At 33.3% G+C, this 72,089-nt stretch overlaps 1 protein-coding gene across 2 annotated transcripts; it reads right to left on the reverse strand.

Annotated features, from left to right (window-relative positions):
* Positions 1-529: 529 nt before the first annotated feature.
* LOC126882033 (trehalase-like) lies at positions 530-55,445 on the reverse strand. Of its 2 annotated transcripts, none has more exons than XM_050646808.1 (4): positions 55,221-55,445; positions 15,620-16,547; positions 7,841-8,372; positions 530-882 (listed from the first exon to the last, which is right to left on the reverse strand). In XM_050646808.1, exons 2-4 carry the CDS (start codon positions 16,523-16,525, stop codon positions 584-586), a joined length of 1,737 nt encoding a protein of 578 aa, XP_050502765.1. In that variant the 5' UTR covers positions 16,526-16,547; positions 55,221-55,445; the 3' UTR covers positions 530-583. The 2 variants fall into 2 exon arrangements, with proteins under 2 accessions (XP_050502765.1, XP_050502766.1); XM_050646809.1 differs by lacking the exon at positions 55,221-55,445 and adding an exon at positions 33,272-33,400.
* Between the last annotated feature and the right edge of the window lie 16,644 nt (positions 55,446-72,089).

Consider the following 72,089-nt stretch of genomic DNA (forward strand, 5'->3'; position numbering starts at 1 on the left):
AAACATAAGTGAAAATTACACGCACGGACTCACGAAGCGGGACATTTCAAAGGAGTTGGGGAGACTGAAAAATCAAATAAAACTTTAAATATCGTTTAAATTTGTAATTGACAACATTGTAAGTTTTCTTTAATTGATCTTAGATCGAGTTAGCACATATTTTATTGCAAATAATATAATCAACTATTTTTAATGGGAAACAAGCCACAATTTTACCAAAAATGATTTTATTAACGTTTATTTTATTAAATAATATAAATTGAAATTTCCATAAAAATCAGATATTTAGTAAAATTCAAGGTCGTTGGGGGGAGGGGCAGAAAATTCGTTAAAAAAAATAAAAATACTAATATGCTGAAAAATAACACTAGCAACTTTTTCATGCTATTAGATATAACATTTCACACTTTTATTGTTTCGATGCACCCTAGTCTACAGGCCTTTCTCACTTTCAGCGATAATGACTGTATAATCGGCATAACGAATGTTATTTATTTAGATAATAGAATAAAATAAATATAAAACCCAATTAACGTTACCCTTATATTACATTATATTAAAACAAAATATTAAATAAAAACATTCATACATCGTTATTTCTCTGTTTCTCATGTCTCTGATGTGATTTCCCATGTTTATGGTGTTTCTTGTGTGATTTTGCGTAAAATTCATTAATTAACGTAAGCGCTTCTCCATTCGCCCAACCGAAACCGGTTTGAACCACGTATTCTCCACCACCGCCGTATTCACCTGGATGTCTTGCATCATACTTTTCAAACATGTCCTTGGTGGTTTCGAATCCTATCATAAAAGCCTCGACAATCTTCTTCGCTTCTGATTTGGCTAATCTTTCAGCTTTTTTTGATCCAGTTTTACGCAGACCTGGAACAAATTAAAAATAAATAATTATTGGTGGATTTAATGAGACCAGTGGTCACACATGGATGTGAAATGTGGACCCTCTCTACTACTGATAAAAATCAACTGAGGATATTTGAGCGCAACTAAGAAAGATATTTGGACCAAACCATTGCAGCGATAGTTCGTGGAGAATTAAAATGAACTATGAGCTGGATAAGCAGGACAGCAGACACGGCAGGAGGTACAACAACAAGAGCTGGGGGAAGATGGAGAAGAAAATGATTTAACTAGACCCCCAACGCTAGAGGAGGTCCAAACGGCAATCCACATACAAAAAAGCCATAAAGCACCGGGAATAGATAAAATACCAGCAGAACTACTCAAGCAAGGAGGAAAGAATTTGACACAACAGATGTACCAGCTAATACGAGAGATATGGATAAAAGAAGAAATCCCCCAACAATGGAAGAAAAGTATAATCTGCCATATCCATAAAAAAGGAGACAAACTGTTGTGTCAGAATTATAGAGGCATCTCTTTACTTTGTTCGGGATACAAAATATTCACAAACATCCTTAATCGAAGACTTCAACCTCTCACGGAAAAAATCATCGGGGAATATCAAGCAGGGTTTAGGCAAAATGGATCTACCATTGACCAACTATTTACAGTTAAACAAATACTAGCCAAAGCATGGGAATATGACATGGACGTTTACAATCTCTTTGTAAATTTTAAACAAGCCTATGATTCAGTAGATAGAACAATTCTACCTAATATATTGGAAGAATTTGGCATACCATCAAAATTAATACGACTAGTGCAAATGACAATGACAGAAACAGAAGCACAGGTATGTATTCAAGGACAGATCACTGTTGCGTTTACGATAATGCAAGGACTGAAACAAGGCGACGGACTGGCTCCAACGCTTTTTAATCTCGTTCTTGAATATGTAATTAGACGGTTGACGGTGAGCGGAAATAACATACTTACAAACAAATCTACCCAATTAGCAGCATACACAGATGATATAAACATAATGAGCAGAACAATGAATGCAGCGGAAGAAACCTACGTTGAGTTGAAACAGAGTGTAGAAGCAGTAGGGCTAGCAATAAATACAAATAAAATACAAATAAAACAAAACTACTCATACAAACCAGATCAAATAGACCGGCGCAACAACACTTTATTGACGATATAGAACATGTGAATAGATTCACGTACCTAGGAATGAATCTAGTCACAAGCAATGAAGAAGAACAGGAAATAAATAGAAGGCTTATGCTGGCAAATAAAGCCTATTTCGCGATGGGCCACATACTCAAATCGCGAGACGTACACCGGAAAACCAAACTCCGGGTTTATAAAACAATAATTAGGCCCATAGTAAGTTATGGCTGTGAAACATGGGTGGTGACATAGAAATCTGCCAATGCATTAGATGTGTTTGAAAGAAAAATATTACGTAGGATATTGGGCCCAATAAGTGAAAATAACAACTGGCGAATTAGGTATAATAGAGAAATATACGAGCAATATAGCGAACCAACTCTAGCACAATACACTAAACTGCAGAGATTACGGTGGGCAGGGCACGTGGTCCGCATGCATGAGAATAGAATCCCCAGAAAATTGCTAAATGCAAGAATGCAGGGAAAAAGACCTGTTGGAAGACCTAAAAAGAGATGGGAAGACGAAGTCGATGAGGATGCCAGGAACTTCCTGGGAACGCGTTGATGGAAAAGAACAGCGGTAAATCGAAATGAAGGCTCGATTTGGGCTGTAGTGCCATTGGATGGATAAATGAGCTGGATAAACTAATGCAGAGCGCAGATATTGTTAGATTTGTAAACTCACAAAGATTTAACTGGCTTCGTAACTTAGAAAGAATGTCAGATGGTCGAGTTGTAAAAGAAATCCAGAGATGAAAACCCCAAGGAAATAGAACAAGAGGATGACCCCGTAAAAGATGAATATACGACGCAGAGGAAGATCTTAAAACCATGAACATCAGGCAGTGGCGAAGGAATGTATCCAATAGGGCAGAATGGAAGGACATTGTTAAGCAGGCCAATACTCACAAAGGGTTGTAGCGCCATTAGAAGAGGAAGAAGAAGACTATTGGTCGATTAGATTAGAACGTGTCCGAGATCCAAACATCAGATTAAATGTATCCGAGATGAAAATAATAAAATACTTTTTCAGGAAAAGGATGTCAAAATGACGTGGAAAAAGTATTTAAAGAGATTATTAAGTGAATGATTTGACAGAAAAACAATTGAGTTAACGAAGACAGTAACCAGTGGCGTAGCTAGACCCACAATGGCCATATATCAAGGTTTCTTGCAGGGCCCATTTCGACGACTGATGTGGGATAGTGCTAAACAAATGTTAAGCAAAAACTCTTGCATGTGTAGAATAGAATAGAAATATGCTTTATTGTCACTGGAAATTTTACAATTTTATGGACAAAGCTTACAAAGAGTCGAAAACAAAAAACAATAACAAATACAGTTTAATAAAATTACGTAAATCGTCAATATTATTACAAAATAAAAGATAATGAAATAAAACAAAATAATACAGGGTGTTTCATTAATAATTGGAAATTCTTTAACTGTAGATTCCTGAGCTCAAAATATTAAGGTTTAACCCAAATCACCTACTCCCAAAATACTTCCTAAGGGAGCTTGAGTTCTTTGAAGATGGTGTCTTTTCATTAGTTACGCTTCTATTAAGAAAAATTAAAACTGGTATGTCTATTTATCTTCCAGAGATAAATCGATTTCATAAATTGCGAATTTCTAGTACAGGTCATATGTGCCCCTTTTGGGTAGGGCAGCGGCTATTTTAACGCATAACTTTTTTTGTCTTTAACTTTTGACACTGGATTATTAAATTGTGAGGTATTCTAGTGCTACAAGTTCTTGCTTTAAGTCGCTAGGATACAGGGTTTTCTAGAAAAATCGATTTGAAAATTTTTCGTTTTTTATATTTGAACAAAATTTGAAAAAAAAATTTAAAAAACGATCTATTTTACCGACTTAAAGCAAGAGTAACTTTAATAATCTAGTGTCAAAAATGCTTAAAAATTAAGGACACAAAAAATAATGCGATAAAATAACCGTTGACCTACCCAAAACGGACGCATATGACCGGTACTGGAAATTCGCAATTGATGAAATCAATTCATCTATGGAATAAACGTACCAGTTTTCGTTTTTTTTTCATATTTTTTTTTTAAATATTTTTTCAAATTCAAAAAATTCACAATTTTCAAAGTGACGGTTCTAGAAAACGACGCAATAGTACCTCTTATTACTAAAATGCCTCACAATTTAATAATCCAGTGTCAAAAACACTTAAAAGTTAAAGATAAAAAAGTTATGCGATAAAATATCCGTTGCCCTAACCAAAACGGACGCCTATGACCAGTACCAGAAATTCGAAATTTATGGAATCGATTTATCTCTGGAAGATAAATAGGCGTACCAGTTTTCGTTTCTCTAAATGGAAGCATTCTGGACGTATTTAAAAAAAAACTCGGTACAAGGAGCCTTGTTCAAAGAGCTCTATCTCCCCTAGGAAGCATATTCTGACTAGGTGATTTGGGCTAAATCTTAATATTTTGAGCCTAGTAATCTACAGTTGAAATATTTCCAATTATTAATGAAACACCCTGTATAATTCAAAATTTACATTACATTATGACATACAATCATAGGAACTAATAATAGACATGGATCCCGCTTACCAAAAAAAAGTTGATTAATAGCAAGCTAAAAATTTGTTAATAGCTTAACGGCGTCTAGTCGGACAAACTTTGATGTAGGGAACACTGGAACAGGGGAAGTTTTAATTGTAGAAGAGGTTAAAAATTTGGAACGTCAGACTACGAATACGTTCCATGTATTTTGTCGGACAGAACTTCCAATTGATTTGTTACCATTTCATTAAACTCTCATGCAAAAATCAGACTGGTGTTTATCATCAACTGGGCATTTTAATGAGTGGAACACGAAGAAAATGTCAAATGACAGGAATCATGTTGGTTAGTAATAGCAGTCTGATTTTCGCATGAGAGTTTAATGAAAGGGTAACAAATCAATTGAATGTCCGACAAAATACATAGGACGTTTTCGTAATCTGACGTTCCAAATTTTTAAACTGATCCACAATTAAAAATTCCCTGTTCCAGTGTTCCCGTACATCAAAATTTGTCCGACTAGAAACCGTTAAGCTATTAACAAATTTTTAGCTTGCTATTAATCAACTTTTTTTGGTAAGCGGGATCCAGGTCTATTATTAGTTCCTATGGTTGTATGTCTTATGCAATTTGCAATTTATTTAAATTTTGCATTATACAGGGTGTTTCATTAATAAATGGAAATATTTTAACTGTAGATTCCTAGGCTCAAAATATTAAGATTTAAACCAAATCACCTACAAGTCTATAAGTTCGGCGTATAACACCCAAATATAGATAGAAAAAATAAACCTAATAAACTCTTATATACCAAAGTCGAAAAAGAGATTTGAATTCCACAAGGAAAAAGTTTTCCTGTAGTTGGCTGTATACCATGTAATACAAAAAAATTAGTAAATCCTTTATAAAAGGTATATATTTAAAATCCCTAAAAAGGGCTACATCACAGTCACATAACTAGATTTGAATTGTTGAGATCCATTGTTTGAAAACATATTTAATTTTTCAAGCCATGAGTGAATAGACATTGAAAATAAGCGTAGACAAAGAAGCTCTGTTCATATGATGCGAGTGGCCGGTAAATAGATACCTATACCTGAATACAATTTATAGATAAAGAACCGATTACACGAAAATATACGCAAACGATACACACGGTTTCATGTATTCAAACAAAATGCAATTATAAAAATTGCAATTTGGCATTATACTTTATATAATGTCTCACACACTGCCAAGGGTGAATGGACAATAAAAGTAGCTTGAAAACAAAAAAAGCTCTGTTGTTATGGAATACAGGCGAGCGGCAGAAAATAGATAGGTACCTGTACATAAATATAGTTTATATAAATATAAATAAATAATCCATTATACAAAAATGTCGATATCCAAACAATATACACGGTTTCAAAGCGTTTTATTAGTGAAATAATTGTAGAATAATTTCTGCAATTTTTTTAAATGGAATTTTGTTTCGACATGCCGCGATGGGGCCCCTGAATGTCGGGGGCCCCGTATAATTGATTCGGTTGATACGGCGGTACTGCTACGCCTCTGACAGTAACAGTAATGGTCACCAAAATAACTAAACGATGAAGTGGTTCAAACACTTCAAAAAATAAAGAAATGTAATGCAGTTGGACCAGATAACATTACAGTGGAAGTATGGAGAGCATTAGGAGAGACAGGAACAAGTTGGCTAACAGATTTATTTAATACAATTATGAAAGTTGGACAAATGCCAGACAAATGGAGAACCAGTATATTAATACCTGTTTACGCAAACAAGGAAGTTATGTAACAATGTACAAACTATAAGGGTTATAAAACTACTTACTCACACCATGAAACTATGGGAGAGAGTTATAATTGATTGGCACATATGTACGTGAAGAAACAGAAACATTCGATAATCAGTTTGGCTTTTTGCAGAGTAGATCAATCACAGATGCAAATTTTATTATAATGGAAAAATACATGAATAAAGAAACAAACACTCATATGGTATTCATTAATCTTGAGAAATCATATAGTAGGTCCACTGGTCAATATTCCAAGCTTGTGAAAGACATCATGTGTGAGGGAGTAACAACTAATGTGAGGACAGATGTGGGAGATAAATTTCATGTGAAAGTAGGATTTCACCAAGACTCGGTACTTAGTCCTTATATTTATTCTCATTAATTTTGGATTAGATAACAGCAAAACTACAGGGTAACATTTCCTGGTACTTAATGTATGCTGATGATATATTGTTACTAGGAAATAGTGAAAGCGACTTAAAACAAAAACTGGAACAGTGGAGACAAGCTCTTGAGGAAAAAATGTAAAATTTTAAAAGGTGTAGTAGGCGTTTTTAAAAAAATTAAATTGGAAATATTAGGGGATAAACATCAATGGCTGCTACCTCAGTAATCTACGATTTGCGGATGACATAATCCTGATAGCTACTGACCTACAAAAACAACCATGCTTTTAGAACTGCATACCGAATTTTCTAAAATAGGACTGAAAATTTAAACAAAAACAAAATCACACACTCCGAAGAAACCGTGACAATAATAAACGACAAAGTTATAGGAAAAGTTGAAGTATATAATATATAGTTAGGACAATAATAATACTAAATAGGGAAATTCAAACGGAAGAAACAAAAATAAGAAGAAAGTTAGCATGGGCAGAATTCGGCAAACTGAACTACATACTCAGAAATCAACAAATTCAACTACATACATCTTGGATCTAAAGTTTTTGATGCATGCATTATTCCGATATGGGGCACAAACATAGACAATCACAAAAAAGAATATGAATATACTCAGAGTCACTCAACACGCGGTGGAAAGATCAATGCTAGGCATATCACTTAAGGACAGGAAAACAAACACATGGATAAGACAGAAAACCAAGGTCACCGATGTTCTACAAAAATCATTAACATTGAAATGGGAGTATGCTGGACATGTAGCTAGAAGCGATCTAAACAAATGACGCAGAACAATTCTAACCTAGAGGCCATACCAACACAAAAGACCCAGTGGCAGACCTCCTATGCGATGGACAGATGATCTGAAACGGACTGCCGGGAAAAATTGGCTACAAGCAGAGTACAATAAAAACAATGGAAAGGAAGACTTGAAGAGGCTTATGTTCAGATGTGAACGTGAATGGCTATACGAAGAAGAAGAAGTAGGACAAAAATAGATATGTATGTATATATTTATAAACACTTTCATAATAATATTCATTAGTAAAAGGGTAATATACCTAAGACAATGAACTCCTGTAGTGGCGGCCATGCGTTCGGCATATCCCACTGTTGGCCACTTTGGAGTAAAGATGACGGTATTCCACCAGCGTAAGTATTAACCTTCATCTTTCTATAGTAAGTAGCAGCCCTAATGCCGAATGTTTCCTTCTTGGTAGTATCGTAAGCATCAGCCCAAAGAGGAGCAAAGTTGCTGGGATAAAACTCCTTTCTATGACTGGAATGCTTTACATCAAAGTCATACCAAATACCGTCCTCATCATTGTAATTGACTGCTTGAATTGCTGATCTTAAATTTAAGTGCTTATGGGACCATGCTTCTGCCTTTTCGTTATTACCTACAAGTTGATAAAACCTAGAGAGTTCTTCAAAGGCTCTGCAGAGGATAGCGTTTAGATCTACTGGTATGACATCAATGATGTCTATTTGAGAGAGGTTTGTACTGGGGTTTCTGTCGTCATTGTATAACCAACGAGAAGAGAAGTCCCAACCACTTTCTGCACCGCTTTTTAAGTTTCTGTAACAGGCTTTCTGCAAAGAAAAAAGTAATATTAATAATAAATACCTATACAGAATAATTTTTAAAAATATGATTTTGTAGTAGGTGTCTCAGAGTGCGGCAGATTCGTGCAAATATTATAAGAATTGCACATTTAATGATACAAGCACATAATTTGGTCCACATATACCGCACATATAAAGATTTAAATTTAGATATGAGGCCATCTCAGATTTTGCCTTTTACAAAAATGGCGGTCATTCAAAATGGGCGACTATACATATGTGACTAATAGCACGATATCTTTTGAATGAAAAGTCCAATTTCAACCAAATTTGGTAAATAGGTTCTTTTTGTGATTTACAAGACCGATGTCGTGAACTGAAAGAATCGCTTTACCAGAAGTTGTGTTTTTTCTGGTTTTTTATGTAAAACTATTTTATATTATGTAAATAATTAATTTTCAATTTTTTCACCCTGTATATATTAATTTTTCAAAATGGTAATACCACCATTGAAAAGGGCGTAAGAATGTGTTTTAGGAAATATTTTGAACTTTTTATTTTTGTTAATTACCATTATGTGTGGCAGATTCTTGCAAATATTATAAGAATAATTATTGTGAATTTAATGGAAGAAGCATATAATTTGAACCGCATATACTAAACATACAAAAGTTCAAATTTGGATATGAGGCCATCTAAGATTTTGGCTTTTACAAAAATGGCGAGCATTCAAAATGGCTACTATACATATGTCACTAATAGCACGATAACTTTTGAACGAAAAGTCCGATTTCAGCCAAATTTGGCATTAAGGCTCCTTTTTGGTGGATAAGATCGAGGTCTTGAACCGGAAGGGTCGGTTTACCAGAAGTTGTGGTTTTACTGTTTTTTTTTTATGTAAAAATAAGTTGTTTTTTCAACTCTTTCACCCTGTATATTTAATTTTTCAAAAAAAAGTAATACCGTCATTGAAAAGAGTGTAAAAATATTTTTAGGAAAGATTTTGAACTTTTTGGTTATGTTAATTACCATTTAATAAATGCATAACGTATCTTCACATGTAGCTATGTGCGGCAGATTTATTTTGAATGCCCGCTATTTTTGTAAAAGACAAAATCTGAGATGGCCTCATATCTAAATTTGAATCTTTGTATGTGTAGTGTGTGTGGTCCAAATTATATGCTTTTACTTTATTATATACTTTTACTAATATAATTCTTATATTATTTGCAGGAATCTGCCGCACATAGGTTCATAGGTACATGGGAAGATACGTTATGCATCTATTAATTGGTAATTAACATAACTAAAGAGTTCAAAATATTTCCTAGAAAATTCTTTTACGTTTTTTTCAACGCCGTTATTAACTTTTTAAAAAATTAATATATACAGGGTGAAAGAATCGGTAAAAAACAACATGTTTTAACATAAAAATCAGGAAAAACACAACTTCTGGTAAATCGATTCCTCCGGTTCAAGACATTGGTCTTACACATCAAGAAAGAACCTATATATCAAATTTGGTTGAAATCGGACTTTTTGTTCAAAAGTTATTAGTCACATAATATGTATCGTCGCCATTTTGAATGCCCGCCATTTTTGTAAAAGGTAAAATCTGAGATGGCCTTATATCTAAATTTGAACCTTGATGTATGTAGTATATGTGGTCCAAATTATATGCTTCTACCATTAAATGCACAATAATTCTTGTAATATTTCCACGAATCGGCCACACATAGGGTACATGTGAAGATACCTTATGCATTTATTAAATGGTAATTAACATAACTAAAAAGTTCAAAATATTTTCTACAAAATATTTTTAAGTTTTTTTCAATTGCGGTATTACCTTTTTGAAAAATTAATATATACAGAGGGAAAAAATTGAAGAAAAAAACATATTTTTACATAAACAACTAGTAAAAACACAATTTCTGGTAAACCGATTCTTCTGGTTCACCACATCCATCTTGTAAATCAAAAAAAGAACCTATATACCAAATTTGGTTGAAATCAGACCTTTCGTTCAAAAGTTATGGTACTATTAAACTCATATGTATAGTCGCCATTTTGAATGCCCGCCATTTTTGTAAAAGGCAAAATCTGAGATGGCCTCATATCTAAACTTGAACCTTTATATGTGTAGTATATGTGGGGCAAATTATATGCTTGTATCATTAAATGTGCAATTGTTTCACATACCGGCCGCACTATCAGAGTATATTTTAGTTTTTAAATCAATAACATTCTGTTTAAGAACAAGTTAGAAAAACATACTACTAAATCAGACACATAAAATAGGCGAATTTTATTTCTTGAATATTAATACATCATTTATAAAAATAAAAAAAAATGTATAAAAAAATACAAAAGGAGTAAGTTGGATTTCTACCAGCCAAAAGAGCAAGCAGGTTTTAGAGCAGCATTATCATTTACAACTAATTAAAAATTTAATGGAAAAGAGTGTTGAATATAACAGGCCATTAGTCCTGATATCTGTTGACTACGATAAAGCTTTTGATACCAGAAGTCATCAAAAAATGTTAAAAGCCTTAACCGAGTACCGTATAGGTCATCGCTAGCTAACCATGATCAAATACATCTATCAAAATGCGACAGCAAGCGTGAAACTGGCAGATAAAAAACTGGCCAGCGCATTTAAAATAAAACGGGGAGTGCGACAGGGAGACACAATTTCGCCAAAATTGTTTACAACATTATTAGAGCATATGTTTAAGCACGCAAATCTGAGTGAAAAAGAAACGGAGAAATACTTAGTCATTTGAGATTCGCTAACGATATTGTTCTTTTTGCTGACAGCATCGATTATGCAGTATCGCAACTGGAGAGACTATACCTAGCTTTCTTACAAGTTGGATTAGAAATCAACCATATAAAAACAGAAATCAAGACAAATCTTGTGTTAAGCGAAAAGATTTCTGTAAATCGCATTCCTATTGAAGAAACCACTTTTATTAAGTATTTAGGGCATGAGATACGCATAGGAAGAGAGAATCAGAGATAATCAATAGCCTAATAGTTCAATAAACCATAATGCAAAATCAGCACACTATAGGTCTTTGCACATATACAGGACCGGCGTCCATAACTCCTGTCAGATCCCAGGCCCTCTTCTAAAATGTGCCCATTTATTGGGCAATGTTGAGGTGAGGTTTCGTTTTTACGGATTGACATTACTTTGGTTTTTTTAATGTTTATTTTCATACCAAATTGCTCATAGGTCGAGTCGGTCTTGTCGATGAGCGTTGTAGACCCAAGTCGGAATCCGCAATCAATACCGTATCATCGGCGTACTTGATGCTGTTGATATTTACGCCATTCACCTTGACTCCATCCTTGGAATCCTCCAGTGCCTCTTTAAATAGAAACTCGGAGTGAAGATTAAACAGCAGGGGCGACAGAACACATCCTTGTCCAACTCCCCTACTAATTTTTACTTCTGCGGATGTAGAAACCTTCTAGATCACAGATGGAAGAGAGCTACGCCCTGAGTTCTTAAGAAATAGTTCTATTACTACGATTAAAATATTTTTGGTTTGTTTGTCCATTAATCCTAATTTAATAAACATTGAGACTTTCGACATGTCGCTTTATCGTAATCCTAAAGTTATCTTATTCCGACCACGTTACTAATCAGGGTGTTTTGCTGAGAACGCAAAAAGAAAAAGAGCTGTTAACCACAATAAAAACAATTAAAATCGAATAGCGAAAATAGGGTCACACAGGGCCGTAAGTTCGATGTTGGGGGCCCCGAAGAAAACGTGATCTGGGGGCCCTGGGGCAAACGTGATATGGTGACCCCTACCGGGGGGCGCGTTAAGGGGGAGGTCCGGAAAAGAGTTTGATATTCAACCCGTTGAAAACGCATTTTAATGCATTCCATGACAGAAGTTTCTTTATGGTCAAAAAATAACTAGCAAGGAAGACAATAAACACTATCATTTATTGTAGAGCATCACAATTAATTTCTTCTTAGCTTCATTCCACGCTTAGTGGTTAAGGTGTAAAAGTGGTTTGACGAACATCTACCCTGTTGATCTTTATCTCTTCGAAAAGGTCCATCACGCTGAAAAGGTCCTGCCTGGATAATTTTCGCTTCAGGTCTCAGGTCACTTTCATGCACAGTTCTTGGGAAAACATCATACTTACTTCTTACAGCTTACTTCTTGATCTGTAGAGGTTGGTTTTAAAACTGGAATGGCATCTTCACCACGACCAGACTCTTTAGTAATTGATTCTGCTTGCAGATCAAGCAGATTTTGGTCATTTTCTTCAAAGTTATGGCAAATTTCTACTTCATGGTTTTCAGATTCCGCTAATTCATTCTTCAATTCTTTATATCTTTACGAAAGGTCATGGGGGCTCCAGCTTAGCCCGGGCCCTTCTTCTAATGCATTTTAGGTTTTATTACGCCGCAATAACTAATTTCCTAAGTAATAATTTAAATTTTTATGTTAAGGTCTCGGGGGCCCCAGCTTAGGTCATGCCTCAGGGGCTCCTGTTCTGCTCCAATTGCATTTTAGTCGAAAAGACTAATTTCCCCAGGGAAAAATTAAAAATTTATGTTGAGGTCTAGGGTCCCCTGTAAGGTCTTTTTAAAATTATGTCATTCGAAAATATTTCGTTGGGATCGGATTTTAAAATACATATTTTTATTCTCCTCGTTAAAATCTATGCACGGCCAACCAGAGGGTGCCCCTCTTGGCCGAGGGCTCCGGGGAACTGCACCGGCTGCCCCAATGGTAGTTACGGCCCTGGGGTCACATCATGTTTGCGCCAATATGAATATATATTTCATTTATTTTAATTCGGGAACGTCTTGGCAACACAGTTCTAAGTAAGCATAATCTTCTGTCCTTTATGTTAAGTCAGTCAGTCGTTAACAGACATACGGTCGGAACGTATAGTACACTTTGACAATTTTAATTTGATTTTGTGTGTGTTTTCCGTGAGACAAATTGACGATACCAGACAACATATTTTCGGTAAGTTCCCTTCTTTTATCCCATCCTTCATTTTCCTTAATGCCACCGAAAATAGTGCTTCAACATTTAACAACACGAAGAAAATCTAAGAAAATCTCGGTAAGTTATTATTATTACATTTTTTCCATTTGGTTTCCTAAAGCCAAAACAAGGAATAGCTAAAGTTATGGACTGCTGCAACTAATCTTTCAGGGAAAAGTAGAAGGAAAACGGGGACCAGTTCATTATATTTTAGAAAACCGCATCTTAATCCTATTACCAAGTTATTTGTATTTGAGTAGTATCGTTATATTTTGAGTAGGAACATGCTGAAGAGCAGATATAACGATTAAAATTACAACAGATTAAAATGTAATAATTTTTACCTCGACCGGAAACTTAACCGGGTGATTCCATTACATTTCAAATCATTCAATTTTGGATCAAAAAAACTTTTGGATCTCCGATTTGTCTGAAAATTGGTATATAGTATCTGCGGGATGTAGAAATAAAACATTTAAGGTCGAATTGTCTTCTTCTTCTTATTTTTTTAAATGCTATTTTAGCGATTTTACAGTGATTTTTGCATTTTCTATCGTAAAGTATCAATGGAAAACATAATATTTTAATAGAAGGGACTCAAAAATCAAATTTTATAGTGTAAAAAACGTTAAAATACCGTTTTTTACATTTTCCTCCATTCCCAAAATACATCATAATCGATTTGGCTAAAAATTTTCCCACAGATAGCCAAAATATAGGACTTAAAGTGGTTAGAAGGATTTAAATTATATTACAATACCAAAAAATTACAATTAACTCAGAAAATATCGACCTCACGACAAGAACTGTTAAAAATAAATTATAATAATTGTAAATATGATTTATTTGGAACAATTTCAGTTCCTATCATTTTGGCCGAAAAGTTAAAAATGGCGGAGATATTGAGCAAAACCGTTCTCCTTTAAAATCAAGATGGCGGCTAACGTAACGGAGGAATTCATTCGCAATTTTAAATTTATACTACTATTTCCCCTCTAAAGATCATAAAAATAAAATTTTGGGCAGCTCGGCATGCAAGGTCAAATGATATCCCGACTGTATTATACTTTGGAGTCTGATATTATTGCATGCAACTTTTTTAGTATTATAATATAATTCAAATCCTTCTAACTACAGCCAAATTTTCAGCCAAATTGATTATGATGTATTTTGGGAATGGAGGAAAATGTAAAAATGTATTGTAACGTTTTCTACACTATAAAATTTGATCAAAAACTTGTTTTGAATCAAAATAACTTATTTTTTCTATGGATGCTATACAATGTGCAACTTCTCTCACTACTTACATACATTCAAAACGAACAATTTCTCAGGGTGTGAGAAAAGTCGGCCATTGCAGTGAGAAATATTTTTTCTCACGGGTTCCATACGTAGAATCGCGGTTTCCATGGTAACATGCACAATACAAACACAAATATATTTGTCAAATAAAATGTGTCAAATCAAAACTTACGAGAAATTACCTTTCAAAATTGTTCAGATATAACTGGTAACTATAATTTTAAATAAATAAAAGTGTATAAATATTAAGAATATTACATACCTACATATGTATATAATATGTATTTTATTTCAATTTTGGCATATAATCTACATAATAGCACCTAAATTATTTAATTTTGAAGATTGAACTCTTGACAAAAACGCATCCATAGAAAAAATACAGTGTACAACACGTGAGAAAACGACATATTTCTCTCTCGCTTGATTTGCGGTATACGCCTCGTACCTGGGCTCGTGCCAACAATCTTCTGCGCTCGTGAGAAATATGTCTTTTTTCTCTCTTGTTGTACAATATACTATTAATGCCATAAGTATAGAAAATGCAAATTTGTTTAAATAAACAAGAAATAACTTTAAAATCGCATAAAATAACATTTTGAGAAAAAAGAAGAAGATTTTTTTACCTTAAATATCTTATTTTTAGTCCCGCAGAGCAGAAGTCCCGCAGAAGCTATGCACCGAGTTTCAGAAAAATCGGAGTTCCAAAAGATTTTGCCTGAGTGATTTGACATGGAATGTACCAACCACATCATTAAAATACAAATGACTTTGTAATAACAATCACAAATCTTTTCAAAGCAGCAGCGTGTAAAGTGTAGATAGCCATCATGGTCGCTAACGTCCGAAACAGATAATCAATACAAGACGATTCAGATAAAAATAAAAATATTAGTTAACGAAACCATATTTCAATATTATTCTAATATAAAATAAAAGCCTTACCTGTTCCGATTCTGTAAAATTTTGGCACGTAATAATATCTTCATAGTAGGATTCCGGTCTGGGTGTGTCGCTTTTGACAGCATACATGAACATATCATAGTTCGCTCCATCTTTCTTTACTGTTACTTTTCGTTCACTCCACCACCAATTCATTTCTTTCTCGAGAGTATCTACGTGTTTTTCCAACCATGTTTTGTTTCCTGTTTGATCTATATACTTTCCCATCATCATGGCTAGTAATGGTGGTTGTGATCTATTTAGATAGTATACTCTAGCTCCATTTGGAATAAAGCCAAATCTCTCCACAATTGATAAGAAATTCTCTAAAACTCCTCTAACTGTTTCAGTCATTTCACTGACTAGTAATCCTTCTACTATCCAGTAACTATCCCAATAATAGATTTCTTTAAACCGTCCTCCTGGGATTATGAAGCCATTAGGAATGTCGATCAAAGAATGTTGATCTGCGTGTTCTCTTACACTATCGCTAACTTTTCTAGCAAGTTTAGGCCAAACGTTCACTAAACTTTGAGCGAAGTTTTTAACTCTAGGATCATCTATCCTTCTTAAGAATTTTGGGTTTTTATTCAGGTCTGGAGGAGTCCAATCAACTAATTCTCCTGTACTCTCAAAGTTATCATTAACAAATTTTATCAAATCTTCTCTAGAAGGATTATCTTTCTTGTCACTCATTAATTGCTCGAAATTTTGTAACGTTACTTGAGCAGGATGTTTTTGTTGCATGTCTACAAATGTTTTGGAATCTGGAAACAGCCTTGCCATTTGAATGGTGTGTAGAAGTTTGCCTTGGCAGTAGATTGTACTGTCACATGATGGTATAGAGTTTGCGTATACAGTACTAGCAATAAAGGCAATAGCCAAAAGCACTGTGACGTGGTGACCCATGGTTCAAAACGGTTCTGGTCCGCTGAAAACAATTATTTATAATAGATAAATCATAATCACAAACAAAAAAATATTGATAGTAATAAAATGGTATATAATACGGCGCAAAGTAACGAAATTAAACATTAAGTTTACATTTTTTTAAATAAAAAGTTCTTAGAAGTAATTAATTCTAACAAATACAGATTTTTCTTCTTCCTCTTTATAAGCAATTCTGCTTGTTCATTGGCGGATTGATACCTCTATGGAAGGTTGTCGCTCCATCTTTTGCGCGGTCGGCCGATACTTCTTCTGCCGATTGGTGATTTATCTCGTGCTATTTTGACCACACGTGTCTCCCCCATTCTGGTTATATGGTTGTTCCATTCTTTTTTTCTATTTAGTGTCCATTCGTTTATACACTGTACGTTACATTGTCTTCTAATATCTTCGTTCCTCTTTCGATCTCTCAGTGTATTTCCTGTAATTCTTCTCAGTACTCTCATCTCTGCCGTTTCCAGTAGTCTTTGTGTTGTGGCTGTATCGGGTCTTGTTTCTGATGCATATGTCATTATTGGTCTTACACTGGCTTTATAAATTCTTGACTTCATCTCAGTGTTAATATGTTGGTTTCGCCATATAGTGTTATTAAGGCATCCTGCCAATCTATTTGCTTTTTGTACTTGATTTCTCACTTCTTTGTCTAGGTCTCCGTAACTTGACAATGTAATTCCAAGGTATTTTACTTCCATTACTTGTTCAATACTGATACCATCAATTTCTATTTTGCATCTGATTGGTTCTTTACTGATTACTAAAGTTTTAGTTTTTTGAGATGAAATTGTCATATTGAATTCTTTTGCTCTTATGTTAAATCTGTGGACTAATCTTTGCAGACTATCTTCATCTTGGGCTATCAATATTGCGTCGTCTGCGTAGCAGAGTATTTTTACTTCTTTGTTTCCCATTCTATATCCTCTTCCTTTGTTGACGTTTTTGATGATTTCATCCATGATTAAATCGAAAAGCAGAGGACTCAATGAGTCTCCCTGTCTTATTTCGCTGCCTATATCTACAGGTTCTGTAAGTTGTCCATCTATTCTGACTTCCATCTTGTTATTTTGGTAGATGTTCTCAATAGTTTTTATGATATCTAGAGGGATTTCTCTATTGTACAGATTACATCCCTGAGTCTTACTCTGTCAAATGCTTTCTTTAAGTCAATCAGACATAGAAATGCTGGTCTATTATACTCTAGTGATTTCTCAGTAATTTGCTTTATGACGAATATTGCATCTGTACACGATCTTCCAGTACGAAAACCCTGTTGTTCATCTGCTAAACTTATCCTCTGATTCATTACGTCTTGTAAGATTTTAGTTGTAAGTTTTAGTGTAGTATTTAACAAGTTGATACCTCTGTAGTTCTCTGGCTGCTTTTTATCTCCTTTTTTGAATAGTAGGATTAGTTCGCTCGTTCTCCATTCTTCCGGTATTTTACCGTGTTTTATGATTTTGTTAATTAATGTTGTTAATTGTTCTGTCATTGCTGCTCCACAATATTTCAGTAGTTCGTTTGGTATTCCATCCTTACCTGCAGCTTTTCTGTTCTTCAGCTTTTCGAGTGTTTTTCGTACTTCCTGTGCACTTATATTAACATCTTCATCTGTGGTAATTTCTGGTGTTTCCGGTTCTAGCATTATTTGTTCTTCCTCTGCATAAAGCTTTTTTAGATAGTCAATCCATGTATCCTTTTCTATGTGTTTTGGTTCTATTAGTTCCTTTACCTCCATTCTTTGACCTCTTATAAAGCGCCATATTTCCTTTTGGAGACCATAAAAATCATGTTCCATTTCTTTCGAAAAACGTTCCCAGTGATCGTTTTTTATTCTTCTTACTACTGAATGTGTTTCGTTTCTTATGGTCTTATAATTATCGTATGCCTCTTGTGTTTTAGTTGACATGTATTTTAGGTAGGCTTTTTTCTTCTCTTTACATTTTTCCTTCACTTCTGTACAAAACCATGGAGTTCTTCGTCTTGGAAGCGATTTATTTTTATTAATGTTTCTTTCACCAAGAACTTCCTTGGCTGAGGCTAAGATATTAGACTTAATTTTTGCCCAGCTTTCTTCGACTCCGTCACTTTCTGTGATATACATGTTGCTGCTTTTTTCCGTTAGTCTTTTTTGGAATAGGTATCTGGTGGAGTCGTCCTGTAAGCTTTCGACTTTAATCTTGGTGGTGTATTCTGCTGTTTTGTTATCACATAGATGTGTTTTCATTCTGATTTTGCACAATACCAATTTATGATCGCTTCCTATTTCTGCTGATGTTAGTGCTCTTACATCCAAGATTAGAGACGGGTGTAACTCTCTATTCGACAGAATATAGTCTATCATAGATCTTTGTCCTCTAGTGTTTTCAAAAGTGTATTTGTATTGTTCTTTGTGAGGGAAAAATGTATTGTTAATTCGTATTTCATTTATGCTGCAGAGGTCCGTTAAAAGGTCTCCGTTTTCATTTCTGATATTTTCATTATATCGTTGTTTTATTCCCGGAACTGTGTCGTTGCCAACACGGACATTAAAGTCACCCATAATGATTATATATTCATCAGATTACAATACATCATACAGATTTTTCTGAATGACAATATTATAAAGGTATCAAAAGAATAGGACGATCAGTTTGATAAACCATGTTTTTAAAGTTTTCTTGCGAATGATCCATGGACGTGTCTACAAAAAAATAGACGATTGCATAACAGGAAAACAACTGGGATTTGAAAAGGCTTTGGTACTATAGAGAGGTATTATTTATTATATAGGTTTGTGCTATTATAGCATCAGTTTGAAACGGTTTGAAACCATCAGCGAATAGTCGACCAGCGCGAGTAGAGGGGATAGCACTGGTGACTGTATTATGTTCTCTCACTGACCAACTATTTGCTAACGGTTTCTGACTAGTTTGACTGTTTGCTAGAACAAACCTTATAAAAACACTCATAGAAGGGCGTCGAGATGTCAACGGTGACGTATCCATATGGCTGGTTGAGTTTGAGAAAACCTTCAATCAAATACAACACAGAAGGCTTGCAAACATATTACGGAACACATAAATAGATGATCAGGATATGAGAATCATTACAAACTTATACCGATATCAGAAAGTCGTAATTCGAGTAGACCAACAAAAATCTAAAGAAATTCCAATAAGAAGAGGAGTACGACAACGATGAGTACGTACTATCCCCTCTATGTTCTCTTTAATAAGAGGCATCAGAAGACATAAATGAAGGCTTATCAATTAATGGAACACTAGTGAATAATCTCAGATATGCAGACCAAACAAATACAGCACAGATACAGCAGAGCCTCTGAACACACAAAAAAAAAAAATCATGATTATCAGTAAGAACAAAATTGAAGACGAAACAATCTACGTTAAAGGAAAAGCATTAGAGAAAGTACCCAGATACAATAATTAGTTAGGATATAAGCTAAATGAACAATGGTATTACAGCCTTGAATTTTTTTTCTAGTATATCAAGGGGTGCTTATTATGAGACTAACTTTTTCTTAAAAAATTTCGCCCCGGAACTCTCCTTTTCATCCCTTTAAAGGGGGCAATTTGTGTTTTTTGCGAAACGTAGCCCTTCCTGTACGTTTTGCAAAAACATTCTTAATAGAAATATGAAGAGGACTGTATTTCCTACTATTTATCTCCGGAGAGCATATTTATGTCTATCATCCACCGTTTAGCGGGGGTGGCGCCCCAAAGTTGACAAGTTTTTAAAAAAGTTGTTTTAAAAAAATTATTTTTTCCTAATTGTAATGGGATTTAAAAAAACCTACTGCAATTTATTACACATAAGTGGCTGATTTTTTGGTATACGTTTTATTTAAGGGCAATTGCCCATTTTTTAATTACAGGGTGTTACATTTTAAAAAATCCCTTTATATAGCATCTGAACCGCTTATGCTAGAGTAAAAAAACTTTCAGCGATTACCCATGTACAAGTATTATTTACAAATTTGTATAATGCACCCCCATATTTTCCCCGGAACCATCCCAAAAAAAAAAGGAGAATTAATAAAGAAAATAATCAAAAATTGATTTTGTGCCACCACTTTTAGGGTGCAAAGGAAGTAAAATATGCATAGGTCATAATGTGTAGCATACAGTGTGTTCTTTTATTTTCCATAAGTACGTTATCAATAAAATGAATAAGTGACGAAAAAAAAAACAAAAATTGGAGCCCGCCAAAGCATTTTCGAGGTTTACGGCGCCACTGTGCCGCAACGGTTGCTCATACGAAAAAAATGCATAGAACCTTATTTGTAGAGACCTTTATTTCTGTTTTGTAACCTTGTTTTAAAAAAATGCATACGTACTGAGAAAATCGTAAAAACATGCTCGCCAAGGGATAGGGATAGTTTCCGCAGTTTATTTTCAGGGATAGGGGTAGTTTTTGCAGGGATGTTGCAATAGCCATATATATTTAGAAAAACCTCTATTGGTGGAGCATATGCCCATATGGGTCAAAAAGCAAAAAAAAATTCAACCTCCCATTTTATTTTATTTTTTTGGCTACAGGGGTTGCACCAAGAAATCGCTTTGGGTGTCCATGCATGGGTAATAAGAACGTGCACAAAATGATATACGGAGCATTTTAATAAAGGGCATGATGTGTGAAGGACTCCAGGAAATCAATTTCTTTATTAATTCTCCTTTTTTGGGGTGGTTCCGGGGAAAATGGGGGTGCATTATACAAATTTGTAATCAGTACCAGTACATGGGTAATCACTGAATTTTTTTTACTCTAGCATAGGCGGTTCAGATGGTATAAAAAGTAGTTTTTTAAAATGTAACACCCTGTAATTAAAAAATAGGCAATTGCCCTTAAATGAAATTTGAACTAAAAATCAGCCACTTATTTGTGATTAATTTCCGCAGGGTTTTTTCTTGATTTCCATTACAGTTAGGGAAAAACATTTTTTTTAAACATCTTTTTTAAAAACTTGTCAACTTTGGGGCGCCACCCCCGCTAAACGATGGGTGATAGACATATGCTGTCAGGAAATAAATAGTAGGAACTATAGTCCATTTCATATTTCTATTAAGGAATTTTTTTGCAAAACGTACAGGAAGGGCTACGTTTCGCAAAAACCACAAATTGCCACCTTTAAGGTACTAGTACACTTTAGAAGACCAAAAATAATCATTTTTTTCAAGAATTTTTTTCTCAGAACCCTTATTAGAAATGAACATAAAGTTTTTTTCATATTAATATATAACTCTTAGAGAGTACAAAAAATATATATTTTTTCATTTATGCACGTACACTAATATTGCAGAGGGCGCAAAAGTCGAGGCCTCGAAAAATGATGGCGGACAGTTAATCTCAGGATTGGGATATCTGAAACAAAAAAATCGTACTGCATTTGAAAAAGGAAGGTTTCTTACGTGACAATTTACCACAATTTCATCAAAAAATAAAAAATAATTATTTTTTAACCATGAAAAACTGAAGAAAAACGGGTCATTTTTTCACAAATTTTTTTCAAATTTCCGTAAAATCTTTTCTTTGCGGAATTTTTCACTAACGGTGGTAAATTCTCACGTAAGAAACCTTCCTTTTTCAAATGCCGTATGATTTTTTTGTTTCAGAGAACCCAATCATGAGATTAACTGTCCGCCATCGGAACTACTTTTTTTCGAGGCCTCGATTTTGGCGCCCTCTACAACATTAGTGTACGTGCATAAATGAAAAAAGATATATTTTTTGTATTTTCCAAGAGTCAGGTATTAATATGTAAAAAGTTTTGTTCATTTCTAATAAAGGTCCTGAGAAAAAAAAATCTTGAAAAAATGCTTATTTTTTGTCTTCTAAAGTGTACTAGTACCTTAAAGGGATGAAAAGGGGGGTTCGGGGTGAATTTTTTAAGAAAAAGTTAGTCTTATAGTAAGCACCCCTTGACATAACAGACAAAAAATAAAACCGGACTTGTGTACCGGGTGTCCCAATAAGAATGGCTCTCGGCCATATCTCAGGAACCGTTTATAGTAGAGCTTTGAAATAAAAAATTTTATAACAAAAGTTGCCTCAGGAAAAGCCTGGAAATTATTTTCATAATTATGGGTCCACCGCTAGAGGGCGTAATTGAATATCAAAAATAAAAAAATCTAAATTTTACAAAATTTTCCTAATGAAGGGGCACTGGAAATCCGATTATTGTATTCTGCATCAAATTCTGCGCATACTTTATTTAACAAGTTTAACTGTACCTTTGCAAATAAGAGGTGTGGGTGAGTGGTAACCTTGTTATGAAAAAATGGCTGTAAGTCCGGTTCTGCTAAATCAAATTTTGAAAACTGGGTCTTGTTGAAGACAGATCTTTTTCTTCAATGTAAGTGTGATAATTTTGAACCATCCTAATAAGTAATAAGCCAGCTGGGAGGCGTTATTTAATTTTTTTCAGAAATCTAGTTTTCTTTGGAAAATATTAAATACAAGTATGCATTTTTAATCATAGTTTATAAAATTAGATTAAATTAGCAATAGAATAGCGAAAACCGCATGTCGATACCTTTTTTCTATTTCAAGATATCTCGAGAAACGTGTAAATTTTATACATAACTGTTATTATCACCGGTAAACTAAGTTAATGAAAAGTAGTGTGCTGTGGAACAAAACAAAATAACATTTTCCAGATGACAACGTATAAAAATATAATTAATTAAAACAACAATATAAAGAGAAACAATACTATTAAAATTAAATATAACACAGAACAAAAAGAACTACTTAGTGACGACCTAAATATTCAAATTGTTGCCCATCATACACTACTCTAGAATACATTATCCAGAGAATACTAAACGCCATTCAAAGCATATCGAGAGCAGAAATTGAGACTGCTGTTCAATCTACTCTTGAAAGAATAAATGTTTGCAACGAAAATGATGGGCAAAAATTTGAAAGTTTATGTCATCACTAAATAGTTGTTTTTATTTCTTTGTAATAGGGCTTTTCAACGCTTCTCATTTGTTTCGAGCCTCTGTCATATGCCGTATAATCCGTGTATAATATTAATATACGAGATATGAACGAGGCTCGAAACAAATGAGAAGCGTTGAAAAGACCTAATATACGTTGACAGCTGGAAAATGTTTCTTTGTTGTTTCCATAGCACACTACTTTTAATGAATTTCGTTTACCGGTGGCAGTAACAGTTATGTTTTTAAATTTACACGTTTTGTAAGATATCTCGAGATAGAAAAAAGGTATTAACATGCGGTTTTCGCTATTTTGTTGCTAATTTTGTCTAATTTTGTAATATGGTATTAAAAATGGATGTTTGTATTTAATATTTTCCAAGGAACACTAGATTTCTGAAAAAAATTAAATAACGCCTTCTAGCTGGCATATTACTCAGTAAGTTGGTTCGAAATCATAACTTTTACATTGACGAAAAAGATCTGGCTTCAACAAGACCAAGTTTGCAAAATTTTATTAAGCAGAACCGGACTCACAGCCAGTTTTTCATAACAAGGTTCCCACTCACCCCCACCTCTTATTTCCAAAGGTAGACCTAAATTTGTCAAATCAAATATGCGTAGAATTTTATGAAGAATACGACGATCGGAGTTCCAGTGCCCCTTCATTAGGAAAATTTTGTAAAATTTAGATTTTTTAATTTTTGATGTTCAATTACGCCCTCTAGCGGTGGTCCCACAATTATGAAAATAATTTCCAGGCTTTTCCTGAGGCAACTTTTGTTATAAATTTTTTTATTTCAAAGCTCTACTATAAACGGTTCCTGAGATATGGCCGAGAGCCATTCTTATTGGGACACCCGGTACATTTTGCGAGGACATCTGTTTCCTACATTATGAAGTACAACGACGCATTGAGATGGCCGTTTGAAACCATTGAAGCGCTTTCAATAAAATGAAATCCAAAGAAATGCAAAACTGGGAATAGAAATTATAACAAGAGTATAGAGATGTAACTATTATCTGTCCTTTTATATGGAGTTGAAGTCTGGACAATTACGGACGCACCTGAAAAAAGACTTGTCAGCTTTAAGATGTGGTGTCAGGGGCGTAGCTACCGCCGTATCAATTATATGGGGCCCCGACATTCAGGGGCCCCAACGCGGCATGTCGAAACAAAATTCCATTCAAAAAATTGAACAAAATATTCTGCAATTATTTCACTATTCAAACGCTTTGACACAGTGTACATATATTGTTGGGATATTAACATTTTCGTGTAATGTATTCTTTATTATAAACTAGATTTATGTACTGTACAGGTTACCTATCTATTTTCTGCCTCTAGCCGTTCTATAACAACAGACGTTTTTTGTTTTCAAGCTACTTCTTATTGTCTATTCACCGTTGGCTGTGTGAGACATTGTATAATGTATAATGCGAAGTTGCAATATTTGTAATTGCTTTACCTCTGATAATTTGAAACAGAAACACTGTGTATTGTTTGCGTATATTTTCGTGTAATCTGTTCTTTATCTATAAATTGTATTTAGGTATATATATTTGCCGGTCGCTCGCCGTTAAAGAACAGAGCTTCTTTGTTTACGCTCCTTTTCAATGTTTATTCACCCTTGGCTTGAAAAAACTGAATCTGTTTTAAAACAATGAGTCTCAATTCAAATCTGTTTTTTGAATTTGGATTATTAGAGTTTATTAGATTTATTATTATTATCTATATTTGAGTGTTATATGCTGAACTTATTAGTTCCTAAGGTTGTATTCAATTTATTTAAATTTTGCAAAAAATTTTTATTAATAATTGGAAATAATTTAATTGTAGATTCCTGGGCTCAAAATATGTATTAAGATTTAACCAGAAAAAGGCATCTTGTAATTAGTTTTTTTTTAAATACCTACCTCCAGAACGCTTCTATTCAGAGAAACCAAAACTGGTACGCCTATTTATCTTCCTTTTTTATCTTTAACTTTTAAGCCTTTTTGACACTGGATTATTAAATTGTGAGGCATTCTAGTAATAAAAGGTACTCTTGCTTTAAGTCGGTAGGATACACCGTTTTCTAGAAATGTCGATTTGAAAATTTTGTGTTTTTTTAATTTGAAAATTTTTTTCAAAAAAAACTATGAAAACAATAAACGAAAACTGGTACATTTATTCCAGAGATGAATCGATCTCATCAATTGCGAATTTCTAGTACCGGTCATATTATGCGTGTGTTTTGAGTAGGTCAACGGTTATTTTATCGCATTATTTTTTGTCTTTAATTTTGAAACACTTTTGACACCAGATTATTAAATTATGAAGTATCCTAGTATTAAAAGTTACTCTTGCTTTAGGTCGGTAAAATACACCGTTTTTTGAAAATTTCTTTAAATTTTGATCAAATTCAAAAAAAGAAAAATTTCAAATCGATTTTTTTAGAAAACGGTGTATCCTACAGACCTAAAGTAAGAGTAACTTTGAGTACTAGAATACCATACAATTTAATAATCCAGTGTCAAAAATGCTTAAAATTTTAATACAAAAAAGTTATGCGATAAAATAACCGTTGCCCTACCCAAAGAGGATGCATATGACCGGCAGGTACTAGAAACTCGCAATTTATGAAATACATTTATCTCTGGAAGATAAATAGCCGTACCAATTTTAGTTTTTTTAAATAGATGTGTTCTAGAGGTATTCCAAAAAAAACTAATTAAAAGGCACCATCTTCAAAGAGCTCCAGCTTTAGGAAGCCTTTTCGGAGTAGGTGATTTAAGTTAAACCGTAATATTTTGAGCCCAGAAATCTACAGTTAAAATATTTCCAATTATTAATGAAACACTCTGTATTGTTTTGTTTTATTTCATTATCTTTTATTTTGTAATAATATTGACGATTTGTGTAATTTCAGTAAACTGTATTTTTTGTTGTTTTTTTCCTACTCTTTGTACCTACGCTTTGTCCATAAAATTGTAAAATTTTCAGTGACAATAAAGTATATTTCTATTCTATTCTATACACGAGTTTTTACTGCTTTTGTTGAACATTTTTTTAGCACTATCCCTTATCAGTCGTGGAAAAGGGACCAACGACAAACTTTGATAGGGGGCCCCTGTGGGGCTAGCTACGCCACTGTGTGGTGTTATCGAAAAATGTGGAAAATATCATGGACACAATACGTAATGAACACGGAAAGATTAAGAAACATGAAAAAAGAAAACGAAATATTTAACACTATGGAAAGAAAAATAAGCTACTTTGGTCACATATTAAGAAATGAAAAATATGAGTTGTTGCGATTGGTTATACAAGGGAAAGTGGAAGGAAAAAGAGGACCGGGTTGAAAGATTTAAAGCAGTGGAGAAGAAAAACAACAATAGAACTCTTCAGAACCGCTGCAGATAGAGTAAAATGGGCCATGATGATCTCCAACGTCCTTAAAGGATGGGACACAGGAAGAAGAAGATCAAAATAAACGTAATTAGGGAAGGCTGTGAAATAAAACTTTCGTCGGTTAGTAGGTTAGTCACTCCCGCACAAGAATTCAAAATAAATATAATAACTAAAGTCCGGATTATAAGCATTTTGCTTTTTTTTGCTTGTTTTGCTTATAATTAGGATTTTTGATAAAAATGCATATTTTAAAGATATTTTGCTTATCTTTGTTTATTTTACTTCTTATGATAAACTATAGTGAAATTGTATGTTACTTCCTGTCTTAAGCAAAATTATATGAAGTATACAGAGCCACTATAAAACTCTAATAATTCAATAAACCATAAGAATTTTAATTCCTTAAGCTTAGGAGATAAAGGGGCTTATTTCATTCATAGGAGATTCTGACCAATAGAAAGCTACATAAATCTAAATTAAATCGATAATTTTTGATAATTTCCCGTCAAGTATATTACGTCAGATGCCCTTCGTTGCTACGAAAAAATACATTCAGTGACATTAATGACAATTAATGTTTTAAAAATTATAAAAGTGATGACTTTCAACCGTCAAATTAATATGTATAACAACTGTTTATTTAATTGTACTAATTTGTACTTACATAAATAAATTACAATAAAATTTTGGTTTTGAACAGTTTTATTCATGAAATAATCTCAACAAATTGCACTCGATCTCTAAAATTAATATAGAATTTTAGAGCTCTTGTGCAATTACTACTGAAAACCCATCGTTATACCTGTCGTGTAATAAACTAATATTTTTGTCTACAGACAGCCAAAATTTATTATATTGTTGTAAAACAGTACCGGTACATTTGTCTAAATTTAAATACGCACCAATCACATCTGCAGATGTTGAAAGAACTTTTTCTACGTATAAATATATGTGTACAGATAGAAGACATAGTTTACAAGAAAATTTTGAAAAACATATTATTGTTAATTGTTTTTATGCTAATGGCCATGAATAAAAAATATATTAATATGTTAATTATTTTTCGACTTTTTTTATTATACCTATTATAGCTTAACACTTTGGTATTTTTTTATTTGTTGTTAATCATACGATAATTAAAAATAAATGCAATTTAATGTTAATGTCCTTTATTCATATTTATATCATATCCATGTTTACTTTTTTTTCTTGAACCTTGCTTATTTCATAAAAACTTTGCTTATTTTTGCGACATTTTTTGCTTATATAAGTGCTTATTTTGACCTTTTTGTCATGCTTATAATCCGGACTTTTAATAACATATCTTTTTTAAAAGTTTTTGCTGTCTTTCAGACGCAAATTTAAAGAAAAGTTATTCTAAAACACGTTTAAGTCCTTTTGGTTGAAGAGGAAAGTAAGGGTTGGTATGCTATACAGGAGTGCTATTTGTTAGAAATACAGTATGATGCAAAAGTATGGAATAAATTCATTATTTCATAAACAGACAACATGAGTAAATGGAGGATTACTGAAGAAGGCTTAGGATCGTAATGAGTTGTGATGCCAACGAATAAATTGAAAATTGAAGGAAGAGCTCAAGGAAAACTTTAAACCAAATCACAGGTTTAGGAAATTTAGTTTCGTATTAAATTGATCATTGGTCCGATTGATCTAATTGTAATTCCTTAAAGCACCAATAGGTGTTTTTGTAAACAAATTTTAATCATCGTACAAGTAGAAGATAAACCAACTTACCCAAAAATAACTTAAAATAATCCTCTATGCAGACGATGCAATACTAACATCTCAAATCGAAGATAATTTACAACGTATTGCAACGTTTACAACAGATTATTTACAACGTTTAACCAATCTAATATATCCACCAAAAAATTTAACATGTAATTTCCCCCAAAAAGACAAAATGCATGGTTATAACAGCAAATCCAATAAGATGTAAATTAGAGCTGGAGGGTCAGCTAATAGAACAAGTAATGAAGTATAAGTATCTAGGCATCACACTATCTAGCTACGGAAATCTCGAAACAGAAGTGGAAGATCAAGAGAATAGAGCAAACAGAGCAGCAGATTGTCTGAATGACACAATATGGAGAAATAAAAATATCGGAAAAGAATTGAAAGGTAGCATTTACAAAACAGGCATCAGACCAATAACGATATACGCGACAGAAACACGAGCAGAGATGAACACAGAGAACAAAAAGGTTGCTCGAAACAGTGGCGATGAAAACCCTTGGAAAAATCGAAGGTAAGAAAATATGGGACAGAGCTAGAACTACAGACATACGACGGAGATGCAAGGGGGAGAACATTCATTTCTGGGTAAGAAACAGAAGAGTATAATGGAATGACCACATAAGCCGAATGATAACAAATAGCGCTGTTTCACATTATAAGAATTTTGACCGTACGATGGTTGAAATTTACATAGTGGCTCGCCCTTCTCCGAACGTTTCAAGCGGTGGAGGGAGAAAGATTCCATATGATTGCTCGAGCCACTATGTAGATTTTAACCATCGCACGATCAAAATTCTTTTAATGTGAAATAGCGCATAGAGTAGTAAGGACGGCGAGAGACGGTTCCCCAATAGGAAGACGATCAGTGGGAAGACCACGAAAAAGATGGAACGACAACTTTGTTTGGTGTGTCTGGAGGAGTCCAAGGGGGTACAGTACTGGAGGCACATTTAAAAAACAGACAGTTAGAGCTCCATTTTCCCGGCCCATTTTGATTTCCCGGGAATCAAGAGTCGGTAATTTGGATTTCTCGGGAATTCCCGGGAATCGGGAAATTTAAAAATGAAAAGAAGAAATTGTTTATTTTTAATTTTTCAATGCAATTAGTATAAAAACTTACAAATTTGATTAGGTATTAAAAGAGTTTTAGAAAAATTCAAAAATTTACTCAAAATTTATTCAAAAACTACTTCGTCTTAAAAAAAAAGTTCAAAATTTTAAAGGAATAATAGAAAAATTATAAATTTGTTTATAAATTTATAAATCTGAATTTTCGTTGTAATTATTGAAATTTATGTTTAAAAAACATTGTTCAGTATTTGATCTTTCAGGTCCTTTTCTTGTACAGAAATTTGTATGAAAAGTTAAAAACACGCTTTCTGTTTATGTAGGTGTGATGCTTTTTAGTGAGTATTTTCTTTAAATGCCTGGTCAGCTGATTTGCACAATATAATAATGTCTTTTTCCTATTAGTCTGGGCTGATTATCGGAGAATAGGCCATTTTTGGGAAAAGTTATTTACCAGCAATTTTATTGCTGGAATCGAATTATAAGATCCTATATATTAATAATATAGGTATGCAAAGTCCTCAGATAGTGTGCTACTTTTTTTATAAACAAAATGGCGCACTAAAATCGTGTTTTTTTCAATTATTGCTCTATAACTCCGAAGTTTTTAACTTTACAACAAAAACACTCAAATAAAAATTCACCGTGATTAAATTCTGCATAGAGACGCGTTTTTTTCAATCTGCTCCGACGAAAATTTTCCTCGGAAAATGCGGGTTTTCCCAACAAAATCTTTAATTTTCAAATAAAGTTTTAGATAAATAATTATCTACCAATAATTAAATAATTTGGTGACTTAATAGCCTTTTTGGTTTAGATTATACTTCCAGAAGCTAATGAAAATTAAATGAATATTTTAGCAACAATTCAATTGTTAATTAATAATTTACGGTCGCAATAATAACCAAAATAATTACGATACACTGATCAAGCTTTGAAATCTTATAAAGATGAGATGCCTATTTAATATTTTGTCGACAAAATATGAATTTTTTATTTTTTTGCATAATCTTTAAATGTTTTAAAAAAATAGTTATAAACAAATTAACGTTCCTCAGAAAGTTTTTATTATATTATAATTTTAAAAGATAGCTAAAATGCGCATTTTAAATATCTTTAAAATGAATGCTTTAAAACTTTTTTGCAACCGTTTGTAAAAAAGTTATGAAACAGCAAAATAAACATACGATTACTACTGTGTTTATAATTTTTTTTAATTCTTTCAAAGCGTAGAAGTGAGTTTAAAGTACAAGCTAATTATTTACAAAAAATATCGATTATCAGTTTAATGATTATATTTTAATTAAAGATTATAAATATATTTTTTTGTAATTTACACGCGCGAAAGTAGAGTAACGCAGTATTGTAGCTAAAATTTTCACTCGGAGCGACGACCGGCCGCGTGATGTACACTTTTAATAAATAATGCATGCTGCGTGTCAGTCGCTTCGAGTGAACATTTTAGCTCCGACTCTGTATCAGGCCTACGTTTGCGCTAAAAATTACAAAAAAAGTATTTTTAATCTTTGATTAAAATATAACCATTGCACTAATTTTTGACACTCTTTGTGAGTAATTAGGTTGTACCATAGACTCACTTTTAAGTTTTGAAACAATTAAAACAAATTATAAATAACGGACATTTCGTATATTTATTTTGCTGTTTCATAACTTTTTTGCAAATGGTTGGAAAATTTTTTTAAAGCATTCATTTTCAAGACCTATGAAATACGCATTTTAAGTATTTTTTAAATTAGAATATAATAAACAATTTCTGAGAAATGTTAATTTGTTTATAACATTTTTTTTAACATTTAAAGATTATGCAAAAAAATGAAAAATTTATATTTTGTCGACAAAATATTAAATAGGCATCACACCTTTAGAATCTTTCTAAGTTTGATCAATGTCTCATGATTATTTTGGTTGTTATTGCGACTGTAAATTGTTAATTAACAATTGAATTGTTGCTAAAATATTCGTTTCATTTTCACCGGCTTCTGAATTTATAATCTATAACAAGAAAGCTTTTATTTCACCAAGCTATATAATTATTGATAAATAATTACTGGCCCAAAAAATTTATTTGAAAATTCGAGATTTTGTTGGGAAAACCCACATTTTCCGAGGAAAATTTTCGTCAGAGCAAATCGGGAAAAACATGCCTCTATGCAGAATTAACACAAGGGGTGAATTTTTATTTGAGTGTTTTTGGTGTAAAGTTAAAATCTTCGGAGTTATAGAGCAATAATTGAAAAAAATACGATTTGCCGGCGCCATTTTGTTTATAAAAAAAGTAGCACACTATATGCGGACTTTGCATACCTATATTAATAATATATAGGATCTTATAATTCGATTCCAGCAATAAAATTGCTGGTAAATAACCTTTCTTTGTACTTTACTAATTAGACCAGCGTATTATAACTATTTTTTTTTTCGAAATTTAAAGATTACGCAAAAAAAGAAAAATTTATATTTTGTCGATAAAATAATAAATAAGCATCTCATCTTTATAAGTTTGATCAATGTATCATGATTATTTTGGTTATTATTGCGATCGTAATTTGTTAATTAACAATTGAATTGTTGCTAGAATATTCGTTTAATTTTCACCGGCTTCTGGAATTACAATCTATACCAAGAAAGCTTTGATATCACTAAGTTATTTAATTATTGATTAATAATTACTTACCTAAAACTTTATTTGAAAATAAGAGTTTTTGTTAGGAAAACCCGCATTTTCCGAAGAAAATTTTCGTCTGAGAAAATCATGAAAAACATATCTCTATGCAGAATTTAATTGCGGTGAATTTTTATTAAGGTGTTTTGGTTGTAAAGTTAAAATCTTCGGAGTTATAGAGCAATAATTGGAAAAAATACGATTTGTCGGCGCCATTTTGTTTATAAAAAAAGTAGCACACTATGTGCGGACTTTGCATACCTATATTATTAATATAAAGGATCTTATAATTCGATTCCAGCAATAAAATTGCTGGTAAATAACTTTTCCATGAATTTTGCTAATTAGCCCAGAGTATATGTAGTAATTCTTCATAAACATAATTTTAATTCAAAATAAATATTTCTGTTATAATTCTGGATGCTTCAAAATAAATCAGATCGGTCGCATAAACAAGAGAATGTTTATGCTGACGGATATGACATACTGATACATTCTGCTTTAACGCCAAAATTGGAAGATTTAAAATGAAACTGAAAAAGAAATATTTTTAATGGAATAATTTAAAATGATAGACAAATATAATTGTATCAAAATCATTTATTCATTTCAAGTTAATACTATCTCCGCTCATAATATAAAAGAAAATTTTTAAAAATCCCGGGAAATCTGTAAGATATCCCGGAAATCGAGATTTACATTTTTTACTGATTTCTCGGGAAATTTGTCCCGGAAATATCCCGGGAATGGAGCTCTACAGACAGTCATGTCTATACAAAAAGAAGAAGAGGAAAAGAAATTTAATAATAACATTTTTGATAAAATTGAACTAAAAACTAAATTTGTATTTAATGTTACGAACGTACCTCTACCATAAACAACGAGAACCGTTTAAAATTTTAATCGTCACATTTTACCATTTATATAGAAAATAATTTCACACCAAACCTTTATAAAATTCATATCTAAGGCTAATATCGACACAAACACAGTATGTGTACTAAACTTTTGAACACCAAGTTCAGAACTTTTATAATCAGTAAATAGCTGCTATTGAGCAAATTGATGATTATTAAGATATAACGTCATTGTCAGTAGGGTTTTCATAGTTTTTCCCTCTTGAAAGGTTTCATCAACCACATAATCATATTCTACTTAACATGACGCTATTTTTAGTCTACTATAATTTATGAATATACGTTCTCATCTATTTTTAGTCCCTTAATTTTATTAGTTCACTTACATTATGACATTATGATTGCCTTTGGGATTATAGCTATAGTATGGTGGATTGTGATAATGTTCATTTTTGAACCAACTTTTTGCGCAGTGTACAATTAAATTTTTAATATGATAATAATTTTGACCAGACATCCCGTAACGCGACAGTTCGTAACCGTGCAAATGGTAACGGACAATTCGTAACGGCGACAGTTCGTAACGGCGACGGTTCGTAAAGGTGGCAGTTCGAACTATGCATATTCGTAACGGACAATTCTTAACGTCAAAATTAAATTATTCTGTTTATTTTTGTTCACGTGGAATAGTTATTTTCCTAACTAGTGCGGAAAGTGATACTTTCAAGCACGAAACTGCCGTTGACCCGAACGACGCGATAGCGGAGTTCGGGCAAGCAGTCGAGTGCGGTGAAGACACTTTCCGCATGAGTTAGGAACAATATTTTTTATAGGGCCGTACGTTTGGAAAAAAGTCACAAAAAATAGAGTTATATCAATTTTTATTTAGAAGTGAAAATACACAAATTAATTCTTTTACAAGGTTGTCAAAACCAAACTTTCAATATAATGGGTTACCACGACGACGATATTGGTTTCCATGACGACAATTCATAACCATTGTAATTTTCTACTGACCTGACTTTTAAATATGCCAAAATAATTTTATTTCATCGAAGTTTCAGTAGTAATTGCACAAGAGCTCTAAAATTCTATATTAATTTTAGAGATCGAGTGCAATTTGTTGCGATTATTTCATGAATAAAACTGTTCAAAACCAAAATTTTATTGTAATTTATTTATGTAAGTACAAATTAGTACAATTAAACACACAGTTGTTATAAATATTTTACGGTTGACAGTCATCACTTTTATAATTTTTAAAACATTAATTGTCATTAATGTCACTGAATGTATTTTTTCATAGCAACGAAGGACATCTGACGTAATATACTTGACGACGGGAAATTATCAAAAATTATCGATTTAATTTAGATTTATGTAGCTTTCTATTGGTCAGAATCTCCTATGAATGAAATAATCGCACTAATTTCATTAAAACATGAACACAATAAGATCAATTTGAAATAAATTAGTAAATAATATACAAATATTAGTTTATTGCATGTATTATAATATATTATAATGCCATATTACAAGGTATTTTACTTTCTTGCACGCCGTGCACGCACTTGGTCCCGTGCAACTTTCGGAAACGAAATGCGTGCGTGAAAGTGGCTCTTTTAGCACGGCCGTAGAAAATAGTTATTTTCCTAAGTAGTGCGGAACGTGATACTTTCACGCACGAGACTGCCGTTGACCCGAACGACGCGATAGCGGAGTTCGGGCAAGCAGTCGAGTGCGGGGATGACACTTTCCTCATGAGTTATTAACAATATTTTTTCTAGGGCCGTACGTTTGGAAAAAAGCCACAAAAAATAGAGTCATATCAATTTTTATTTAGAAGTGAAAATCCACAAATTAATTCTTTGAGAAGATTGTCAAAACCAAACTTTAAATATAATGGGTTACCACGACGACGATATTGGTTTCCATGACGACGATTCAAAACCATTTTAATTGTCTACTGATTTGACTTTTAAATATTATGTCAAAATAATTTTATTTCATCGAATTATTGCGTTAGTTTCATTAACACATGAACACAATAAGATACATTTGAAATAAATTAGTAAGTAATATCTAAATATTAGTTTATTGCATGTATTATAGTATATTATAATGTCATATTAGAAGGTATTCTACTTTCCTGCACGCTGTGCGGAAAACTGCAACTTTCGGAAACGAAATAGGTGCGGGAAAGTGGCTGTTTTAGCACGGCCGTAGAAAAAATAACTTTTAGTTACAAAATTGAAATTACGTTTATCAATTTAAGGAACGAGAATCCGGATAAACATTTTTAACACATTTCATATTTCGTGGAGAAATATAATTTGAAAATTATTTTTTAAAATAAATATAATCAACCTGTAACAGTGGTTTTACTACTTTAAAATATTAAAAAATAAAACATTAAAAAATGTATTCTTTAGTTGTCATATTAACAAGAATTTAAGCAAAAATATGTGTGAAATTTTTAAAAAGAAGTGGTCTTAACTTATACTAGTACCATTACTTTTAGTATAGGAATGTATGCAAAATGCATTTTTATTATATTCAGTAATACTAAATTTGCTAAAAAAAATTAAATGTTGGCGGTACGAATTGTACCGTTATGAAGTGTCACCGTTACGAACTGCCGCTGTTACGAATTGTCCGTTACCATTTGTCGCATTACGAACTATCACGTTACGAGATGTCATGGAACCGATAATAATATAGGAATAGAATGACACGGTCCAAGGATAAGTAGAATACAAAAACCTTATAATGATATATTTTTTGATGTTTTACGTTCTTTTATTCTTTTATTTACGTTTTACCATTCTTAGTAGTAGTGCTAAGTAGTGCTTAGTAGCAAAAGGACTAGATAAAGTAATAAATAGCAGAAATCAAGGAAAACTAACAGTAAGGTCGATCCATAGTGATATATTGCGAATTTGGCAGAATCTTCTTTACCATCTTGTAGAATCATATCTATCAAGGCGTCTATTACCAAGAAGGCGCATTTCCAGATGACGGATAAGAGAAACCATCAAGAGTTTATTTCTATGATTATTTTTTGATGATTTTAACTTCCAATCGTATAGTAAGATATTTGATCACGTGTTTAATTCTGTCCAATCAGATTAAAATTTTACTGATTATTTCATTCATAGGAGATACTGACCAATAGAAAGCTACATAAATCTAAAATAAATCGATTATTTTTTGATTATTTTAACTTCCAATCGTATAGTAAGATATTTGATCACGTGTTTAATTCTGTCCAATCAGATTAAAATTATACTGAGAATTATCGACTGTAGAAAATTACCGATATAATTTTTTTAAGTAGATTGTTTCTGTTTAATGGCAACCAGTTTCCTAGTTTTGACAACTGTCACATTTAAGAAAATATCCATAATATACGTATTAAAAAATAATATTACGAATATCACACGACAGTAAGAATAAATAAGAAAATAATGCTTCATTTTTACTCAAATTTGTTGTCATTGGGCAATAGCCACTCGAGCCCTGCGGGCTCTCGTGTCTATTGCCAGACAACAAATTTTCGAAAAACTGTCGCATTATTTTCAATTTATTCTCACTCTCTTGTAATATTATACCCGATTATTTTTTAATGATTTTAACTTCCAATCGTATAGTAAGATTTTTGATCACGTGTTTAATTCTGTCCAATCAGATTATTATTTCATCGGTAATTTTCTACTGTAGAAAATTACAGTAAGAATTTCTGTAAGTAGATTGTTTCTATTTAATTGCAACCAGTTTCCTAGTTTTGACAACTGTCACATTTAAGAAAATATCCATAATATACTTTTAGTTCTCCATCTAATGTCAAATTGTCACGAGGAGAACACAAATAGGGAAATTTAATCGCTCGATTTTGTTCGGTAAGATTATTTCATGAATAAAACTGTATTTGTAAATAAATTAAGTAATATTTTATTAATATCTTCATCTAAATATTTGCTCAACTGTGCTTTTCACTTTGACAAAGTGAAAAATGTGTGTCACATTAATTGGGATCAATGTCACTGACTGTTTTTATATAAAGACTTGAATTTTATATGTAAGTATTAAAAAATAATCTTACGAATATTACACGACAGTAAGAATAAATAAGAAAATAATGCTTCATTTTTTCTCAAATTTGATGTCATTGGGCATTAGCCACTCGAGTTCGAGCCCTGCGGGCTCTCGTGTCTATTGCCAGACAACAAATTTTCGAAAAACTGTCGCATTATTTTCAATTTATTCTCACTCTCTTGTGATATTATACCCGAAAATTTTTTGCTTACTTAGAAATCCAATGAAATATATATATTTGAGGTCACGTGAATAAAAATAAACAATTACAGCAACATTAAACTGATAACAGACCCCATGGGCTGTTTTCACTTCGTTGCTACATATACGCATGGATGTCAATTTTGACGTTTCACATAAATTAATATAAATTCAACAGGTCACGATTTGGTTGCGATAATGGTGAGAAGATAAACGAAATTATCAAGTCAAATATACCCAGAAACACTGAGTACAATAAAAAATTTGTTAAAAAAAGCAAAAAATTTTCGTCCGAATAACCATCGAATATTAATAAATCCTCAAAATGTAATAATAATTTTCTCAAGCTTGTTGCTTATTAAAAACAGACGTAAGCGTACGGCGTCGGTCTTGTTTCAAGCAACAAGCTTTTGAAATCTGATATTAAATTTTTTCGCACAATTATCAATATCCTAGGGTTATTACTACTGATAATAAACTCTGGCTCTTGAAATAGAGGGTAGAGGCATTGGACGAAATCCTCGATACTTGGTAAAACATCATTGACAACAATCACAACAATCAGAACTTTCGAAAAACTGAAGTTAATTCAGAATTGTGCATATACGGAGCATAACAATTATAGCAGAATACAGAGGATGAAAAGACACACACTTGACCGCGGAAGCTGAGGATGTGGGAGTATTCATCACCTGGAACGCCTGCTTTAAGCATGGACACGAAGAAGGTTATTTGAAGACCAAGACTCTTAACTGACTTTTCTCCCAGTTCATGGGGATGTTAGGAGAGATGTTCGAAATTAATGTTCTTTTTGTTGAGGAAACAAGTTTTCGAATACTTAGAATGAGGGGTCCCATTTGGATGGTTGGGTAGGATTTCAGAGATTGATCAACGAGATTTGGGTTCGCTAGATATATGCAGATTCTGTTGTTAGATATTCTGGATGCAAAGGAAATATTATTTATGCCAATGACATCACCAATGGCTTTAACGTAGTCTAAAAGGTTAAGGTTTTTTTCTTCGTGGAGAACTATCGCCTGTCTTTTTTTGGAAGAGATGGTTTCGGTGTAGATTTTGCAGCAGTTACGTACGAGAGGGATGTAGCTGCCGGAATGTTTGTAGCACTTTAAAGGGCCATGGTTAAGGTAGTAACTGTAGGAGTATTGTGTATATTTGTACTGCTCATGTAGACACAAACAATAAACTTGTATTATATCTCTTTTTTAACTGGTTCTGCTATCATAATATTGTATTTAAAGACATTGAGTTGAATGACCAGTAACAACCAACAGACTGGTGAAACCAGTCGCTGGTATGCACTTTGTATAAATTAAATATATTTTATAATCATTTAATAATATAATGAAAACAATACATACCAAAAAAATAACTTTTCCAAATTACATTATTAAATCGAAATTAAAAACACTAATACGGAAAACTGGATTTAAATTTTACTTGACACACGTCTTACTCTTTCGAGTGCTAGAACAGGAATCCTTTATTAATTTAATCTATTACTAATATTGGTGTCTAGTTTACAATAGGTTTTAAAATATTCCATATTGTATAATAATGACGATCTTATTTTTTATATAATATGCCTTATACCCAATAACTTTGTCAACTGTTTTCTGTAACACAATTCTCCGGCCAATGTTTAACAGTTTGTAACGGCTCAAAGCTATACAAGAGTTAGCTTATTTCATATCTTTTATCTCAATCGATTATGTTAACCAACAAACAGTAATCCTAATAATATATTAACAGCCAAATCACCAACAAATAAAAAAGGTTTAATTATTTTTTGGATATGCTTTGTTGATAGACAGCCACCTCATAGCGTACATTCAGGGCTGCGTTTAGGTCAATTGACGCCCTAGGCAATTCTCTAGTAGCCGCACTTCAAACATGTACCATTTTTGCAAAAAAAAATTGCAGAAATTTTTATCTAAATAAGAATACACTAGAAATGGATTTAAACTACACGATGTTTATATACCTATAACAGAAAAAATTGTCATTCCAGTTCGACCACATCAGAGACTTCTTTTCAAAAAAAATTTTTTTCTTGACAAAATCTTTAAATTGTTGCCACGTTCTTGCGTCATACCTACTTGATGGGAAATTTATTTTTAATTCTTGACATTTCCGAAAATTACCTTTCAGCGGACACGTTAGCAATGGCAACTGGGATGCACAAATAAATGTACAAAGCAATGTCAAAATTAGGGAAAATATCTTTCAATCCACTTAGTGCAGTCACTGAAGGTTTTCGCCTCCGATTTCGTTGAACCTCCATCGATTTTCATGAAAATTAGTGAGTAGTTAGAGGATACCTCAATAAACAAAGGTGGCATGATGCCTACTTGCGTTTTTACCGTGGTGTTGGATGCCAGCCCTTATCGGTAGTGAAAATTATTTTTTTAAATAATACCATAATTCGATAGAGAGGCAAGTTCTAAGGAAAATTTGTTATACAAAGTTATTAATATAAATCAATACTTTTTGAGTTATTAAAGATAAGATTTTATTTTTTCGTAAAGAAAATGCATGTTTTAAAGCTGTTTTTCACGTATAACTTAAAAACTATAAGCTTTTACAAAAAAGTTATTACTACCAAAATTGAAGATAATACTTCTCACTTAAAGAACTACACTAATGTTAATTTAAAGTGTGTTATGGGTAATTAAATGCATATTTTTTTCAACGAGCACTCAAATCTAAGTATTCAAGCTGAAATAACTGGAAAACGATGCATTGTATAAAATATACCTGCCAAGCACTTGTCAAAGTACTTCGGAGTACCTATCAAATGAGCTCCAGTAGAAGTTAATAGCATCACAATTAAGCAAGTTATGATGAAAATAAGAGAACCCTTTAGAACTATTTAGGAAAAAGTGAAAAGTAAAACATAAGTACGCTATTTCCACAAAAATTAGAATTTTTTAATTAGAATGTATAACCAAATTTTAGTTTTTTCTGTATCAAATATTTTACCTTTTTACTATTTCTGTATGGTAAAAAATAACCGAGATAGAAACGTGTAAATCTTAAATTTTGCTGCGAAAACCATGTAATCGGGGCCATTTAACCTTTTATTTAAAAAAAAATTAGGGGTTTAAAAGATTAAATTCAACGTGGTTTAATAACCATTAAAATTAACTTTCAAATGTTTTTAGGCAAACCTGATATCGTATTTAAAAGGTAAATTTTTGAAAAATATTTTCTGTATAAAGTTTAATGCTATCAACTTGTCCGGAGGCCCAATTAATAGATATTTCTAAGTACTTTGACAAATGTTTAATAAGTTTATGTAATAAAATGCATCATTTTCCCGTTATTTAAGCTTGAATACTTAGATTTGGGTACTCACCGAAAAAAATATATATTCAATTACCTATAACTCACTTTTAGTTAACATTAAAATGTTTTTCCACCAAGGAGTTTATTTAATTTTTTATTATCTTCAATTTTAGTAATTATAACTTTTTTGTATTTCTTATAGTTTTTGAGTTATTTATGAAAAATCGGTTAAAACATGCATTTTTCTCAAGAAAAATGGAAATCTTTGATCTTGAATCACTCAAAAAGTTTTGAATTATTTTAATAACTTTATATAACAAATTCTGCTTAGTATTTGTCCCTTTATCGAATTATGGGGTTATTTTTAATAAAATATTTTTCACTCCCGAGACGGGGTGGCATTCACTCCCAGGGTAAAAGCGCAAGTTGGCACCATGTCACCTTTGTTTCTAGAGATATCCTCTAACCACTCACCAATTTTCATGCAAGCTGACCGAGGTTCAGCGAAATCGGAGGTAATAGCTCATATCCACCCTCAGTGACTGCACTAACTCTTCTTTAAAATAGTAAGATTAGTATGTCAATTGGTGATTTTATTGTGGTGTCCAAATCACCCTTTAAGTGAATGCATTCATGTATGAATGATGTATCTTGGTCGTCTTTATTTTGTATCAGATAATTCAGCCTCTTTAATAATTTCTTCATTGCTTAATTTTGGCAAATACGTTAATAACACGAAAACGTTGATAAATAAGTCGATAAGATTCCAGACGTCTATTCAGGTCTCTTATCAGAGTGTCGATTATAATATAGAATGTGTGGATCGTCATCTCATCACTAGCTGAAAAGTTTGGTTCATCATCGGCCCCCTCGTCAAATTGAATTTTTCTTTTTCTCTTTCTTATTTCTTTATATGTTTTATTTCGGCACAATTTTTTTGGCTTCCTTGAGGTAAAGTAATTTGAAAGAGCTTCATACTCTTTAATGACAGAACCCAGATCCATAATTTTTATATAAAAATATTTTTTTGTACAATATTTTTGCCGCCCTCTCATAATGTGCCGCCCTAGGCAACTGCCTATATTGCCTAATGGATAAAGCAGCCCTCCGTACATTGACTAAAGCATTTATAGTTTGTAACTTTGTAGTCACATATATTGCAAAGTGCCTTGTCCAGCAAGCTTTTAAAAAGTTAATACCAAAATATCCAACAACACATAAAATCTTAACTGATGCTTCCAAAATGTGGTGAAGGACATGCTGCAGCGTATATCTACGAAAACATGAATTCCACCTTACGAAGTCCAACAAATTGTTGTACTTATATGTACATATCGGAGAACTTACGGCAATTCACCAGACCATGAAAAATGTGGCTTTATTCAAGAAAGCAAATGTGTTATCATCACCGATTCAATAAACGCATTGGAATAAAATAGCTATATACAACTCACGCTATACTTCTCAATATCAAAGAAGATGTATCTTGTCTAAAGTCTAGAGTCTAGAGGATCAACAAAAAGATATTTCCTTCACCTGGGTACCTTCCCAAATAAAAATAAGTGGAAATGAGGAAGTTGAAGTGGAGGAAGTGGTAAGAAATGCAATAACACCAAAATATTGTTATCATAAATGAAATACCTTGGACTGATCACAAAGTAAACATCAAAGGCCATATCCACAGAGTGGTAAACTACTTGGGATCACACTACCACCAAACTAAAAGAATGCCTGGGTCACGTAGGAACCACACTAATCTTACCAAGTGATCCAAAAAACAAGTCATGATCAACCGACACCGAATACGACATACTTTACTTAAGCACCATATTTATCTTTAACAAGAAGGCTGTTCCTTCGATGTGTACCAACACTCAATTATCAGTGAAATATATTATACGAGTACCAAGTATACCAGAACGAAAGGATCGCATGTGCTCTTTTGTTAAAATGAAAACAATTCTCTGAAATAAAGACCTTAGAGTAGAACTTATAGTGAGAGCTCTGAGATGCTACGTGTTTTCGATATTACAATATTGTAGTATAATAGAAGAAGTTTGGTTGAACAATTTAAGGGACTGGTTTCAACGCAGTTCCATAGAACTTTCAGAACAGCGGTAGATAGAGTAAAGACAGTGATGATGATATCCAACCTCCGATTATGAGATAGCACTTAAAGAAGAAGAAGGCCAACTTTTGTAAATTGGTTAGCAGATCACAAATTCCACGACCTAAAAAATCTAACAGGAAAAATAATTTTTAAATAAATATAAGAAGTGGTTTCATGACATCTCGTAACGCGACAGTTCGTAACCGGACAACTGGTAACGGACAATTCGTAACAGCGACAGTTCGTAACGGCGACAATTCGTAACGGCGACAGTTCGTAACTATACAAATTCGTAACGGACAGTTCGTAACGTCCAAATTGAATTATTCTGTTTATTTTTGTTAACGTGGAAACTAAATGTTATTACAATTTTTATAAATGAAATATATTTATCAATTTAACGAACCAGTATCAGGATAAACATTTTTAAGGAATTTCATATTTCGTGTTTCAGAATATAATAAAAGTTTTTAAACCAAGTATTAAAGTATTAAAAGCCATCCCTCGTATCAACTATAACCGTTGATTGAATACCCCAACGCTATAATCAATCACAAGTTTTATTATAATAACAGGTAATTATGATCTTTCCTTTACAAAATGTTTACTAGAAAATTGGGTTTTACAAAATGTCTAAAGACGGTTGTCGGCTTACCTAAATATTTCACGAATTACTTCATTATTCCTTCGTCTAGGTATAAGCAAATTTAAGGAACAATAAGAGGGATAAACTTTTAAAAGTATTGTTAAAAGTTTGTATGTATTTAAATATTTGTTTGTACTTAAATACTTTTAATATATTCTGAAACACGAAACATAAAATGTGTTAAACATGTTTATCCCAGTACTGATTTGTTAAATTATTAACAAAATTTGAATTTTAACTGTAATAACAGTTAGTTTCCACGTTAGCAAAAATAAAGAGAATAATTCAATTTGGACGTTACGAATTGTCTGTTACGAATTTGTATAGTTACGAAGTGTCGCCGTTACAAACTGTCGCTGTTACGAATTGTCTGTTACCAGTTGTCCGGTTACGAAGTGTCACGTTACGAGATGTCTGGTCACGATAAAAAGTATCTACCTATATTATTTATCGGCGGCGCCCAAAATCCCGACAGCCAAAATCCCGACAGCCAAAATCCCGACGGCCAAAACACCGACACGCCACAATCCCGACACGCCAGAATCCCGACAGGCCAAAATTCCGACATGCAACAATCCTCGCATAAGTAAAAATTCCGACGACTACATTTTGAATAATTATTGTTTCCTTTTCAAATACAATACCAAATCATATTATAGAGAGTATTGAAGTTGAAAAATTATTACTTAATAATAAGTACGGGTATTAATTATTGTGTATTTTAAAAGACAAAATTATTTAAACACTTCATTTTATAATATAAAAGCTATACTTACTGAAATGGAAGGTTCTAAGTGACATAATAATATCTATTATATGAAAGTAAAATTCTAAGTGACATAATAATATCTATTATATGAAAGTAAACTTGTGAACTAGAAAATTAGTTCATATTAAATCGTAAATACTTTTGTTTAGTAACAAAAAATAAAAAACAGATGGCCATAAACAAAAAACAAGAAATAAATGTAATTATATGTTCTGTATCTGTATCTGTAGAGTCGGGAGTGTGAGTCAAGTCCCACAGCACTTAGGCCACAATTGACCCATTGTACATCCTCCCAGGGGGTTGTCGTCCTTAGTTCATTATCCATCCTGCCATTTCCAGGAAGGTGGACAAATCACCTGGTGACATCTCCCCTATATCGGCAGGTGTAGGCCAAGGCTCGCCGAACGCATACTCTCGCATTGACGATAACTCAGGACATTCACATAGGACATGCTCGACAGTTTCCTCATCTCGTTCACACCTTCTGCATAGAGATGTGTCTACTAGCCCCAGTGTGTGGAGGTGTTTTCTTAGTTGACAATGGCCAGTTAAAAAGCCAACGGTCAAGCGTAGGTTTTTCCTGGTCATTCTCAAGTACTTTTCTGATGCTGACTTCCCAAGGTTCCTTAGTGTTACCTTGGCAAGTCTACATCCTGGCCCTTCTTCCCATCTTCTTACGGTTTGCGTGTGGGAGTGACATTTGACAGTTTCCGCGATTGTTGTAGTCGACAAGCCAAAAAGATCACAAGGTCCTAAGAGTCTTAGGCCTGCTGCCCTTCTAGCCAGCTGGTCAGCAATGCGGTTGCCTTTATTTCTGTTGTGTCCTTTAACCCACCTCAGGATGATGTTGTTACCATCCGAAGCTTGGGCTAGTGATTCATGACACTCCATTACTAGCCCTGATATGACGCGTGGTCTGTTCAGGGTTAGTAGCGCTTGTCTGCTATCTGTGCAGATTATTACAGTTTTGCCGGCTATACCTTTCCCGATTATCTCTTTTGCGGCTATGGAGATACCAGCCAGTTCAGTCTGAACTACGCTGGTATTTTTGCCCATGCCCCATTTTATACTAAGGTTCAATGATCTGGAGTATATTCCACATCCTGAGCCTTCTTTCGTTTTGGAGCCATCGGTGTAGATGCAATATGCATTTGCCACGTTTGAATCCCTATGTTGTCTTGTTTCGATTTTGTAGGGTTTGTCGAAGACAAACGTAGGTTTAAATGAGTCGCATCCATGGCCCGCATGCAGCTGGGGCAGTGCCTCCAGCTCACCCCGCCAGAAACGACATCTCAATTGTCCCATTCCTACATCAAGGTTTGCACCCGCTGAGCGTAACCTCATCATCGTCATCAGCGCCACCTCTCTGACATATATGTCTAAAGGGGTAATGCCAATGAGCAACTCCATTGCAGCAGTTGGTGTTGTTTTCATGGCACCTGTTATATTTAGGCAAGCCATCCGTTGAATATGGTTTAGTTTGTTGATCGCTGTTGCCTGTAGCACTTTTGGTACCCAAGCAATGGCTCCGTAAGTTAGCATTGGCCTAATGACAGTAGTGTAGATCCAGGCGACCACCCTGGGCGAAAGGCCCCAAGTGCGTCCGACCGTTCGCCGACACTGTTCATAGGCAATATATGCTCTTTTAGCTCTACTATCTAAATGAGAGTTCCATGTTAACTTCTTGTCAAGGGTAATACCAAGGTATTTCACCTCTTCAGAGAAATTCAGACTGCAGTTTAGAATCCTAGGGGGTATTAAGCCCGTGATCCTTCTTTTTCTGGTGAAGAGGACCATCTCTGTCTTTTTTGGATTTATAGACAGTGAGTGTTCCTTACACCATGTTTCTATTAGTCTGAGAGCAACTTGTAATCTCTCGCATAGTGTGTTCTCAAACTTACCGCTTTGCAAGACGGTTATATCGTCTGCATAGGCTATTGTGTAGAAACCGTTCTTGCTGAGTTGGTAAACCAGGGTATCCAACACTATGTTCCAGAGGAGTGGTGATAGCACCCCCCCTTGTGGACATCCCCTCGTAACCATCCCTCTAACCAAAACGTCTTCTACATTTATGCTTATTGCTCTATTTGACAGCATACTGAATATCCATTCGCTCACGGCCAGGGGGACATTCCTGACATTGAGCTGTTGGGTGATGGTTGGGAAAGTTGTTTTATCAAACGCTCCCTCAATGTCTATGAATATACCTAGGGTGGATTCTTTATTATCCAGCGATCTTTCAATTCTTCCCACTACTTGATGAAGTGCAGAATCGGTAGATCTTCCCGAAGTATATGCATGTTGATTTGGATGAAGTGGATTATGAACCAGAACTTCATCTCTTATGTACCTCTCGCATAGCCTTTCCATCGTTTTCAAGAGAAAAGATGTCAGGCTAATTGGTCGGAAAGCCTTCGGTAGAGTGTAATCCATCCTACCTGGTTTTGGTATGAAGACCACACGTACCTCTCTCCACTCTCTAGGAATATATCTCAGAGCCAAGGAGGCTCTGAACATTCCCACAAGGTGCGGCAAAAGATCCAGTCCCCACGGTAGTAGGGCTGGATATATGTCGTCAGGCCCTGGTGACTTAAAAGGGGCGAAGCACGATATGGCCCATCTTATCTTTTCCTCACTAATTAATGTTCTGGCAAGATGCCAGTCATTTGGTGTGGGTATGATTATTTCTTCCGTCCAGTTTGGTGCTTTTGAAATGCTAGAACCGGGGAAGTGTGTTTTCATCAGGACCTCAGCACTTTCGCAAAGGTTGGAAGTTTTGCTTCCATCTTCCTTTGTTAGTATGCTGATATGCCGATGTGGATCTTTTGAGAGCGCTTTTTGTAGCCTGGAAGCTTGCGGAAAATCTTCGATTTCCTCACAGTAGGCTCTCCAAGCAGCTCTTTGTGTTTGTCTACAGACTTTCTTAAACTCTCTGAGGTTTGATTGATAAATATCCCAATCCTCTTTGAGTTTGGTGCGTTTTGCATTATTAAAAGAAGTTCTTGCTGTCTTTCTAAGGTGTTCCAGTTCAATGCGCCACCAAGAGTTGGTTTTGCGACTTTCCTGGACCATCCTTATCGGACAGGATTTTTTTATAAGCGTAGCTTATTTTATTTTGGATAGATACCGTGTACCTTTCCAATTCTGTATTAGTTCCTGGAGTTAAAGCCTTTTCATTCCGCAGAGCATCTTCTAAGAGGCGGTTGTAGAGTTCTACATCCGTCCTCCTAGGGTCTCGAGCTTTGATAAGGCTTTTTTCCAGACTAATAATAAAGGTCAACCAGCGGTGATCAGACATAGAGATGTCCTCTGAGACCTGCCAGTTCTGAATTTTATTAGATATTTCTGCTGTTGCTAGCGTGATATCTATAACAGTTTGGCTACGAACATTAATAAATGTAGGTTCCGTGCCTCTATTTAAGATATACAAATCTTTACTAATAATATAGTCATAAAGAGACTTACCTCGAGAGTTGTTATCTTTGCTGCCCCAGCTTAGATGGTGAGAATTCGAATCGCAGCCGATAATAAGTTCTACCTTCTGGCTGAGACAATGGTCTACCAGATCTTCCATCTCCTTTGTTGGTGGTAGGGTGGCTGCATCTGAGGGTAGGTAGACCGATGCTAGTATCAACTCTCTGCTTTTGCCTTTTCCCCATGGGCATTTTACTTTAACAGCAGTTACGTCTGAAGTACAAAACTGCACCAGGGGGGAGGCTTTAATTTTCCTGGGAACATATATTGCTGTTCTCGGTTGTTGGTTGCTTGGTAAGCTGAAGATTTGACCATTTAGACTGCCAAAACCAGTTATTTTGGTCTTAATTATCCAAGGTTCTTGGATTAATGCTATTGCATCCTCCTTTACATCCAGGTGGCGGCAGAGTGTCGCGGTTGCCACCTTTTTGTGCTGGAGGTTGCATTGAATAATGGTTACCTTTTTCCCGACGTCTTTGCCCATGGCGAAGGTGTCGTATTGGTTCTTTTTAGGCGTCCATTTCCTCCTCACTTGAGGAGGCGGCAGCCTTAGTGGTTTCGGTGCTTCCTCTGCAGGGTTCGTCGACCACCATCTGATGGTCGTCGTCCTGCTGTGGAACCACGGGTGTTTCAGTCTCAGTGACCGTATCCGGTTGCCGAGTATCTGGGGTCCCTGGTTCCGAGGAGGTGCCCTCCATTTTTTGTTTGCTTGCTTTTAGAGTCAATGAGGTGAACGCGTAGCTCAGCCTCATTGCTCTTTTCTTAAGGACAGCCATGTCCTCGTCTCCGATTCCGAAGACGAACAGGTGTCCGTTTGGATCGGTTTTGGCCTCATGGTGGAAGGTGCACCATCTCGCAACTGACATGTCCGGATTTTGCGCCGTTAGCCTCCGCAGCACTCTTTTTGTGTCATCGGAGGTGTTAGTAACATCCTCCGAGATCCATACAGAGGCTTTAGTAAGATTCGGCAGCTTATCCTGACTGACAACAGCCAGTGATGCGTCCTCCCACGGTTTAAGGTCATCTATAGCCTTTTTTAGCCACGCAAGCGCCTCGTCGTCATCGCAGGCCACTCTGATGATCTCACCAGAGTAGGTCCACGACTTAAACGTGGGCGCTCTTGCTTGGCTGTTGGAGGTGGACAAGATTGCTCTGTCCAATCTGTATGTAATTATATGTTAAAAAGAAACTTATCACACCTGTCGGGATTCTGGCGTGTCGGGATTTTGGCCGTCGGGATTGAGGCTGTCGGGATTTTGGCTGTCGGGATTTTGGGGTAGACCCATTATTTATATAAAAAAGATTTTTTCAAGCTGTACCAATACGGTGAAATTTATTAAAATAAATGAATTAAAAACTATTTATCAGACGAAATAAATAAAGAAAACATTAAATAACAGTATACCAAAAAAACAAAAAAAAAACACTAATAATAATACAAAGTATAATTTCGAAATAATGAATACTCTTTTGACGTAAAAAATCAACTTTTAAAAGGTTACGTAAATAAAAGAATCAAAACACCTAACATTTGTGATGTAAATGTTATTAAGAAGAAATCCATTATTCTTCACGCAATTGATACATGGAGATTACTTTTGACCATGTAGTTACAAAGACACGCGAATTTATTTAGAGCTGAAAAAGTTTTGTTATCTTTAACATTTATTTTTCTGTTTTATGTGTAAGTTTATAAAATATACCCTTGATCTTTAAACGTTAGTTAAAAGTTAGTTTATCATTGATAAACATAAACATTACAAATCTATTACATAAATATGTATAAAAACAAGGTATATTTTCGTTTATATAGAGCAGGACATGTAAGAAAAAATAAATCGATTTTTAAATACAGCACCCATCTATCGACTTGCAACTATTTGCGTTGTGTTCAAGATGACGTCAGGAAAAAAGTCTACAATAGAAAAATAGGTGGAAGTGCGTAAGTGCATTTTAAGTGCATCCAAAAGTGAATAAACATGTCAAAATCAGTATATTAAGGGCCATATTCTATTACTCAGGACCCCCCGAGTAATCTATTTGCATCTTTTTGGAGTGCAAAAACCCGGTGCCAAGTGCCAGGTGCGTCGGGGATCGCCTCTGATTGCGTATTCATGTTCAGCGACCCTAAAAACCCCCTGAGTAGCAAAATCTGGTCTTTAATATACATATTTTGATATGTTTATGCACTTTTGGATTCATTTTATGAACTTTGCATGCAATTATGTATTTCCACACATTTTTCTATTGTAGACTTTTTTCCTGATGCCATCCCCAACAGAATGTAAAAAAGTTTAAAGTTGATAGGTGCTGTATTTGAAAATCGATTTATTCCGGTGTTTTTTGTTCTAAATGACTTGGTCTAATAATACCGGGTGTCCACTTATAGTTTCCCCCATTTTAACTGCCTATAACTTCTAAACGGCTTAAGATAGAAATATTCGGTTTTCGATGAAATGTTTTATTTTAGTAAAAGTTTTGTCTGAATGGATTAAATTTTTTATATCGTTTTCAAATACGAAAAGAAAAATGGCGGATTTTTGAAAAAAACGTTGTTGAATTTTTTTTAATGGAACACCCAGTATATTTTTTTGTAAATTGTAAGAAAGGTCATTCACCTATCCAGCGATATAAAGTTTTTCAAAATCGGTTGTCAAATCACTGAGTAATTAATTTTTAAAATGAGCGGTGCAACGTGGATATCACATACCTAAATAACATAACTAAGCAAAATGATATTATGTTATATGATTTCCACATTGCATCTTTCATTTTAAAAATTATTTGCTCAGTCATTTGACAACCGATTTTAAAAAATTTAATATCGCTGGATAGGTAAATGACCGTTTTTTCAAGCTACAAAAATATACTGGGTGTTTCAATAAAAAAAGTCAACAACGTTTTTTTTTTCCAAAAATCCGCCATTTTTTATTTAAAAGCGACATAAAAAATGGTCATTTACCTAAAAACTTGAAAAAAACGGTCATTTCCCTATCCAACGATATAATTTTTTTTTAAATCGGTGGTCAAATGACTAAGCAATTAATTTTTAAAATGAGAGATGCAATGTGGAAATCACATATTATGTTATTTAGGTATGTGATATCCACGTTGCACCTCTCATTTTAAAAATTAATTACTCAGTGATTTGACAACCGATTTTGAAAAACATTATATCGCTGGATAGGTGAATGACCTTTCTGTTAATTTACAAAAAAAATACGCTGGGTGTTCCATTAAAAAAAGTCAACAACGTTTTTTTCAAAAATCCGCCATTTTTCTTTTCGTATTTGAAAGCGATATAAAAAATTCAGTCCATTCAGACAAAACTTTACTAAAATAAAACATTTCAGTGAAAACCGCATATTTTTATCTTGAGCCGTTTAGAAGTTATAGGCAGTTAAAATGGGGGAAAATATAAGTGGACACCCGGTATATATAAAAATAATTCAGCACCTCACAATCTGCTAAACTATTGACCACAAGCAGACGCATGTACCGTGAACTATGAAAGCTCTTAAACACTATCCCAACTTGTTCCGGTAGGGCATTTACGTAGCAGCAAGGTTATAACAGTCATTTTGATTAAGTCAACAAGATTATGTAGATATACTTTAAATAAAGAAATAATATTGTTGTTATCCTAAACGTTACCAGTTTTCATTATTAAGTTACCAGTACATTACATTTTCTTCTATGTGTTTTGGTTCTATTAGTTCCTTTACCTCTGTTCTTTGACCGTAAATATTAAATAATAGTAATAGCCATATTTCCTTTTGCAGACCATAGAAATCATATTCTATTCAAGATATTCAAAAATTTGTTAAAGAAGTCTCAAAGGAGGTATTATTCAACAGAACTATTTTAACTTCCTATATTTCCCTCTATCTAAATAAAAAAATTAACAATTTATTAATCTCCAAATGAAAGCGCAAATTGTAAATAGTGTAGGAAACAAAGGTTGAACCTTGCAAAATGGACACAAGTCCGGTTTTATTTTTTTTCTTTTATATCAAGGGGTACTTATTATAAGACTTTTTCTGAAAAAATTTCGCCCCGGAACCTCCCTTTTCACCCCTTTAAAGGGGGTAATTTGTGGTTTTTGCGAAACGTAGCCCTTCCTGTAACTTTTACAAAAAATTTCTTTTATAGAAATATGAAGAGGACTATATTTTCTACGATTTATTTCTAACACCATCTCTCTATCATCCACCGTTTAGCGGGGGTGGCGCCCTAAAGTTGACAAGTTATTAAAAAAGATGTTTTTAAAAAATATATATTTTTCCCTAACTGTAATGGAAATTAAGAAGAAATCCTGCGGCAATTATTCACAAATAATTGACTGATTTTTTGGTATAGGTTTTACTTAAGGATAATTGCCCTTTTTTTAATTACAGGGTGTTACATTTTAAAAAACCTCTTTTTATACCATCTGAACCGTTTATGCTAGACTAAAAAGACTTTCAGCGATTACCTATGTACTGATGCTATTTACAAATTTGTATAATGCACCCCCATTTTTTCCCCGGAACCACCCCAAAAAAAAGAAGAATTAATAAATAAATTGATTTTCTTGTAATCCTTCACACACAATGCCCTTTATTAATATGCTTCGTACATCATTTTGTGGACGTTATTATTACCCATGCATGGACACCAAAAGCAATTTCCTAGTGCAACCCCTTAAGCAAAAAAAAATAAATAAAATGGGGGGTTGAAAATTTTTTTTGTTTTTTGCTTTTTGATCCATATGGGCATATGCTTCATCAATAGTGCTTTTCAAAAATATATATGGTTATTGCAACATCTCTGCGAAAACCACCCCTATCCTTGAAAATGTACTGCAGAAACTACCCCTATCCCTTGGCGAGCATGTTTTTACGATTTTCTCATTACCTATGTATTATTTTTAAACAAAACTTATACAAGGTTAAAGACCACTATTTACTCTAAAAATTATGTCCTATTCATTTTTTCGTATAAGCAACGGTTACGGCACAGTGGCGCCGTAAACCTCATATATGCTTTGGCGGGCTCCAGTTTTTGTTTTTTTTTCGTCATCTGTTCGTTTTATTGATAAAGTACTTATGCAAAATAAAACAACACAGTGTAACCTACAAATTATGACTTATGCACATTTTACATTCTTTGCTCCCCAAAGCCACAGTGGTGGCCCAAAATAAATTTTTGCATATTTTCGCCACCTACATGCATTTTATTGCATTAATGCTACCTTAACAGCACAATATTTACCCTTAGCTGGTCGCTGCGCAGTGGCGGATCCAGGGAGGGGTGATGGGGGTGAACACCTCCCCCCCCTCTCAAACCAAGTCATATTATATTCAAAGATTATAAAAATATTCATTTATTTTTATAGAAATTTAACCAATTGGCACCCCCCTCTTAACGATGCTGGATCCGCTACTGTCGCTAAAGCATAAAAAGTCATTCTTATAAAAATAATATTAATATTATATAAGTATTTCTATAAAAAAAATGAATATTTTTATAATCTTCAAATATAATATCACTTGGTTTGAGAGGGGTGGGGGTGATCGCCCCCATCACCCCTCCCTGGATCCGCCACTGCTTAGCGACCACTTAGGGGTGAATATTGTGCTATTAAGGTAGCATTAACGCAATAAAATGCGTGTAGGTGGCGAAAATATGAAAAAATTTATTTTGGGCCACCACTGTAGCTTTGAGGAGCAAAGAATGTAAAATGTGCATAGGTCATGATTTGTAGGTTACACTGTGTTGTTTTATTTTACATAAGTACTTTATCAATAAAACAAACAGATGACGAAAAAATAAACAAAAACTGGAGCCCGTCAAAGCATATATGAGGTTTACGGCGCCACTGTGCCGTAACGGTTGCTTAAACGAAAAAAATGAATAGGACCTAATTTTTAGAGTAAATAGTGGTCTTTAACCTTGTATAAGTTTTGTTTAAAAAAAATGAATAGGTAATGAGAAAATCGTAAAAACATGCTGGATAAGGTATAGGGGTAGTTTCTGCAGTATATTTTCAAGGATAGGGGTGGGTTGCGCAGGGATGTTGCAATAACCATATATATTTTTGAAAAGCACTATTGATGAAGCATATGTCCATATGGATCAAAAAGCAAAAAACAAAAAAAAAATTTTAACCCCCCATTTTATTTATTGTTTTTGGTTACAAGGGTTGCACTAGGAAATCGCGTTTAGTGTCCATACATGGGTAATAATAACTTGCACAAAATGATATATGAAGCATATTAATGAAGGGCATTGTGTGTGAAGGATTCCAAGAAAATCACTTTATTTATTAATTCTTCTTCTTTTTTGGGTGGTTCCGGGGAAAAAATGGGGGTGCATTATACAAATTTGTAAATAACACCAGTACATGGGTAATCGCTGAAAGTCTTTTTACTCTAGCATAAACGGTTCAGATGGTATAAAAAGGGGTTTTTTAAAATGTAACACCCTGTAATTAAAAAAAAGGCAATTACCCTTAAGTGAAACCTATAGGAAAAAATCAACCATATATTTGTGAATAATCTCCGTAGCATTTCTTTTTAATTTCCTTTACAGATAGCGAAAAATATATTTTTTCTAAAAACATCTTTTTTAAAAACTTGTCAACTTTGGGGCGCCACCCTTGCTAAACGGTGTATGATAGAGAGATGCTGTCGGAAATAAATCGTAGAAAATATAGTCCTCTTCATATTTCTATAAAAGAAATTTTTTGTAAAAGGTACAGGAAGGGCTACGTTCTGCAAAAACCATAAATTACCCCATTTAAAGGGGTGAAAAGGGGGGTTCCGGGACGAAATTTTTTCAGAAAAAGTTAGTCTTATAATAAGCACCCCTTGATATGCCAGAAAAAAAATAAAACCGGACTTGTGTCCATTTTGCAAGGTTCAACCTCTGTTTCCTACACTAAAAACAATTTTTTTAGTTAATAAAATTAGGGACGCATTTCGATATCATTGTCATCATCATCTTTATAACATGAGAACCCAAATGGACTCTAATTTAAAGGGACATTCATGACGATTTATGTAATTTTAGTAAATTGAATTGTTATTGTTTTAAAGGGTATTTTTGAAGAAAACAGCCCCGGAAAAGTGACTGGGTTGGCAACGTCATCACAAACTATACAATTGATAGTAAAATATGTATAACAATGGGTTATTTAAAAGACCCAAAGCATCCAATCCAATGCCATCTTGAAGAGAGGAAAGAGTGGAGCGCAAGCAATTCACAATTTATTTTTTTATAACAAAAGGTTTTTTACCTTATCTATATAATATATTATGGTAAGCTTACAGCAAACACATTCATTATTATGCATAAATCATGCAGCATTACGTACCTAGTTCAACGCACCATCAATCACCAAATTACTATCACAAACTTCAATTAAAACACTTCCAATGCCTCGTGTTGTTTAAATTTTATTTTTTCCAAACTAAATTTATATGCAAAATCCTGGGAGATGTGATATTTTTGTTACGATTAAATTTGTTTTGGTTAATATTATCGCATAGATAGCTATGTTTGCTATACATGTGAGTAAAATATTGTGGCGATTATTAAGGTTAATTGAGTATTACTTTTTAATGTAGATAATGCTGCTGAGAATTACTTAATTTTATCTTTCCGGGATTATTCCAAGATCATTACCAAATTGTTACTATAGTACGGGGTCCGAATATGGGTCGATCTGTACCCATCTGCTTTCGGGATGAAACATTTTTTTATTAAATTCATACATAGACAAATATTTCTTGCATGGGTTGCCTATCAAGATCGTGCATAGCTACCCTTAAAGGGGGGGGGGGGCGTAGGGGTTGAAACCAATATTTCAAGCACATTTTTTTTTAAATATGGTAAAATTATTTTATTTTTAAATTAAATAGACATATTCAGTACAATTCATAGATTATTCAAAAAAAATTCAAGGAAAAATATTGAAAAATAAGCCAACGGTGGCAAATTTTTAAAGACACCTCAAGAAACAATGAATTTTGCGGTAGACAATCAGAACTCATCGTTGGATCACGGTAAACAAAAAATTCAAAAAGATTTTATTAGCTTATGAGTTTCTCGAGCTAACGCTATTGAGTTTTTTAGTTTTGACGAATTTTGACTGTTTGCTATGATTCAGAAGTCAAAACAACGATTTTTTTTTGCAAAAAGGGTGAAAATCAACGTATTTATTATTGTTAAACAAAAAATAAGCATAAAACAAAAAATATTTCGACAGTGTTACCTCACGGAATGTCTAAAGAAAATATATACAAAATTACAGGTGAGTTGGTCGAGTAGTTTTTGAGTTACAATGTCTACAGGCTTTGAAAAAAGCAGTTTTGAGAAAAACGCGTTTAAAGTATTGTAAACTTTTATTTTCAATTTCTTTTTGTCTGTCAAATCGTAAAGTGATGCATACCGGAATATGTTTTTGAATCGTGGGGTAATTTACACACGAACATTAGAAGAGCTATTGACCGTTTCTCACCACACTCAAGCGCGTTGGCGCGAAGTTGTTGCAAAGCGAGTCGAAGGTAGGGAGGTAGGGAAATACCTATTTCAATTTGAAAACATCACTCAAGCACTATGTGTTTATAGCTTTGTTCAATAATAAAAAAATAAATTTTTAGCAATGCAAATAATCAAAACCGATATAATTTGACTTGAAATTTCAAATGCGGTAAGCAGAATTGCTATGTTATTTTTTAATCAAAAGTTATTCGGGTTTAAAAATTTCAATTTTTCGATTTTTTGAAAGTTCAACCCCGTTTATCGCAAAAGCTATGCATCCTACGAAAAAACTTGTAAGAACATTTTTTGCTTATAATGACCCAAAAAATACAAAAAAATGTTTGTTTTGCAGAACTCGCTGTTATGTAATTACTCAAGTTCTTTGTTTATAACAATCTTATCGACATCCGGATCAACTGTTACCCAAAAAATTCGTGTTCTACAAGTCAAAATACATAAAAAAACTTGGGTTAGTCCATCTGAATAAAGGAAACCGTACCCCCCCTGGCGACAAGACTAGACAGAAAAATGCTGTGGATTTAGACATACTACATACTACATATACCTACTTAAATCACAATGAAGATGCACTAGAAATAAACAAACCCAGACACGTTGAATGTTACGAGGACCACTCTATAATCATGATTTACCATGTATAAACTTTGTAAATCATGATTTAGGATTTTTAAATAGGGAAATTGTATTGACATTGCAAATAGGAAATTTTGGGAATAGACAAAAAATTTTAAATTCGAAAATATATCTATAAATCACAACAGAACATAATTTAAAACATATAAAGAAAAAATAGTTATTTATGAAACAGTTCGTGAAGTATGCATTTTGAGCACGCACGCGATGTTTAGAGCACGGTCGTAGCGAATGCTATATATCGCGTAAGTGCACAAAAAGTACTTCACGCAAAGTTTCATACAATATTTTATCTATGATAAACAAATAAAAAGCTGCAACTCTCCCTCACTGGAATACATTTTCTTTATTCTACAATTTTTATAACTTTGACATTTAAAAATTGAAACTTCTTTCAAGCCATAAAATTGTCAAAACTTTTGTTGTAATTTATTGCTCACATGTCATCACCATGACAACGCGAAAGTTAAGGATATTTGAATATATGAAAGTGTGCCAAAAAACAGTGCGAAAAAGTAAATCCCATTTAAAATACATTGCTACTTCACGCACACTTTAAACCCTTCACACACTGCTATCTATAATGACAGTTTCCACAAACTAAAAATTTATACATAATATGAGATAGAGTAGACAAAAGTTTTCTTTGTTTTCTTAAAAGTTTTCTTTCATTTGGCCCCTAAAGACGATTGAAAATTCAAATTAAAGCAGGCAGCCCAAAACGCGCGCTCATTGGTGGTGACGTCCTCGCCATTAATTCATTAGGTTTGGCATTCGTTCTGACACTCAGTTTTATAAATATTTTGATAGTTCTTCCCTTTCCTTCAAAAACTGTATCAAACTCCAATATCAACAAACTGGTATATATTATTACAATTACATACGATAAATGTCATTATAAAATATAATGATGTGACGTCATAAGTGTTCGCGCGCTTTTTGGGTCGTTTGAAATGGTTTAAATACACAGAAGATTTTAAATTTGTACTTCTAAGTTATTATGAGTTTTTGAGGCGTGAAATTTTGGAAATCTTATTTTTAAACAAAACTGAATATTTTCATGTAATACAAAAAATGTGCAAGTTCCCTATTATGATTTGGGAGTGCTCCTCGTAACATTCAACGTGTCTGGGTTTGTTTATTTCTAGTGCATCTTTATTATGATTGTAGTATAGTGTGCTAGCGCATAACAGTCATCTTAAAGACTCTTGTTCTTCTTCCTCCCTATAAGGAATTTTGTTTGTTCATTGGTGAAATTAATACCTCCAACTTTAGTGCGGTCGGCTAATACCTCCACCATTGAGGATTTATAACTTGATCTTTTGACCACAATCATCTCCTTGATTCTTCTTCTTCTTTTTAAGTACCGTCTCCCAATCAGAGGTTGGATATCATCATCGCTATATTTACTCTATCTACCGCTGCTCTGAGGAGTTCTACAGAACTGCATTTAAACCAGTCCCTTAAATTCTTTAACCAGGACACTCCCCTTCTTCCTATACTCCTTCTTCCTCTTATCTTTCCCTGTATTATTAGCAGAGCCTATTTTAACTTCAAGTCAGGCGCGAGGCACTACACAATTTTCGGGGCCCTAGATATGTATAATTTAATAATAATAATACCTAATAACTTTTTTAAATGTATTTAGTCCAGAAAGCCCCTGCGCATCCGCTTGGAAAAATATTCCGATTCGGATTTTTTGCACAATCTTACTCAAAAAGGACCCCTTTTAAAAAATGTGCATGTTGCCAGGACCAAAAGTGGGTCAAAAATTTTTTAAACGTTTTTTTTTCCTTTTTTCCTAATTTTTTTTTTCATGGAACAAAGTTCTTTTGGTTTTCTGGATCATTCCAAGCAGAAAAGGTCTTTAGTGACTTTTCTCTTAAGTTGATAGTTTTTGACATATAAGCGATTAAAAATTGAAAAATTGCGAAATCGGCAATTTTTAACCCTCAAAAACTATGTGAAAAACTGAAAATTTGAATGTTGCCAAGGTAGATAGATATTCTTTAAACATCGATTGATGAAATCCCGAAGAGTTTTTTGCAATACAATATTCAAAACTTCTTTGTTTTTTAATTGCTAATCAAGTGTGCGCGACACTATTTTCCACCGTTGCATGATATGTATACGTTATTTCGTAAACCGGCGACTTTAAGAGGAAACAGTAGCGATCAACAGGTAGCAAAAACGCGTTCCAAGATTGCGGCTGTAATTTTGAATATTTTTTCGAGATATTTGGCACACGTATTCGTAATATAATAAAGAATGGCGGTACAGAGCCCAATTTGAAAAATATATTAATATGTGGAAATTACTCTGAAATTAAATACAATATTAAAAAAACGAGCCTGTACCGCCATTAAGAAGAACAAAAAAATACACTTTCTTCAAATAAACTTTTTTATCCGATGCCTAGATTTTGTGTCATTTTGGAACTACTAAAATTTTTTATTTCATTAGTAGTTCCAAAATGACACAAAATCTAGGCATCGCATAAAAAAGTTTATTTGAAGAAAGTGTATTTTTTTAAAAAACCTATACAGAAGTAAAAACTTCAAATTGTATTTTGGTATAAAATAGTTTATTTAAAACTTCTAAAAGTCATCCACATGGATTGCAAAACGTTTTCGTTCTGAACAGAACATCTTCAGTGCATTCCGCAAAGTATTTGTAACTAGCACACCAATGAAGGTGGTAACTTCAAAATATATGGCTTACATTGTACCTTATGATAAAATATTATGACTACAAGTCGATGTTACTAGATTAAAATATTTATGTGCCTAAAGAGCAACATGCTTCCCTGCTCGAAAAAACTAGGTACTTGCCATTTGAATTAGCACAGACCAAATTTTTTTGTTCTTCTTAATGGCGGTACAGACTCGCTTTTTTAATATTGTATTTAGTTACAGAGTAATTTCCACATATTAATATATTTTTCAAATTGGGCTCTGTACCGCCATTCTTCATTATATTACGAATACGTGTGCCAAATATCTCGAAAAAATATTCAAAATTACAGCCGCAATCTTGGAACGCGTTTTCGCTACCTGTTGATCGCTACTGTTTCACCTTGGAAAAATCTCGAAATAGGTCGATTTTTATTTTTAAGTTATGATATTGTGGCATACATGGTATACTAGTGACGTCATCCATCTGGGCGTGATGACGGAATCGATGATTTTTTTTAATGAGAATAGGGGTCGTGTGCTAGCTCATTTGAAAGGTTCCTCAATTCTGTATTCAGTTATATAAACATTTACATAATTATTTATACAGGGTGTCTAAAAAAGTTTTTAATTAAATTATTTTACAAAAAAGAAGAATGTATATGTAATTCTTCTTTTTTTGTCAAGTAATTTAATTTGATAAAAATATTTTGGACACCCTGTATAAATAATTATGTAAATGTTTATATTACTGAATAGAGAATTGAAGAACCTTTCAAATGAACTAGCACACGACCCCTATTCTCATTTAAAAAAATCATCTATTACGTCATCACGCCCAGATGTATGACGTCACTAGTATACCATATACGCCACAATATCATAACTTAAAAATAAAAATCGACCTGTTTCGGGATTTTTCCTTAAAGTCGCCGGTTTACGAAATAACGAATTTATTCCTTTCATTTGCACCATACTGTATACACATGCAACGGTGGAAAATAATGTCGCGCACGCTTGATTAGCAAATAAAAGACAAAGGAGTTTTGAAAATTGTATTGCAAAAAACTCTTTCGGGATTTCATCAATCGATGTTTAAAGAATATCTATCTACCTTGGCAACATTCAAATTTTCAGTTTTTCACATAGTTTTTGAGGGTTAAAAATGGCCGATTTCGCAATTTTTCAATTTTTAATCGCTTATATGTCAAAAACAATCAACTTTAGAGAAAAGTCAATCAAAGACCTTTTCTGTTTGGAATGATCCAAAAAACCTAAAAGAACTTTGTTCTAAGAAAAAAAAATAATTTTAGGAAAAAGACAAAAAAAAAACGTTTCAAAAATTTTTGACCCACTTTTGGTCCTGGCAACATGAAAATTTGTTAAAAGAGATCCTTTTTGAGTAATATTATGCAAAAAATCCGAATCTGAATATTTTTTCTAGCGGATGCGCAGTGGCTTTCTGGACTAATTAGTTATTTCATAGAAATATAGAAATATATGTAGTTGCAACAGAAAGGACCCCGCAGAAACCTTATGGGAAATGGATCTATGTCAAATGCTCTGAAACTTTGCATTCTGGTAGTCCTTGATGTGTAAAACAAAAGATTCAATGGGCGAGTAGCTCCAAAAAATCATGTTTTTAAGATATAAGTCTTTGAAGTTATAGGTACAGAGAGGACGTTTGAGTTAGAATAAATTCATTTCTAGAGAATGGGCGACTCTGGAGATAAATTACGAATCAGGTCGATTTTTATTTTTAAATATATAATTTTTTGGCATATATATCATACTAGTGACGTCATCCATCTGGGCGTGATGACGCAATTGATGATTTTTTTAAATAAGAATAGAAATCGTGTGATAGCTCATTTGAAAAGTTGTTCAATTCTCTATTCACTATTATAAACATTAACATAATTATTTATACAGGGTGTCCAAAAATTTTTTTTAATTAAATTAATTGAGACAAAAAGAAGGATGTATATAATTTATTTAATTCGTAATACATTTTACTGTTGTCCGAAAACAGGAAAAAATGTTTATTTAATAAATAAATATTGTTTTTCTCTTAAATGCAATATTAAAGCTGCCACCCACCTGCCTCTTAGCAGTTTGAACATTTAATTTAAGCGAAAAGCAATGTTTATTTTTTAAATTAACATTTTTTCTGTTTTTTTTTTTTCAGCAGTAAAATGTATTTCGAATTAAATAAATTATATACATTCTTCTTTTTGTCTCAATTAATTTAATTCAAAAAAAAATTTTGGGCACCTTATATAAATAATTATGTTAATGTTTATACTATTGAATAGAGAATTAAACAACCTTTCAAATGAGCTATCACACGACCATTATTCTTATTTAAAAAAATCATCAATTGCGTCATCAAGCCCAGATGGATGACGTCACTAGAATCATATATACGCCAAAGAATTATAATTTAAAAATAAAAATCGACCTGATTCGTAACTTATCTGCAGAGTCACCCATTCTCGAGAAAATGAAGTTATTCTAACCCAAAGGTCCTCACTGTACCTATAACTTCAGAGGCTTATATCTTAAAACCATGATTATTTGGAGCTACGTGTCCATTGAGTCTTTTGTTCTACACATCAAGGACCACCAGAATCCAAAGTTTCACAACATTTGACAGAGAGCCATTTCCCATAAGGTTTCTGCGGGGTCCTTTAAATTTATAGTAACAATAAATAAAATTTATATTTAAACAATTAAAATTTGGTGATCTTTCCGGGCCCCATTAAAATGCTGGCTTGAGGCAGGTGCCTCGCGGGCCTAGTGGTAAAATAGGCCCTGATTATTAGTCTTGCATTTCATATCGCTGTCCCCTCATTACTTGTCCCAGATATTTAAGCTTTCTTAGTTTTATTATGTTTATTATTTCGTATTGTTTGCCCATTTTTCGCAATACTTCAGTGTTCGTTTTATTATGTGTCCATGCTATTCTAAGCACCCTCCCACCACATTTCAAAGGACTGTAGCTTATTTATGTGTTCTTGCTTCAATGGTCAGCTTTCAAGTTCATATTGCGGTATCGAAAATAAAAAGTCTTTGTTGCAAAGAATTGTTTTAATTTTTACAAACGCATTTCTTATTATGACTCTCCTGGCCCTTATTTCTATTGTTTGATAATAATTATTGTCTGAAATCCAGGTTTAAAGGTACCTGTATTTATCAACTCTTTCTATCAATACATTTCCCAAATGTACTTACGTAGAGTTATTCAGCAGAGGTTGCAATATTCAGTTCGTCATCTGCATATCTTATGTTGTTAATAGATTGAGATACTTTGAGATACATCTTCAAAAATGGCTTCACTATATACATCAAATAGCAATGGCGACATAATAAATCCCTGCCTAACTCCGTTCCTGATTTCAATTTCTGGACTGGGTTGGTTATCTATTAAACTTTGTGCTCTTTGATTCCAGTAAACGTTTGTTATTATTCGTAAGTCCCTTTTGTTTATTTATTTTTTTGGTCTTTAGAATTTGGACTAATTTCTCTTGTTTTACTTTGTCAAATGCTTTTTCAAAATCAACGTAACAAACATGCACCTTCATATTCGTATTCATGCATCTTTGAGCTATCACATTAAAAGCAAAATAACCCCTCTCTGGATCCTAGTCCCTTTCTGAAAACGACTATCAACTATTTTCAAGAATAATTTGAAAACTTCATTCTACTTATCTGATTATTCCATTATTTTTTTGTTTATTATCAACCCGTTTATTCCCTACACTATAGATAGGCTTACGTTAGATTTTCTTTTGATCTCTCAGGATATTTCCTGTAAATCTTTTCAGTATTCTCATATCCGCCGTTTCTAATAGTCTGTGTTTGGTGCCTGTGTCGGGTCCTCTTTCTGATATTATATACAAATTCTTGATTTCCTCTTTGTGCTATTATTTCGGTTCCCTGTCAGTTTTGTTTTTGTACTTAATCTCTTATTTCCCTCTTCAGGTCTCCATATCTGGACAAAGTAATCCCAGGCTATTTTAGTTTTATTACTTGTTTAGTGTTGATGCCACCGATTTCTAATTTATGTCTGGTTAGTTCTTTTGATTTCTATTATTTATGTTTCCTGAGTTGCCACTGTCATATTAAATACTTTTGGTCTTGTATTGATTCTGTGGACTAGTCTTTAAATTATTTTGATTTATTTGTGACGCATTCTGTATCTTCTTCCTTTGTTAATACTTTTGATGAGTTCATAGATGATTAAGTTGAGTAACATGAGGCTTATTGATTCCCATGTCCTATTCTGTTGCCCTTATATGTCTATAGATTCCATAAGTTGTCCATCTATTCTGACTTATCTTATTTGAAAATATTTATTGTTTTAATAAAAATGTCCGCAATAAATAATTCTAGACGCTTTTTATGTTCATATCCGGTACAATGTTTCTGAACCACAGAAACTACCACAATATGCAGCATGCCTGTAGAAAATGATTGTAAAAATGTTATCATCATCAACAGCTATTCCACCCATCGTCGGATGAAAGCCTCTCTTAGGTGTGTCCATTCATATCTGGTTGCTGTTTTTTGCATCCATTCGTGGCCAGCCATTCGCTTGATGTCATCAGTCCATTTGGTTTGAGGTCTGCCTCTACTTATTTTGCTTGCCCTTGGTCGTCACTCGAGAATTCGCTTTGTCCAACGGCTGTCTTCCATTCTAACATGGCAATCTGGATCACATCTGTTACTTTTGATCGTCTTCTTATCTCTTCAATGGACTTGCGATCACTGAGCTTAATGTTGAGCATTCTCCGTTCCATAGCTCTCGGAGTCACTTGAAGTTTCTGGACTACGCTGTTGTTAAAGGCCCAAGTTTCAGTTCCGTATGTCAGAACTGGCAACACTTACTGATCAAACGTTTTTGCCTTTAAAGTATTTGGTAAGTTTGATTAAATACTTGTTTATAATCGACCAAATGCTGCCTATGCTAAGGAACATTTTCTATTTAAATCAGCCTTTAGGTTAATAGGTTTTATCCTAAGTATATACGACTCAACCTTTTCTATATTATTGTTGCCCAGTCCAGAGTTATATTCCCAGGTATATCTAGATTGAGATTATTATATTATTATATTCCCAGGTATATCTAGATAGAGATTCGTTGGTTAGATATTTAGTTTTTGCTAGATTTATTTTTAATAATGTAAAAATATAGGTACAAGTAATATTACAAAAATACTATTATTTTACACTTACCTAAAATGTAAAGTATAGCTATGAAATGAGAAGGCACCGTTCTAACATTATGTTACTACTATGATTAACTTTTCACAAAAACGTATCATTTTGTCTTTATAAAAAATACAAAATTTGAATCAGGACAAAAAACACTTACTATATATTTAAAAAACTATCCACAAATATGTAAAAACTTAAATTTTTTTAATGATTCAAGGATCAACCAATCAAGGATGAGAAACTTACTTCATTATAAATATATAACGTCGGTGCATGATCTTCCCAACCTAAAACCTTATTGTTCTTCCGCTAATGTCATAATTGCATTCAGTTTATTTGTTATTACTATGGTTGTTAATATTAATGTTGTGCTTAATAAATTAATTCCTTTTAAATTATCCGGGTCCTATTAGTCTCCATTTTTGGGGACAGGTGTTAGGATGCTTGATCTCCATTCTTGTGGTACTCTGTTTTGTTCTATTATTTTTTGGATTAGTTTTAATAGTTGTTTGGTCGGATCTTGTCCTCCGTTTTTAGGAGTCCATTCGATAATCTGTCCTCTCCTGGTTATTTTCTATTTTTTAATTTGCTTAATGCTTCCTTTACCTCTCTCCCCTCAATGTTTATTTATTCGTCATCTTTAGCAAATAGAGATCGAAAGCAGTCTGCCCACGTTTTCTTCTGCATGTGTTTAAATTAGATCTTTCATCTATTTTCTTTGTTCTCTGATCATTCTCCATATTTCATTTTATGTTCTGAAGAAGTCGTGTTCCATTTGTTTTGATAAGCTCTGCCAGTGTTCCCTTTTTCTTTGTCTGACTATTTATATTTGTCTATGAAGTACCTATGTATTCGTTTCGTTTCTGATTCGTTTATAGCGGTTGTATGCCTGTTGTGTTTGTTTTGTTCTGTATTTTAAAAAGGCTTTTTTCTTTTCTTCACATTTTATCTTTACTTCCTCTTTAAACCATGGGGATTTTCTTTTTTGATGTCAGTATTCGTTACTTTCCTCTCTTCAAGTGATTCTGTTGTGTTCTGTTCCTCGATGTTATTGTTTTCTAATATTACATTCTCACCAATCTTCTCTGATGGTTCATGATGATTTTTATTTTACATAGTACAATGCTAGGCTATGGTCGCTACCTATATCTGCTGAGTTGACTTAAAGTTTACAAGAAACTTAAAAATAACCAACTTAATCTGCCTCCTTCAGAATATCTTTCTAAAAATGGTGTTAGAATCTGCCCTATGTTTGTTTGGTGATTACGCATTTGTGGTAAGAAAAGATTTTATGAAACCATAATTATATCCAAGAAGCATCCAACTATATCTATTTTTCAGAGTAGAAGAAATGTTAAAAATATATTTAGAATTATGGCTAGTCGTTTTCGAATGCTATACAAGAGCACCAGCTCCAGTATTGCATTGTCCTTGGATAACATCGATGTAACATGTACTCACAAGTTACATTCTATATAACTTCCTTAGACGAAATTGTTCCAATGCATACAACGTACAATAAATTGAATCAGAAGGTTTGCAACCTTGTTGCATCGAGAAAACCAAGTTACATCAGCAACAAACTCAGACTATAAAGTTTTGGTTGCCGAGATTTTTAATTATAAAAATTGGAGCAACTTCATCGGTTCATTGGTTTATCGGTTACGATCATTGTGGTAGGGGAGCCCAAGCGGGGATTTTTGCAGTTACTCGAGCGCGTCAGATTATCACATGGGGAGAAACCTTGTACCCTGTAAATGTACCTGTACCATATATTGGCTCTTAATGCAGGGGAGTTCGTTAAGAGGGGGCCGAAAAAAATCTATCCTTAGAAAAGCTCGAAATCGTCAGATTAAGATAAGGTAAGTTAAGTACATGCAAAACAGTGTATATTTCAAAAATCTGACGATTTGAGCGGGGCGTAAGGAAATGGGTGAGCCCCAAAGTTTCACAAGAAAAAAGCGAATATTTCGCGAAATGAATGACAGATCGAAAAACTAACAACTAAGTGCTCAATATTTTTCAAAAATCTATCGAATGACACCAAACACGACTTTCCACGGAGAGGCGTGGGGGGTAAATTTAATATTTTAAATACGCATCCCGCGATATTTCGCGAAATGAACATCAGATCGAAAAACTGAAAAATACACTTATTCAATATTTTTGAAAAATCTACCGAATGGCACCAAACACGACCCCCACGGAGGTGGGGTGGGGAGTTACTTTAAAATCTTAAATAGGAGCCCCCATTTTTTATTGCAGATTTGGATTGCTTACCTAAAAATAAGTAACTTTTATTCGAGACATTTTTTCGAATTATGGATAGATGGCGCTATAATCTAAAAAAAACGGTTGTTGGAAATGGAAAATTAAATTAAAAATTTAAAGTCCCCACTAAAATGGAAAACTTTATTTAACTTTTTTTTGGTTTTAGGACCTACTCTTTACAACCCAATAGGTCCCCATAACACTCGAGTGACTGCGCATTTAGCATACTTTGCTCCCCTATCATTAATAATTTTGTTGGTTTATCGAAAATTTTATTTAAATTTTTATGACAACCCTATTATTGTGTCGCTTGCATCATAATATCAACATCTAATCTAAATCTTAAAAATGTAAGATTTAAACAAAGTTTAATAAATTAATAGAGAATGTTTACATTACAGCATCTATTTTTGGTACAGGTGCAGAGGTCATGGAGTAAAGAGTTATAATTTTAGCTTATAAAAACTCATATATGCGTTGATTAACTCAATAATATTTATTAATATTGAATAGCATCCGTACATAAGTAAACAACTAATAGAAAGATAGATAGAGCTTTATGTCCGTTTGCATAAATAATATTGACGTTAGTAGATTTTAATAACATCATCATCACCACGTAGCGCTACAACCCTGGGTGGGTCCTGGCTGACTACAACTTTCTTCCAATTTGTTCGGTCTTCCATGAACCTAGGGTCAAATGGAATGTTCATTTTTCGGAGATCTGCTTGGATGTTATCTCTCCATCGCATTCTGGGACGTCCGAGTGGTCTTTTGCCTGTAGGAATCTCCTCTCATACCAGTCTTACAAGTCTCTCGTTATGAAGTCTGTGCACGTGGCCTGCCCATCTTAGTCGCGTTTTAAAAACATGCAGGAGATAAATATAGAGTAATGTTTTGGGAGAAATTGTAAATACAATATATGCAGTTTTATACTTATATACATACAGAGAGAGGAGAAGGGCAAAACTATGGAATACATTCACTTATTCGAGAATCAGTGACTTTCGAGGCAAATCCCGAAACAGATCGATTTTCATTTTTAAATTATGAGTATTTGACATAATATAGACTGTTTAGTTTTAAATTATATATACACGTTATAAATGGCAACATCGTTGAGTACGAATCGACGTCGTACAATCGTCGCGTACGAACGAGACCGTCACCGCTTCCCACCAAAATGATAACATTGTATATCTTTAATTCGTGTCGATTCATTCCGCTATTCGTCATTCTACAATGACGGCAAGGTTGCCGATTTTAGCACTTTCTTTAGTTGAGTATATCTAATCAAAAACTGATGTTGATGAGTATTTTAGCTTCTAGTGATGTTATCTATTTGGGCATGATGACGTAATCGATGATTTTCTTTTAAATGAGAATAGGGGTCGTGGCTAGCTCATCTGAAAAGTTATTCAATTCTCTATTCAGTGATAAAAACATTGACATAATTATTTATACAGGGCTGACATTTAATTTTTTAATTAAATTAATTTACATAATAAGAATCATGTGTATAATAATTTATTTATTACAAAATACATTTTACTGCTGTCAGAAAACAGAAAAAATGTTTATTTGACAAATAAAAATTGCTTTTTGTTTATATTAAATGTTTATATTACCACTCACCTGCTTCCTGGTAGTACTTAAACTGACGACGACAATCTACTTGAACATTCTAGATCTAGATCATTTTTCTGGAGTTATATAATATAACTTATATTAGAGGAAAGTAACCAAATATGGAATAGTGCCCTAATATGGAATTCCTTGATTTCTCCAAAAATATAAGTTGGAAGCGCACTACAAGACCATCCTCTATTTCAGTCTCTCTCTTTATTATCGTATTCACACCTCTGTGTCAGATGCGCGAACGATACGTGTCTGACAGGCGCGTTTTGTTTTATCGTCTCGCAGAAAATTTCAAAGGTAAATAATAATATATTCAACGAGTATTATTGGTTATTATGCATGAATACAGACTTGTTATGCTATTGCGTATATCAATAGTACCTTTATTTTGATATTTTATGACCTTCTGTAATTCAAACATTACGACTTGAAAAAATGTTGATATGTACTAGTTTGAACTAATGTAGAAATCCAAATATGGACAGTCGTTGGTGCCTAATTATGGAATAGTGGATTAAGTGTAAGTGGGCTCATTATGATTGTGCTGGTCCAGAGTTTCGTACATGGATCTGTGATGTCTGCAAGTGAATTAAGCTACTTCTTTAATTTTTCACAATTTTCTTATTTAAATTTGTTTGATCTCAGATGTTTATGTCTATTTTTGTTATTGATATGTTGGTTTATGCCTATATTCCATATATGGGTACCTATTCCATATTTGGTTACTCATTTGGGATTTAGTTTTTTTGTTCGATTTTCCTTTTGTTAATTAAGATATTTAATTGAAGGCTTTTAATTACTACATAAAAATGTATGACTGATGTGCCATAACATTAAATTGTTTTTATTTCTATAAAGGTATTATTTTATATCCCCAAAACAAAATGGTATTCCATAATTGGCGACTTTCCTCTACGAATTTCTAATCTATATTTTTTAAATAGAATTAAATTGCAAATTTTGTGGTCTAATGGTGATCTAGAAATCTAGATCGTTCTCATTACCTCTTAAGACCGCTATTTTGCCCCACATCCCCTAGAGCAGGGAGAGAGGCAACTTTGAAATCTTAAGTAGGAATCCACATTTTTTATTGTAGATTTGGATTTCTCATACAAGAATAAGTAACTTTTATAAAAAACATTTTTTCGGATTGCTGATAGATATAATTGGTTAAATCTTATAAATTTTGTGGTCGATGGATGTAAACTTTTTTAAGTAGGTTATGGTTTTTCCCATAGGAAAAAAACAAGTGGTGTAAGATCTGGAAGTCTTGGGCGCCATTTTATTCTTCCTCGTCTACCAATTCATCTGCCAGGAAAAGATATGTTTAAATAATGTGGAACGGGACGCGCAACATGCGTTTAAACCATAATATGGTAACATATTATGTTTTGCCATTTGGCAAATTTCGATAATTTTCATTTGGAAAAATATCTGTAAGGGCGGGTTCATTTGATATAAGGTCATATAATAATTCTATACCCGACTATCTCTGGTCATACGTTTATTTTTCGAGGATGCTGAGTATCTGCCTTAGTTACCCAATCATGATTCTTGTTGCATGTGATATAATAGGGATGTTCACAAAAAATTTAATAGTCATTTTAAACATGTAAAACGATTAAAAAACACCCTAGGAATAATTGTCTAAAATATTAAGAAAATTAAAAAAGCCTTTCTATGAAAAAACTTAATTAGAAATCTAGCATTATTTTAAATTTCAAGAAAACGCTTCTGACGTCACTAGTCGTACTCGTATACTCCAGCGCGCGCCATGTCCACAGTATTCTTTCTCTTTGGGTACCTGTTTGACGTTAGTTCAGGTCATTTTATTTTGTATTTTGTTCTCTTATTGTCTTACCAGGGCTAACGTGGGGTTTTATGGTGAATTTGTTTAGTTTAAAGTGGATAGACTGTTTCTAAGGACACATTTTGGGTGGTACAAAATAAATAAATAAAATGAAAGGTTTTAAAATAGCTGATTCGCTTAACCTACGTACTGTATATGTAACAATGGTATCTGATTTCTTGTCATCTTGTAAAGAAATAAATCAAGAGTAGCGGAATGTTTATTTTAATAAGGTACAGGGGTGAAAAAAAAAGAGAAAATTTAGTGTGATTTTTAATTTCAAATTTTTCATTCAAAGGAAACTTTTTGTTTATTCTAATGGACTCTCGGCCCTCAGTAATAAAGTAATCTTTAATTCTGCGTTCAAATTGTTCAAAAATATTTATTAGTTTTCTCAGGATTCGAAAAAATTAATGCATTTAAATAGCATTTGCATAGATTTTGCCCTACTAATTTAAATGATGTCTAGTTTATAGGGCCTGTCGGTAATAAAAAGGTACCTACCAACTTTATTACTATGTTATGGATACCAAGTCTTTTAAACCTCCAGACAAATTGAAAGATCATAAACTATATAGGTACTTTTTATTTTTGTAAACATTTTCTTGCTAACCCATTTCGTTGCTTGGATATTTAGAAACAGATATTTAGAAGTCCAAAATGCGAAGTTTTCGACTGTAGGTATTAAGAATTTTTAAAATTTATTTTTTTATAACCAAGCTAACTTAAATCTAAAACGTATAGAATTGGGTACAAATGGGCGAAACTTAATTTAAAAACCCATTTATTTAGGAAAAGATCCATAACTTACAATAAAGAAGTGATCTTTGCAAGAGAAAAGCTTGGTTTTTATTGATACATATACTTCTTTTTTACGTTTCTTTTTACGATTTAAATTAGCTGGAACTGTAATAAAAATCTTGTCAGAATTGTTTTTAAAGGTATTTACACACCAAGGAACAAAACACCACTTATTTGGATTCATTTTTACTAATTAAATACGTAAAGAACTGCACACATTCAAATACACTTCGTAAATAAGTATACAAAACTAGTCGTCGATCAAAGACGATACGACTGCTGACGTCACAGACCGTAGCCTCGCTGCAGGGTACCGTTTTTCTAGCCTCCAAGAAAATCAACATTATGAACTCATTTATCTTAAAAAATATCCATTTTTAAACAGTTTTATGATTGCTACGTTTTTATATAAGTACCTTATAATCTATTGAATTTAACTATATTTAAAAATTAGTGAACATCCCTTGGATCAAGGTTTACCGACTATCATTTTGTAGAAACAAATTGCATTTTGTAAAAATTATTTATATTTGTTAAAATATGTATTATAATCATTTAATCAATTAAATTGTTTATAACAAATTCCCGTCGCTTC

This window comes from Diabrotica virgifera, chromosome 3 (genome assembly GCF_917563875.1).
Source record: "Diabrotica virgifera virgifera chromosome 3, PGI_DIABVI_V3a".
Classification (NCBI taxonomy): Eukaryota; Metazoa; Arthropoda; class Insecta; order Coleoptera; family Chrysomelidae; genus Diabrotica; species Diabrotica virgifera.

Bases quoted from the DNA above. Each gene is read 5' to 3' on its own strand.
- LOC126882033 (XM_050646808.1), bottom strand. From the start codon at position 16,525: ATGGGTCACCACGTCACAGTGCTTTTGGCTATTGCCTTTATTGCTAGT. The intron at 8,373-15,619 runs GTAAGGCTTTTA...TTTTCTTTGCAG, and splicing joins ATTTTACAGAATCGGAACAG to AAAGCCTGTTACAGAAACTT. The intron at 883-7,840 runs GTATATTACCCT...AATTTGTTCCAG, and splicing joins ACAGGAGTTCATTGTCTTAG to GTCTGCGTAAAACTGGATCA.